Below are 72,089 nucleotides of genomic sequence, written 5' to 3'. Positions count from 1 at the left end.
TGTATTTTTTTCTACAGGCTTATAAGATCTGAACAACCGCCCGGAGTGGATCGCCGCGTCCATTACACGGGAAAAAGAAATAGCAGGTGCCTTGATGGCAATGCCCTGAAAATAAAGGGAAGAGGGTTACAATTTTAGCCACTGAAGAGGATAATATTATTTTTGCCACAGAATGTAAATACAAATGGCAATATATATTTAGGGGAGGGATTCAACAAAATGGCAGAAAATGGAGATAATAATTTGGAGACGCTGAGGCGCCATGCGTTATTGTTAGATAATGTCTTCAATATCATAGCAGTGGAAGATTTCGAAGAAGCAGCTGCGGTCGAGTACGCGGAAGGTTACAAAATGTCCACCGTGGCATTTGTGCGACGGAGCTCTCTAGTGTCGTCTTCGCCGACCTGCCATTGTCGGCGCGCTCCTCCGACGCCATTCTCGTCGCCCACATCGCTTTGCTCAGAGACTGCGGAGATCCAGACCGAATAGGGGAGACGATCAACCTCTTCATAAACTCCGTCGCTCTCTGCAACTTGGGAAACGGTTACTTCGCATCGGGCGGCAACGTCAGCGTTTCTCATTTCGTGGTCGAAATGCTGGCGGTGGTGGCTGCGCGCAAGGTGGTGGTCCCGGAAACCATCACACCGGCTGGATTTTATTCGACATGCTGCTGGATTACATCGCAAGCAAAGAAGAACAAGACAAAAAGTCGCCGGCACCATTTTCACGTTGAGGGACTTCTGTGCATTGCGAGAAAACCAGGAATGCGCCACGAGGCATGGGGCAGTGGAGGCGCTGGTGAGGTTGCTGGTGCGGGGGCTCGAAGACTGGGGTTGCGGCTCCGCCGGTGTTCACGAGTGTCACACCCCTACACCTGCGGTGATCTTCCAACCGCTTGTAGCGAGGTGCGGCACCACCGAGTGCTTTCTTTCTAACAATACTAACACTCGTGGACTACACCTACTTCAACATGAACATACTTAGCTTATGTTTTTGCAACTGAATAAAGCATTATCCTTTATACTTTAGTGAAGACCATTCTCAATTATTAACCATGAACAATAAACCGAGAACATCAACAATAAGAAAGTACAAAGGGAGGGGCAACTCCCAGAAACTCTGCCCAACAATATATTATAATAGCTTCTTCAAAATTACAACACAAGTAATGCTTGGCAAACTCCAAGCCAATACTTAGAATAATTTTACAACAAGGCATAGAACAACCTTTTACATCATTTTATGCACCTTTTCATAAGAAGGAGTGCTCACCCAGGTCACTCATCCTTCCTACCGAATCCTGCATAAAATTGCACTTGCAACTTGAACCTTCGTACCTCAAACCCCAAGGTACTTCCACTTCGCACTTAGTCTGGCCTACGCATGAGGTATGCGTATCCTCCTCCAAAACTGTGCAAGCCTTTTACCTCTATGCATATGAGATGAACGAAGATGAGTTCATTCGAATGAGGAGCAGCCTTCCCATATATATACGCTTCACATCATGCGTACTCACTTTAGGCCGACCACTTAACTTATATCATGAAGCCCCCACATTATATTTTATGATGTCGGCTTGGTTATAAGTCTTATGCCCACGTCCAACGCATATAAATCTTCGTGCACTCACATAACACATGCGTACATGACACTTAGTCATTTTTCGTGCAGCCGTATCGTCGCAAGTTTTGTCGCAATGGTGTTGCTCTCCTACCGCAGCTCGTTGCAAAAGCGGTTGTCGTGCGCCCATCGTGCGCCCGTCGTGCGTTCCTGCCCAGCGCCCGTCGCACCATCACCGGGAGGCCTATCATTCTCCTCCACCTGAAATCGTTGTCGTCCTCGACAACATAGCATCATCTATGATGTTGTCTCCTCCACATAAGGCAAACATCACTGCAACATATGTAGAACCACTGTCACCTGCAATATGTTTTCCATGTGTGTGTCTCCTCCAAAGTGAAGAGATCATCTCATCAAACCGACTCTTGATGTGCCCCATTCAGGTCCTTGAAGCCTCTTCATCATCTGCAATGTGCCATCCTCAAGTCTCCATAGAAACAAGTACGCACTTGTCTCACCTACCCATGTGCTGCCCATGATCCTCGACTAAATCAGCTCCCATGTGTAGAAAGCAGTTGAGTCTCGGCTCAAACCATGCTCAAGTGTATCACCAAAGCATCATCATCACCATAAAGAAGCCTTCTCCCAAGGCCCCTTGTAAATTTGGTGTGGTTCCTTCCTACCAAGGCCTCCACACCAACCTTCCTCCAAAGTTGTTCATTGAGAAAGGAAAGCCAAGAAGCTCCCTCCCTGACTCTCATCCACCCATGTATTGGATTGATGTTGTGTCCTCAAGTATCTGTGCACAACCTCAATCTCCTCACATGTACATCCAAGCTCACCTAGCTTGTACTTTGTCAGCTGAAAGTCATATATGCCCATGGCATACCTGCAAAAGTCCACTATCCCGGCAGGATCTCTACCGTTATAACCTTCATCAACCATTGCCTTTGAAGTAGCACTCGAGCTTCCTTCATTTGCAACTCCATTGTGAAGATCCTTAGTAGAAGATGCTCTCGTCAAGTGTCTCCAAGTTCGTGAGACCTTCTTATCACTTCCTCCACTCTTCTTCCCAGCCTTTGCTATGAAGTCCACCAACTTCTTTTCCTTTGTTTGCACAATACTCCCAAGTCCTCTTTGCTCCACATCCTCATGCTTCACATTAGGATCTTTGGGATACAAGATCATAGAATTCATCCTTGGTCTATAACCCAGGCAACTCCTTCTATTCATAGGCACCATCATGGTTTCTCCTCCAGCTGTGATCAAGAGAATGTCCCGGTCCACCATTGGCATGGCTTGTGCTAGCTCCATGAATTCCAGTCCCAACACCATAGAATGATCATCCATGTCCACCACTCTCAAGTCCAACTTCCCGAACCATGGTCCTACTCTCACCTGTGTGTCCTTCAATACACCATCAACTGTTCTAATGGTAGAGTTGACTGCTTTGGAAGCACTCCATTCCCTCTCCATCTTTGCTTTCTTTCCAAAATACTTTGCTGCCTTCCTACTCACGAAGCTATGAGTAGCCCCTTTATCCACCAAAGCTGCAAATCTCTTGCCCTTCACGGTCACCTGCACAAAACTTAGCTTCAAGGAATCACCTCCCTTTGTTGGCTTTGTCTTGCGCCTCACATCAGCAACCTTCTTCAAGAATTCGGCCTCAGAAGTGTCAATTGGCTCATGCTCCACCTTGACATTCTTCTTAAGGTACTTCACCTCCTTGCTTGGCCCTTCTAGGGAACTCGGCCCTGGCCTAGCTTGACTTGCTTCAAGCTTTCCTTCCACCATGTTCTGCTCAAGTGCACCAACCAAGTGTCCATTGACCAAGTTCATTGAACTTAGCTTCTGAATGTCCTCTGGATGATTTTGGTAGTGAGCTCCCAGCTTGTCAATGTAGTCAAGCTCTTCTTGTTCAATTACAACAACCTCTTTATTGAGAAGTTTCCTCTTGATTTCAGCTTCCACTTGGTCACTTTCCTTCCTCAACTGGGCTCTTTCATCAAAGAGCTCTTGAAGACTAATATCACCATGTCAGACTTCCTCATCAAGTTTCTTGAGCTTCCCATTAGTAGTACTGCACAACCTTGGTTCGACTCGATCAACCTCAAGTTCACCTTTTGTTGTGGCCACGACTTCCTCTTCCTTGTTGGCATCAAATGCAACTTGCTTCATTGCCCAACTAAGTTGGAGAAGTCCTTTGACATTCTTTCTCAAGGCTTTAAGTTCCTCATGGATTCGGGGCCTCTCTTCCTTCAACCTCTTCAACCTGTCCAAGGTAAGCAAGAGCTTCTTTTTCCCCTCACCCAAACTCGCCATGCCTTGTTGTCCACTGTCATGAGCAACCCAGCTCATCAGCTTCAAAACTTGTTCTTGTCACGAGCAACCTTTGCTCACTAGCTCCGACCGAGCTCTGATACCAACTGTCACGCCCCTACACCTGCGGTGATCTTCCAACTGCTTGTAGCGAGGTGCGGCACCACCGAGCGCTTTCTTTTTAACAATACTAACACCCGTGGAATACGCCTCCTTCAACATGAACATACTTAGCTTATGTTTTTGCAACTGAATAAAGCATTATACTTTATACTTTAGTGAAGACCATTCTCAATTATTAACCAGGAACAATAAACCGAGAACATCAACAATAAGCAAGTACAAAGGGAGGGGCAACTCCCAGAAATTCTGCCCAACAATATATTATAATAGCTTCTTCAATATTACAACACAAGTAATGCTTGGCAAACTCCAAGCCAATACTTAGAATAATTTTACAACAAGGCATAGAACAACCTTTTACATCATTTTATGCACCTTTGCATAAGAAGGAGTGCTCACCCGGGTCACTCGTCCTTCCTACCGAATCCTGCATGAAATTGCACTTGCAACTTGAACCTTCGCACCTCAAACCCCAAGGTACTTCCACTTCGCACTTAGGCTGGCCTACGCATGAGGTATGCGTATCCTCCTCCAAAACTGCGCAAGCCTTTTACCTCTTTGCGTATGAGATGAACGAAGATGAGTTCATTTGAATGAGGAGCAGCCTTCCCATATATATATACGCTTCACATCATGCGTACTCACTTTAGGCCGACCACTTAACTTATATCATGAAGGTCCCACATTATATTTTATGATGTCGGCTTGGTTATAAGTCTTATGCCCACGTCCAACGCATATAAATCTTCGTGCGCTCACATAACACATGCGTACATGACACTTAGTCATTTTTCGTGCAGTCGTATCGTCACAAGTTTTGTCGCAATGGTGTCGCTCTCCTAAAGCAGCTCGTCGCAAACATGGTTGTTGCGCGCCCATCGTGCGCCCGTCGTGCGTTCGTGCCCGACGCCCGTCGCACCATCACCCGGAGGCCTAACATCGAGGGTGCACTCGGAGCACTTCGGTTCTTGTTGAACCATCCCGTGGGGCGTGCGGCTTTTGCTTATGAAAGCTAAAGTGGGCGCACAGTGAGATCGTGCGTGGGCACGTTCTCGGCCATCGTTATCGACACCGCCATGTGTTGCTTGTCAACTATGGTGGTCTACTTCCCGTTGTATTACAGCTTTGGGCTGATGCAACCGCCCTCTCTGGAATACCACCAAAGAAACTTCTCTCGCAGCGCTCGAAGTATGGTTGTTTCTGTGCAAGAAGTCATGGAAACCTCTCTGGCTGATCACACCCCTATGGAAGACGACATCCTTTCCACATTTGAATAATATGGAATGTTGCACTTTTTTTCTTTGTTTCACGACAAGTCGGAGACTTTTGTCGTCGCAATAGCTATGTATATATACATCACATAACTATGGGAGTTAGTGAGAAATTCAACTTTCTATTTTTACGAAGTTATTTCCAAATTTTTATACCATAGATTTTAATCTAGTCAAATTAAAAATTAAAAAGAACCTAAACTTAAAAAATAAGAACTGTACCTTATAACATAAACTAATTATAATCCCCACACATATATCTATACTAATAATATTTTTCAAGGATGGGATGTTTATATGATGTTGGCAATTACAAAATATTGGGTAAACTCTCTTCTTTAAAGTTTTGGTGAGTTGATTCGGCAATATGAATGATGAGGAGGATGGCTTGTGTAGTTTGCATGTTAATGTAAAGCTTAATGTATCACAGGAAATATATTGAATTGAAAAGCTTATATTTTGTTATGAGATGAACTAGTTTTGTATTAAGCCTAGACATTATGTGCACTTAGGGATATGGATTGCACTTAGGGATATGGATTCTTGAAGGTAATGTGAGGAGTTTAAATTTTATTTTACTGATAAATCAATATTTACCATAAAGATTATGACAATTTTATTTTTATACCTTGTTCATAGAATCTATGGGAAAACTAGTCTTTTTACTCATGGAATGATGGTTGTATGTGACTATGTGTGGAAAAAATAGGTAGTTCTTCCATATTGCATTTGGTTGTAATGACTAATTATGGTTGAAATATTTTTGAGGTTGATAACTAAATAGGAAGGAGATTGAATCTCATGGTTATGGATTTATGGTTGGGTTATGTAGTTATTTAGGATGATGATTGTGAATACAAGTGCTAGTATTGGGATAAAATGATTGATGTCATTGATTTGTATAATATTTGAAAATATCAATTGTTCTCCCATTTTGTAATATATCTCATCTCTTGTATATTAAGGTAAAAATCACAACTTATTAGCACATTCTGATGAAAAATTGACTAAACCGAGAGGGGGTGAATTAGTTTAGTCCATTCATGGACATTAAAATTCTTTTCATTAAACTCATTAACTGAAACATTACATGAGCACTTAACAAATAATGACCAGCAAATTGAACATGTGAACAACAAGTAATAAGCAAACCAAAACATCACACCAGCATGTAATAACAACACATATTGACACCAGATATAAGTGGAAACCCATAAAGGAGAAAACCGTGATATTATTATTGTTGTGATGTAAAGACAAGCTCCTACTCCTTATTACATCTTATTTTCTATAGGCTTCAACCTACAGGAGGTTTCTACCTCAATTTTTTTGCAAGCTACAGGATGCAAGGAAGTTTCAACTCCCATCCACAACCCACAAGAGGCTCCTACGTCAACTAGCTCCAACTTGATATTTATCAAGCCACAACCTGAAAGGAGACTATAATCCCCTGATACAAACAAGAAACAACAATGTATTGGTTTACCTGGTCATAAATTCTACATATTTCCATCTTCATTTCTTCTTATTCTTCCCTTCAAATTTGCTTCACATAAGCTTTATGTGTGTCAGGTAACTAATGCATAACACCTCAATCAACTCTCACACATTTTTCCACTCTCCGACTCTTTATACTTGCAACCTCACACATTTTTATAAGCAAACATAAGAATATGAAATGAAAAAGATTGCCTCTTTGCCTTCCACTCATTCGTTTACAAAATCCTAATATTTTAAATATTAGAACGCAAAAATAAATCATCCACACGTTGTAGCGGCTACAACCTCCCTCCAAAATTTTGCCTTGGCCTCATTTTGGAGCTGATGAGCCCCAGAAATGAGTAATTATATGGGCTCATTTAGCCTCCTAATTTGACCTAATCCACCATTCTCATTAGCTTATTGCATGTTTTTTATTATATTTATGCTAATAGAGTGAATTGGGTTAATCATTATGCCAAAAAGTCTAATGTGTGCTTTATGCAGATTTTTGGTCAATTTTGAGACAAAATCAAAGGTTTAATAAGCACTTGGTAGCAAAATTCATGGAAGAACAAGGGAGAGGATTTGTAGGAAGGTGTACCCTTTATTTTTGAGCCCTCACCTCAAATTCTCCATTAAAAACTCGGAGCACAAGGGGCAGCCAAGCAAGTCAAGTAGAACTGTTGTTAACTTCATGTTTTGGCAGCCGAGTTCCTAAAGTTTAGGAGGGCTGTTGGGGTCCTCAATTTGTATAAATAAGAAGGCTTAGGGCCTCAGCTCAGTTAGTCATTTTTTATTCAAGAGTTAGTCAGATTTTAGTCAGATGTTAGTTAGATTTTATTCAGTAGGTTAGCTCTACATTTCACCACATTTTCGAGTTTTTTTTTGTAGACAGTTTTTGGGATGTAACTACTATTTTTTTATCAAGAAAGATGAATCCAACTTTGCACCAGCTTTAAACTTTCTTAGGTGGTTGTAGCCCTTGGGGTTGGGCCCAACCCAAGTGCCAGTACCTCCTTTGTGTACTTTTATGTGTCTTTGCTACATTCATAGAATAATTTCTGTTATCTAGATTAAGATCTTGCTTTGTTACTTAGGTTGTTTTTGATGATTGAAATAGTTTTTCATGCTTCAGGTTGATTTGATAGATTGGTAAAGGAAAATATTTGCAAAAAGGCCATCAAGCAATCTGTGATCTCATCTCTTCCTCCTTGGGACCATGAGCTGAGACCAAGGCATACTTGTTGCCACAAAAACTTTGTTTTTTCCTCTTTATGCAATTGCTAGTGTTAGATTTTTAGTTAGGAAAGTTGATACCAGTTGTAGTTGCATATTTAGATCTGTTCCTGCTTAGATTTCCATAATTTTCTTGCATGATTTACTATTCACAACTTGTTGTTCATCATGATTCTGGTTTCTAGGTCAGATTCGGTCACAGTAGATAGATCTCTGATTTTTTAGTCTTTCTTTGATTAGTGTGCAGATCACTTGTAATCCATCCCTTCTTATCCTTCCTTTCTCACACCAGCTGCTCCATCCCCAACTTCCATATTCCTCCCCTTCATTTGCCACACTTCTCCAATTTGACCTAATTTTTATATTTTTGTGCAACATTGCTTTCTCCATCCTTGAGCAAATCCAACTATCTCCATCACTTCTAAGCTTAATTTACCAAGTCCCATACCTTTTAACAGCCTTATCCACCCTTCATTTCCACTTCCCCGTTGTTTTTCCTCCATCAAACCTCCAAAATCCTCTTTTGGATCTTCTTGTAGAACATCCTGTGGAACCCTTGCAGACTTCCTATAGAAGCTCACGTGAGCAATTTTTTGAGATCTGATCACTGTGAAACTATCTGGAAGGGTGCTATGGATCCCTTAGGCCCTCTTCTCACCTTCCGAACCTTCTGGAAGTGCCTACCCCATTTCCTTTCGCCAACCAACCTCTGCACAATAAAAAACAGTTAAAATACATGCATAATAATTCTGCCAACTTACTCAAAAATACAAAAAGATGTTTCCTTCATATTTATCTTCAGAAGTAGCTTAGTCACATGCTTTTTACCTTTCCAAAAGTCAATGGCATCCATTTCCACCACTTTCATCTCTTTTCTTGCACCAGTTAGGTTAACTGGTAAAACTAGGGTTCGCTAGGGTTTGCATTTCCTTTCTACTTTCAGCTTCTTTTTGCAAGTAGAATAGTCTCTTTTGAGTTAGCTTTCATCCATCACAGTTAAAAGCTTCTTCTAAGAGCTCATATAAGTTGGCTTAAGCTCCTAGCAGACTTGTGCCAGCTGATCAAGTAACAGCCGTGGCAAGAGCTAGTACTTGTGCATATAGTACCGTCGCTTCCAAGTTTGTTAAGAACAACCGAGTTGATAAAAGTAAATAAGGGAGTCCCAGGAGTTGCAGCATCATTGCTGCAATATTGGGGCCCACCATCTTTTTGGTACCGTTTCTGGGGAAGCGTCAGAGTATTGGTGATTGCTACTTTTCTTCTATTTTCTACTACAACCTTCTGATAAGTAGTTTATTTCAGCAAATGTAGAGTAGATTGTTTCATTTCCATTCTGCAATTTCATTTCCGCAAAAGTAGATTAGACATTTCCTGCTTTCATATATTAGCATTTCAATTCCGCAATTTCATTTCTGCAAGCGTAACCTAGAATTTCATTCCTGCAATTTCATTTTAGCAACATAGATTAGTCATTTCCTGCTTTCATTTCAATTCCGCATTTTCATTTCAGCAAGATAGATTCTAGTTAGTTGTAGTTCAATCTATTTTAGTTTTGCAGGTATAAGCAGATTAAAAAAAAAAAAATATCAACCAAAAAGATTTCCTTTCATGCCTTGTAGGAGTAGAGATAATTCAGAAAAAAATTTGCACAACACCCCGACTGCTTCACACACCCAACCTTCTATCTTCTTCGATGGCTGTGATTAAGAAGAACCCCTAGGTGGACAACAAGACATATTTGAAGAACCTCTAGGGGAGAAGAAGAAGAAAACATTCCTCTGGAGCAAATGGCTACAAACAAAAATGTTGGGAGCAGTACCTTGTCCAAAAACGAATTTTCAAATCAGATGGAAGATTTCAAAAGCGAGTTGAGGCAGTTTCTTGCCATGCAACTGGATACCTTGCGGATCCAAAGGAAGCAAGAGGAAGCCAAGAGGTCTTTGGCCATCTTTTGTCCTAGGAGCACTAGAAAGCATCCTAGGAACGAATGTCTATTGCACTCCATAGAAGTGTGTTTTTTCTGTGAAGGAGACCATCCTACAAACTAGTGCCCTTCCTTACCCAGACTCAAAGCTGCATAGCAAAGGGCCAAAGGAGCCACTGAGCCACTCTATTTCATGAACCAAAGGAGGCCACATGGACCCATACCTTACCAGCAGGGAATGCAAGGGACATCTCAAACCTATTACAACCCCTATCAAGCCACCTACATGCCTTCTTGGGGTCCCCGTGCTCATCCTTCCTTGTCCACACCCCCTTATTGGTCATATCCTCCTCAATATTATGCCCAACCAGCTGCTCATTCATTTCACTCTTATGCTCAGCCACAACCTCAATGGAATGCACCTCATCATGGGTGGAGGCCCCAGTACAACACTCCTCCCGCTCCTTTTCCTCCACCACCTGCTCAACCGTAACCATCACCTTCTGCTCCATCAAGGTAGCCCCAAATGCCTGCTCAACCGAACCCAAACCCAAATAACAAGCAGGCTCAGCAAGTATATAGTGGTAAAACACCTTCCCAACCACAACCCCATCCACATCCATCTCAAATATACACCCCCACTCAACTACCTATACCACCATTTCCAAACCCGTAGATTGGAGTGGCTCAACCTAATTGCAAAGTTGAGGTACAACATGTCCAAACAACTCCTCTTGAGCTCAATGATATTCACCATAGCTCAATAAGAGTGTTGCAAAAAAGAGATTATATTAACAGCATTGAAGGACCACATCCAGTAAAAGAAGATTCAAAAGAGGATATCAAAGAACCATGGGCTACACTTGATGAAGAGAAGACATCAAAATCAGAGATCAAGAGAGCTCTTTCATGGTTAACATCAAATCCTCCATGTATTCAAGAGAAAAATCAGCAAAAAGAGGAAGATGTGAAGGTCATGATAGAAGAAGATATGGAAAATGATCCAGATCAACAAAAGGACCAAGGATATCAGATCTATATTGAGATATGGTTCCAGACGGTCACTAAGTTGTAGCAATACTCTCTTCCTCGGCTATGTTTGATTCCTTCAAAGTCAAATCATTTGGTCTCTGAAATCCGGATACCTTTCAAAGCATGCATTTCAAGTCTCCACATCATTTTTTCTATCATCTCGATGTGCACATGGCTCCATTGGAAGTATTCTTATACTTGAAAATGATTTTGTTTTTCAGGTAGGGTAAGGTAGAAAAAAAAAGAAAAAATGAAAAATAAGAGGGAAAAAATAAAAATCTAAGGTGAAAACCTCCTCAGAGGCGCTTTAGATTGGCTCATTGATTGAAAACCTCCATAAGGCGGTCAATGGGTTGGAAAGAAGAGAAAATAAAAGAGAATAAGATCCCTGGATGAAAACCTCCCTTGGAGGCGCCCAGAGTAGGAAATTAGGGTGAAAACCTCCTTGCGGCACCCTAGTTGTTTCCAAAAAATAGAGAAAAAGAAAAATAAACCTAATTTATGTTGAATAACTGCAGGTTATAGGAAGGACATTACAGGTTAGGAGGATTGCACAAACCAAAGACAGAGGTCAACACCAGGCTGCAAGCATCCCTCATAATCCATTCCTCCATGACCACTACCCCTTTCCCAAGATTTGGTCTCATTCGGGCTAAAATTTCACCTTCTACAGAAAGTTTTGTGTCTTCTACAGGAAGTTTTGTGTTTTCTACAGGAAGATCCTGTAGAACCTACAGACAAGCCAAAATTGATCTCCGAAGAGGACCCGAAGGTTGAGAACCTGTCCATGAGGCCTGTAAACACCCCTGTTTCCATCCATCGCCACTTGTCACCTTTTTCCATCTCCGTACACCTCCATTGCACTCATTTTTTTTTTATGTTCCTGCCCAGTGACACACAGAAATCCTGTTTTCTTCATACTATTAGCAAAAACTCCTTAATGACAAATCAAGCAGTAGCTTTTCACTCACCATACCTGTTACCCTCTATCTAGATTCCTCATCAGCCAAGACCCAAGTCTACATTGCAGTCGAAGCTCATTTTTTCTTACTGTGCAAAAAAACTACAGAATGCTCTGATACAAAAATACATAGACCAGAAATTTGTTTTTTCCCTAACTTGAAAGCCATGCATCCATTTAAAAAATTGTTTTATGGGGAGTTGTATAAGGATGATGGCAACATGCCCAAGCAATTTCAACCAATTCCAGTGCACGGTTTCCAAGAAATCAACCTCCATCACCTTTAAACATTTTTGCATTTTCTCCATATCCATGCATCCATTTCAAAACTTGTTTCATGGGGAGATGCATATAGGTGATAGTAACTTGCCCAAGTAGTTTCAGCCAATTCAAGTGCACGGTTTCCGAGAAATTTACCTCGGTCACCTTCAGCCATTTTTAGTTTTTCTCGAAATCTATGCATCCATTGATCACAATTTTGCTATGGGAGGTGCATGATGATGATAGAAACATGCTTAGAAAGTTTTAGGTCAGTCCGATCTATCGTTTGGGAGCTATGGAGAAAACAAGTTGTTGTCCTGCAAACATCTAGCATTAGTAACATGAGGGTGCAAATTTGAACATGGAAGCAGACTCCTGCAGCTTAGATCTAGCCATAGGATACATGCATAAGAAAAATAGCCATGTATCAACAACCAAACTAGCATGCATCCATGGAAACAAAGACATGCAGTAGAAGGAAAGGCCACAACACCTCACAGTAAACGCATTCGACTTCCAGGTACGTGACTAAACCTGTTCCTCTGTTGCATGAATGTAATTTAAGAGCTGCGTGGCCAATGAGATGGTTGTGATTAAACAAGATTGATGGCCAACTAACTGGCCACCCTCATCCAGTTTAGACAGTGCCTCGTCTAGTTCAAACAACGCTCGGTGGGTGAAATCGACACGTGTGCTCAGCCAGCTCAGGAAGAAAACTGAAAACAGGTAGTGATGGCTGTTTAAAATTCAACGTAATTGATGGAAGTGATTATAGTCAGAGAACATACAGTTCATAATAACACTGCAGTGGGGACCAACGGTTTGCATGGGGCCAACATGCACTTGGCCAGCTCACCCTCCATCAACGGAAGTCTCCATAAACAGCCAATCGAACTCATCTTCGAAATACTCTCACCACCGTTGTTTCCATTTTATCATCATCCCTACAGCTGCAACAAGTTCCATACCACCTACATGGCAGTGAAGCAGTCTTTCTCGGCCATTTTTCAAAACCCTCCTGCTTATCGGCATTTTATAGGAAGTTGTAACAGTTCTATAGGAACCAGGAGCCTTCTACAGGAAAGACAAAATAGCTTTACGGAGCAGGAAAACCTGGGATTTTCGTTGAATTTGGAGCTCCAAACGAGGTAAGCTCGAAAAAACTCCTCTATGCATGGTATGTTTGTGCAAGGTGGTGAATTGAACGACATCAGATTGGAAAATCAGACGAAAAGTTTTCCTGTGTAGTGGAAGTAAAACATTTGCCTGCATATTGCACTAAATTTCCCCAGTTTTCTTACATAAAAAATCTCCTCCACGTTTTCTTTTTAAATTCTCCTGTAGGGAAGATATATGTAGCCATGGAGGCCAGCCTGTGCGTATGTAATTTTTTTTTTCTTTTTTGGATTTGCATATATGTCTGTGTGCTGAGAAGAGAACCTGATCCTTGTGCTCTTCCTGTAAAAACAAAATTCTTCCTTTCATAAGCAAACAGTCGAGTTCTGGGTGAAAACAGCCTTAAAACAAGGGAATTTTTGCTAGTTGATATTGGACACAAGAGAAATTCCTTCCTGGGTTCAGGGGAAACCAAATTCAACTATCCTCTATTTTATATTGACTGTTTGGTTGCCTGAGCATTTCCTTTTCTGATTAAAACATAGAAGGAGCACTCTCACCATGCCAGGAGGATTCATAAGGGGAGAACACATTGAAGAAGGTGAGAAACCAATGGTGAAGGAACACAGGACATTCAGGCACAGAAAGAACAGAAAGAAAAAGGGGAAATGGGTCAGATTGCTGAGCCTAAAACAGAGGAAAAAACACAGCAAAAACACCAAGGGAAAAGAGGATGCAGGGTAGGACAGAGAAGGCCAAAAAAGCCCAAATGAAGGCTACCACAGCCAAAGTAGGCACAAAAAAACAAAAGGAAAAGGCACACCCTGAGATCTCAGCAACACACATAGAAACAGTTGACACATGGATTTCTACAAGAAGCAAGAAAAAGAACAGCAAGAGGAGAAATCACCTGAGATATTGGAAATGGAGGTAGTAGCTGTGCTTGCTGCATTAAGCACACCTACAAAACAAAAAGAAAAAGGAAAAAGGAAAATCTCCATGTATTTTAAGGCCAGGAAAAGCACAAGAATTCAAACAAGAAGAATAGGAGGAGCAGTGGAAGGACATGGACAAGAAGGCAGAATTTTATGGCTCACATTAGTAGACCACATCAGAAGCTTGGAATGATAAGGAGGTCACCAGAGCCAGCAAGAATGAAGAGATATATTAGTTGCTCAGAGGATGAGCAACACCTTCAGTAGGGGGTGATGATGGGTCCCAAAAATGGGTAATTATATGGTCTCATTTAGCCTCCTGACTTAATCCACCATTCTCATTAGTTTATTGCATGTTTTTGATTATATTTCTGCTAATAGAGTGAATTGGGTTAGTCATTATGCCAAAAAGTCTAATGTGTGCTTTATGCAAATTTTTGGTCAATTTTGAGACAAAATCAAAGGTTTAATGAGCACTTGGTAGCCAAATTCGTGGAAGAACAAGGGAGAGGATTTGTAGAAAGGTGTCCCCTTCACTTATGAGCCCTCAACTCGAATTCTCCATCAAAAACTTGGAGCACAAGGGATAGCCAAGAAAGTCAAGTAGGACTGCTATTAACTGCAAGTTTTGGCAGCCGAGTTCCTAAAGTTTAGGAGGGTTGTTGGGGTACTCAATTTGTATAAATAAGAAGGCTTAGGGCCTCATCTTAGTTAGTAATTTTTTAGTTAGAATTTAGTCAGATTTTAGTCAGATGTTAGTTAGATTTTAGTCAGTAGGTTAGCTCTGCATTTCAGCACATTTTCGAGCTTTTTCTTGTAGACAGTTTTTGGGATGTAACTATTATTTTTTGATCAATAAAGATGAATCCAACTTTGCACCAGCTCTAATCTTTCTTAGGAGGCTGTAGCCCTTGGGGTTGGGCCCAACCCAAGTGATAGTACCTCCTTTGTGTACTTTTATGTGTCTTTGCTGCATTCATAGAATAATTTCTGTTATCTAGATTAAGATCTTGCTTTGTTACTTAGGATGTTTTTGATGATTGAAATAGTTTTTCATGCTTCAGCTTGATTTGATAGTTTGGTAAATGAAAATATCTGAAAAAAGGCCATCAAGAAATATGTGATCTCATCTCTCCCTCCTTGGGACTAGGAGCTGAGACCAAGGCATAGTTGCTGCCACAAAAACGTTGTTTTTGACTCTTTATGCAATTGCTAGTGTTAGATTTTTAGTTAGGAAAGTTGATAATAGTTGTACTTTCATATTTAGATATCTTCTTGCTTAGGTTTCCATAATTTGTTTTCATGATTTACTCTTCAGAACTTGTTGTTCATCATGATTCTCGGTTCTAGTTCAGATTAGGTCAGAGTAGATAGATCTCTGATTTTTTAGTCTTTCTTTGATTAGTTTTGAGAGATTGTGTGTAGATCACTTGTAATCCATCCCCGCCTATCCTTCCTTCCTCACACTAGCTGCTCCAACCCCAACTTCCAGATTCCTCCCCTTCATTTGCCACACTTCTCCAATTTGACCTAATTTCTATATTTTTGTGCAACATTGATTTCTCCATCCTCAAACAAATCCAACTATCTCCATCACTTCTGAGAATCATTTACCAAGTCCCATACCTTTTAATAGCCTTATCCACCCTTCATTTCCACTTCCCCACCATTTTTCCTCCATCAACCCTCCAAAATCCTCTTTCAGATCTTCCTGTAGAACATCCTGTAGAACCCCTATAGACTTCCTATAGAAGCTCATGTGAGCAGTTTTTCGAGATCTGATCACTCTGAAACTCTCTGGAAGGGTGCTAGGGACCCCTTAGGCCCTCTTCTCACCTTCCCAAACTTCTGCAAGCGCCTATCTCATTTCCTTTCGCCAACCAACCTCTACACAATAAAAAACAGTTAAAATACATGCATAATAATTCTGCCAACTTACTCAAAAATACAAAAAGATGTTTCCTTCATATTTCTCTTCAGAAGTAGCTTAGTCACATGCATTTTACCTTTCCAAAAGTCAATGGAATCCATTTCCACCGCTTTAATCTCGTTTCTTGCACCAGTAGGGTTAGCAGGTAAAACTAGGGTTTGCTAGTGTTTGCATTTCCTTTCTACTTTCAGCTTCTTTTTGCAAGTAGACTAGCCTCTTTTGAGTTAGCTTTCATCCATCACAGTTAAAAGCTTTTTCTAAGAGCTCATAGAAGTTGGCTTAAGCTCCTAGCGGACTTGTGCTAGCTGATCAAGCGACAGCCACGGCAAGAGCTAGTACTTGTGCATATAGCACCATCGCTTCCAAGTTTGTTACGAACAACCGGGTTGATAAAAGTAAAGAAGGGAGTCCCAGGAGTTGCAGCATCATTGCTACAATACTAGGGCCCACTAGGAGCCTCCCTTCCAAGCTTCACAACAGCTTTCCTTGCTTCGTCAAGTTCACAAGCTTCAGTGTCTTTCTTGCACAAAGGCAACCTATCGGCCACAGCTTGATCCATTCCCCTCACAGTTTGTTCACCCAGACTTGGTCCAGTTGAAGGCTAAGCAGATTCCCCTTGAAAATTACACATTTCTAGATGGCAACCAACCTTCCCTCCAGAAATTGCGCAATCCTCTCTGGCAACCTGCTGGGATCTAGGATTGCACAATCCTGCCTACCAACACTCCCAATAGGATTTGTGCAAATTTCCCCAGCAAGGCTGCTCAGCCCAGAATTTGCACAAATATGGGCAGCAGTTAGCTACTCTACCCAGAAATTGTGCAAATCAACTGGGTAGCTAGCCAAGCTCCCATCCAAAAATGCGCATTTTTCTCCAAAAGTCGAGCAGTCTCTTGCATGTGCAGCTGAGTTGAATATTCTCTCCAGGATTGAGCAAAACAGACTTTCATGCATGGGTTGCTTCTCCCAAGGCAGCATGCAAAGGCATCCCTTATTTCAAGGATCTATGTTTAGCAGTTGGAGGTTACAAGCAAGGAGAAATTCTGAAACCTCCCACCAACTGTCGCTTCCCCTAAATTCGTGGCATGCGCATCACAACCTTGATGTTATCAAAAATCATCAATCAGATGTTGCAAAGCTCATTCCTCAAATCAACCTTGCAGCTCTAACATCCCACATCACATTTAGGAGAAGTCGGCACATTCAGCTCAGTTGTTTTTGGGTAAGCCCGCTTCCAATGCCTTGTGCTGCATTTATGTTTCTTTTGTGTTTTCACTTGTGGGACTATTGCTTGCTTGATTTATTTGAATGCTTATTGTTGTTTACATATATAATAGCTTATCCTAGCTCTGTTTTAGCTTCTTTTGTTATCTCACTATTGTCGTGTGCATGAAATTGTTTTGCACGGATATTCGCCCAACCAGCAAATTGCCTCACCCACATGCATGTTGATCTATTTGCTGAATCTTTCATTCATGTTTTTCATGCATTGATAATCACTTCTGCTATCACTTAGTGTCACCATGCATTTATTGACTCAGTTGCTTTCAGTTGCCCGTCGGTGAGTCGGGCCAAACTTGGCCCGGACTCTTCCTTCAACAAATATGAAAATATGCCCCATACAAACTGAATTTTTGAAAACTACTCATGGGAAAACTGTTTTGGTCCATTCTAAACAAAACCCATGTCTCAGAGTTTCGAGATTCACTCTCATTTGCCAAAAACGTCCAACACAAAACTATCACTTCTTACGCCAGCGAATTCCTGAGTTGGAATATCTAATTATCTATTGAAGACCAAATCTACAATATGGAAGAGATCTTGGAGGCTAAAATCATGAGTGAGGCTATAACGAATGAATAAACCAAAATCATGCATAATAATAATTAACTATTAAAAATAAATGAGATCAGATATTATTTATCCACAAGAGCATAAATGATCATGAAATGGAATTATATAATAAATTATGCTAAATAATGTGATAAAATAATAGTGGAAATAGATGAAATGCATGTTAAGAAGTGGTAATAATAATGACAAATTAAAAGCCCAATACCGTCCTTCGAAATGATAAAGTCAAGTAGTCATCCGGATTCAACGCAAAAAACACATTTATGCAGATTCAACCAGATGTTGTAGTGTCTACAATGAAGAAAAAATTACCAGAGATGATCAGAGGATGATGGCGGTTACAAGAATGAGTGAGGAGATCATCCAAATAAGGTTGAATGATGTTTCAAATGTCATGGAATGAATAAGACATCACTCTATGGAATGTGGCCCCAACATTCTTAAGGCCAAAAGGGAGCTTTTTGTATGCAAAAGTCCCCCACAGATAGATGAAGGTTGTCGTATCTTGATTACCAACGTAATGTTTATCTAGTTGTAGGCAAAAAAACTATCCATAAAAGAAAAGAATTCACCCCTCACACATTCATCAATGATCTGGTCAATGAAGGAAGTGGGGTAGTTATCTTTAGGACAGACACAATTCAGATCATGGTAATCGACGCAAACATGAATAGTGACTTGCTTCTTTGTCAATGGTACAATATTTGACACCCAATCTATAAGAGTGATCAGATATATAAATCCATCTTTCAAAAGTTTTTCAACTTCAACCTTAATGGAGACCTCTTTTTGAGGGTGCATTAGACGAAGCCGTTGGCAAACAAGTTTCGCCTCAGAATAAGTTGGGATCTCGTGCATGACTATACTTGGGTCAATGTTGAGCATTTCGTCATATGACCACAAAAACAAATCCTAGAATTCTTGGAACACACCAGTATAGATCTTGATCTCTTCTAGATAACAAGTTACCCCAATATGGATATTTTCAACGACACCAGGTTTGACAAAAATATCAATTGGCATCATTTGTGTAGTGTGACCCATGTTCCCTTCCAACTAAACTTCATGAGTTAGGATCAGTCTTTGATGCAGTAGGGATGTGAATTGAGAAGAGAACTCCTCGAGACATATAGACATGACCACTGGGCTAGCCAAGAACAACAAACGATGATGAGTGCTGTTCCAAGGCACTACCTCTAGAGACGTTACTTTCATGATACTTTCATTAGAAATAAAATCCACAGCTAAGGGATCAGGGGATTCCAAAGAACAAAGACACAGGGATTGAGAATATGCATCGAGAGGTGTTCTCAAAATAGGATGATCATAGGATATCGAAGGTGAGGCTGAAACAATTTCTACATAATCAATTTTGGTGGGACTTAATGGCATAACCTTGCCCCATGTATCAACAATATTTGGTGAAGGAACGACCCAAGGTTCAGAATTGACCAAAATCATGTTGATAGAGGCAACATGAGGAGGTGGGACTAGAAAAATTCCCATCAAGGCAGGATCTTTAAAAAGTCCTGCACCCCCACTCTCATAAAGAGCACTAGTGTGCTTGAAATACAGAACATTTCCATTTCAAGAGGAAGAGGAAAAGAAGGACAGTTGGTCGACTATGACTATATTCCCTTGATGGGGAAAATGTGTCACGCAGAAGAGGGAGGAGGTTACAGCATGCACAACATGGGTCCAGCATCGTCTGAGTAGAAGATTATAGTTAATATTAGCGTCAACTATCTCTACCTTGACATGTACCATCTTTCCCTCCAATGTAATGGCAAGGTTGTGAACGACACCGAATAATAGCAAATTGCACCTGTCAAATGCTTCTAGAGTGTTAGGGGACTAGTTCAGAGTAGGGGAACCAATTTCCTTCCAACAAGCGACAAACATGATGTAGGTAGAAGCACCTTCATTGATGATGGTCCTATGAATGGTTTTCTCATTCATGATTACCTGAAAGAGAAAGGAAATTTGATGAGGTAAACATGGAATGTTGTATTCCAAGTCAAAGCAGATGAGATTAGAGTCAGCTAGATCAATACCCCCAATAGCTGATAGTAATGTTTTCTGCTGAGAAGGATAACTTTGAAGGACCTTGAGAGAAGACATGGTTGATGGCGCTTGAGCCAAATCCTCAACAATGTTATAATGTTGAGTGGCTCAAGCATTGGGATTGTACGAGGACTTTCGAAGCACACCTCAAGAAGATGGTTGAATGGCGGAATCAAGATTAGGTCACTCTATATAAAGAGGACCAAAACCATATGGGTTGGAAGAAGAAGGGGTGCCTTCTTTCTCTTTCCCTATTGATGGGGTTGGAGTTTGATAATCTTTTGACCTGGTGTCCACGTTGATCGGGGTACTCATCATGAACATTTGTGAACCTGAGGAAGCAGATGAGTGAGGTTGGTCTACCATTTGCATCTCCTGGGATGGAAAGGGCTCTTTCGTGAAAGCTAGGTTCCTTTTGAGAAAAGGACTAACTTTGGACCATCTGGGACAATCCTTAGTATATTGATCCTCTTCAGAAATGAGGCATGGATACTTAGGCTTCCATTGGGAAGCATCACTAACAGAAGGTTTAGGAGGACCCTATTTTGGGGCATTGGCTTTACCCTTGCCTTCACCTTTCTTCTTACCTTTAGAGGATTTATCCGCTACAATAGACTGGACAACGTGAAACTCTAAGGTCTTACCAAGGCTGAACACATTACGAGAGGAGTCATTGGGAGTAGTGTTGGAGACCAACTTCTGTTTGGAAGAGGATTTTGCAGGGGTCTAAGTCACTGAACCAATTAATCCATCAACAAGAGGGGTAGCGGGGGACTTAGATGTCGTTAGATCATATGATGGTTTGGGCGCATTGGGTAACACATCATATAACATGCCGAACTATGAATAGACAAGGTCTAGATACTAAGAAAGTGTGCTAGCTTGTTCCTTAATGAAACATCCACCCATAGCAATGTCCTCAACAATTTTGTTGACAAATGATTTGATGAACCACTCGGTCAACAACTGATCAAAAATTTCAAACTTAATCAAATGGTGCCTACGTCTCCATTCATGGATGTGATCGGAGATGTGAGTTGTTGTGTCTTTCTTGAGTGACGATAACAGATGGGTGCTAGTTTCATAGTGAACGAGGAACTAGAAATGTGTGAGAAAGGCCATGGCAAGAGTGTTAAAGTCATGATAGGTATTCCAGGGGAGCTTGATATACCACTTGGTCATAGCTCCTATAAGAATTTGTTGGAAAATATGAACATGAATAGAATCATATATGTAGGAATTCGAGGAGCATGAGAGGTGATATGTCATCACGTGGGCTTGAGGGTCCGCTTTCCCTTTTCCTTCAAACTTTGGAAAATCACTCAAAATATTGGACAGAATCGGAGGCCAGTATGGCAAATAAAGAATCAAATCATTTGTGAGTCTAAACATATATGGCAATTCGAGAACAGTCAAGAATGGAAATTGGGTATTGAAAGGAATTTGAGGTTGATAAGGGGGTCCAACTAGCGGGACCCATCCCTGTTGGTAAGGATTTTGTCCCCAAAGTGGAGGGTTTTGTCCATAAGCCATTCCCCCCCCCCCCCCCACTATAGGTTACCTTGACCATACGGAGGATTATCACCATGAAAGCCTTGAAACTGTCTAGTCAGAGGCTAGTGATAAGAAGCATACTCATTAAGAGGTTGTTGAACCTGTTGGCCTTGGACATCTGGATTTTGTACCTAATGTCCCTGAGCATAAGGATTTTGGACCTGTCGCCCCTGGAAAAATGGGTATTGGACCTACTTCCCTTGGACATAAGGATTCTATGCTTGTTGTCCTTGGAGATAAGGATTTTGGACTTGTTGTCCTTGAAAAAAAGGAGGCTAAACCTGTTACTGAAGGACTTGTCTCTAGCCCTACCCTTTCAAATGTTAACCCTGATGATATGAGTATAAGGGTTGCTGTTGCCCGGGCTGACCTTGTGGCTGCAAGGGTTGAGATTGTAGTTGTAAAGGTTGTCCCTACAACTGCAGAGGTTGACCTTGCAAAGGCATAAGCTGGGAGGATTGGGGTGCATACTACATCTACGGATACACAGTTTGTTGTAACTGTTACGAAGGTTGTCCTTGCAGTTGTTGCAGTTGTCCTTGGTGCGGCATGATATGGCCTTACTACTGCATGAATGGCCCTTGGTTCAACGAAGGTTGCCCTTACTGCTATAGGAGTTGTCCTTGCTGCTGCAAAGGTGCTTGAACAATTCCCTGAATGATAACTTGAAAGTTCTCGAATGGTATTTGGCCATAACCACCAAGCACGACAGATGGACTAGGCTGGATATAGGGTACAGACTGAGGGATGTATGACGGATTAGCCATTTCTTGTGAACCATATGGAACATAAGGAGGTTGGTACTGACCTTGAGCCATATTAGGCTACTGGTACTGGACATGACTCGACCTAGAGCTACTGCAAAGGTGCTTGAACAATTCCCTGAATGATAACTTAAAAGTTCTCGAATGGTATTTGGCCATAACCACCAAGCACGACAGATGGACTAGGCTGGATATGGGGTACAGACTGGGGGATGTATGACGGATTAGCCATTTCTTGTGAACCATATGGAACATAAGGAGGTTGGTACTGACCTTGAGCCATATTAGGCTACTGGTACTGGACATGACTCGACCTAGACGGACCAACATTGTGTTCTTCGTACTGACTTGACCCAAACAGACCAACATTAGGCTATTGGTACTAGACATTACTTGATCCAGCAGGACCAATAGGATTTGAATTGGCACTCGAAGAGGGTTGGTCCATCCCAACCATGTGAGGTTCTTAGCCACTCACATTAGTTGTGCCTGACATCATAGAAACATTCATACTTTTACCCCCAGGTGGTGGAATGGCTTGTCCACTTACTAGAGGGATCAAAGAACTGACAATGACATGTCTCAAGTTCGTCAGTTGAACCAGATGAGTCACCTAGACTGACAAAACAAGAGGATTGGGAATGGTGGGTTGCAGCAGGATAGTCTAGACACCACCATTTGTTGGGTGGTTAGGTTTTGAATGAAAGGACCTGTGGTAGGCATAGTGCCAGATGCCCAAATAGGGTTGTGATACAATGATGAGGTAGTAGGCATGCCTGAAACCAATGAAGCTTAACTTACGTAATTACGTGGTAACTCAGGATGACCACTAGTCAAAATGCTTCTCGTGTAAGGGAAACCTTAAGGAGGGAAAGGATATTACTGCTCCTCGACTGTGCGCGGAGTGGAAACCTTTGAGTGACCTAGAGAGGAGACTGGTATTTCACCTTCTGATTCCATGGGTGAAAATAGATGACGACGGACTACTAAAGATGTTCAAGTGCATAATTCCAAAGGAATACCTGGTTGATCATACAGACTATATGGATGTTGCGTTGATATCACAACAGGATCGAACAAAGGATTCAGAGGATAAACTACAAGTCCAAGCTAACCTTCAGAAGTTGGTGGACTCTCGGGAGTCTAGATACGGTTATCTAGAGCTTCTGGGCCAATGCCAGAAAGTAACCCAGTATCTGAAGGGGGAGGATGATATGACAAAGATTGAATACTCAGAAAAATTCCAAGCTCAACACCTTGGTCCTCAAGCGACTATGTGAGTTTAGGAAAAGGCTCCTCAGACAATCTTTCAGACAGAGGAGAGGAAGTGGAACTAGGTGAACCAGTTGGTTCTGACATGATGATCTTGTATCAAATAACCAAAAGAGAGATCGATTTCAAGGGAAAAATGTATTTAAAAGTATACTAAAAATGTGGTTTAAAAAATACTAACAGGGATGTTATAAGATCATGGGAAACAATTTTTGAAGATGCAAAAACAAACTAGTGCTCTTTCATTTTTTTAAGAGTCGAGAAAGTAGCAAAGGTGACTCTATCACTTTTGGTTTGAAATTAGCTCGAAAGGGCATGTACTAGGGTGATATTTTATATTTAGGGAGTCAAAAAGATCAAAATGACTACTCATGATGATCTAGGTAAAAAGGATTACCAGCTAACAGTGAACTAGAGAATACCTCTCAGCGAACCTAGAAGTGCAATTTCCCCAAATGTTGTGTTTGGTGTATCATGTTTAAAAGGTGGTAGACTCGGCTTCCTATGGATAAATGATTTAACCTAGTGGGGTCTCCCTTTATATACTCGAAGGTACGGGGAGCACGCGTCCATACTAGCATTGTCTAGTGCCGAAGGAAATGGCAGCTGATAGATTTTAAGACATCAGAATACATTTATAACCTAGACCTTCTAAGATGTGAGCGTTAGATTTTGAATGAGCCTTAGGTTAATTGAGTACATTTTAGAGTTTATCTTGAAATTATGTCTCGGTTTTCAAGCCTTATCGATGCAACTCAAAAAACACCTATATGTAGCTAAATGAGACAACACCCTTTCAATTCGATGAATTGTCTACAGTAATGAGAGTATAAATCATACTCAAATGTAAAAAAACAAGCAATTGAAAGCAAAACGATTATTCACTATTTCATCTTTTGAAAACAAAAATGATGAAAAAATCTTTCCAATTCCTAACTTTCCTATCAAATGCACTTCCAGTAGCCCTTTCACTAATAAACAAAATTCATTTCTTTTTCAATGCAGGTGATGATGCAACTATAGCCTTCAATGATGCTAACTAATGTAACATATTAATGCAACAAACTATAGTTATTTATTTTTGAATGAAATGACGGAATGAATCTTTCGGAAACACTTCACACTTCAATGAAACAATCACAATAGAATGAATCACAAGCGAGCATAAAAGAGAATTTTTTTCAAAACTAATGAATGAAATATTGAACCAAAAACAAGATGGGAAATGTGATCTGTGCCTGAAAAGAGACGCTCAAACACTAAATGAAACTTTCCAAACTTGTCAAATGGAAATCGAAGCAATGAAAGGACTAATCAAACGAAATGCAAGGAGCAAATTTGACTATTGACTTGACTTTCTAAGTAGACAAACAAATGAATGGGTGATGACATAGATTCCCTAGGGCTATATACCATCCAAGAACTCAAGAAACCATGTGAAGGAAATGAAAATTGACCAATCATACAAACCAAGCTAAAAGAAATTTCCAGCCAGGGAGAACACATTTAAAATGATCTGAGAGACAAAAATCAGAAGGGCAAGACACACTACCTATGATCTAGGGTAAACCCTGATCTTCACCTACAGGAATCAGCACAATTTCCTAACTGACAACATGCACAAAAAGTGGGTCAGCATGACTATTTTTGAGAAACTCGTGTCGATTGGCGTGACTATCATAAAAATAAATGAGTTGATAGAGGATTCGAGGAAAAAAATAAAAAAATTTCAAAGGCTAAGACCAGAGTTGCCACTGTAAATTTCAGGCTCAGAGTAGTAAACCAAGAAAGGCATAGGAACACTAAAGGGAAATGGTGATGCTAGAAAATGTCACACAAAACCATAAAATTACAATCAATCAAATAGAAGTATTGGCTCCCCAGTGGCTTCGCGAATTGGTGGTGGAGGTAAATTCTCCGTGAAGACACAAATAATTCCTCTAGCCTGAGAGAGTGACTCTAGACACAAACAAACAATCTATGGAAAATCTCCTTAAGCTAGAATCAATTAAGAGGGCGTACCTCTTCGAATGTTATTCCACTTGGTGATGATCCTGCTTCCTCACTCCAACTACCTTTCATTTCCTTCCTTAGAATACCTAAAACAAGCAAACAACAACAACAACAACAACAAACGTGACATCATGAAATATTGTATTCAGCCCACTTAATAGGTCAAGGAACATTAAGCCATAGAGATGTAAAATGACACTTCATGTAGAAAATCAATTGATAGTTGCATTAATAGGTTCCCGCACTTCTACTAGCACTTCATGGATAGCCCCAACAAATGAAATTTTAAGGCCTCTTTCCCTCTAGTCTCAAACCAAAGCAAAATCATACTATTCTCCCCCAAACACACAATAGAAAGTTATAGGCTATGTATGACTTATTGGTTATTCACACTTGATCCCAAACTCTAACTAGAAACTAGCTTGAGCTTGGGAAAAATACAGGCTTATATAGCTTGGGGAGATGGTTTCTCTCATCATGGGAGAAGGTCTTATCTCTTGAGGTTGTTCCATCCTAATAGGGGAAAGGATCCAAAACTAATTTCCTCAGCTCTATCCGGCCCAACCATCTACTAGACTTCAATTACGAAGCTTCTAGACATGGAAGCTTCAACTCCTTATTTAAAAAACCTTCCAAAAGAGGATCGTTGCAACTAGAAAGGGGCTCAGTCGAACTGATCGATGTAAGGGTTAGTTTTAACCTCTGTAAATCAGTGCAAGGAGAAAATTGTTCAGTAGTGTCGGTCTTGTAAACTACAATAGAAGGAATATTCTTGGGAAATGATGCAAAGGGGAATTATTCTTCTGATGAAGAGAGATATACTGAGAGTTTCTTCATGATGGGAAAGCATGACAGGTACACTGTAAAGGTCCTCCAACAACATGGACGAGGACTACAGGGCCAGTGAAAAATGTTGTGTAACAAGTACGGATAAGTTGGATCCAATTCCTAGCAATGATTTCAAATTTACTTTGTAGTAGTTGGTCGTTTAATGGTAATTTTAAATGTTATTAGCTGGGTGATAATATTGGTATGTGAATATTATGTTATGCAAGTTGGTATGTGAATAGTGTATTTCCTTTTCTTTAATATGTTGGTATGTGCATATTGTGTTTTATATGTTTATTGAGAGAGTTTGCACAAATAAAGTTGGTTTGAGGCCATATGAAGTCTTTGCAAGAATGAAGATGAGGCATTTATGCATTGTTTGAGGAGATATCCTCATGTGATTTCTTTCTTGGTACATTAAATTTCTTTTAAGTCACCCATTGTGAGAATTTTTTTGGTTTGTTAAATTTTATTTCACAAGAGGAACTAGATGAGTTATTATTCATTGTGTTTCATAATGAAATCTTCCTCTTATTTTTTTTATTTGTTTCTCTGATAGGCATGGATTGGTGAACAAGGTAGCCACACTTTCTTTCTTTCATTTTGGAACAACAACAGGTAGATAAATATGTGATTTCTCATGATCGTTTAGTTTTCTATAATAAAAGAAAGAGTTGGATTAATTATCTGTTTGATACTAAATTATTTTCATTTCCATTTACTAATATTTCTAAACTATTTTTGTACTCTTAAAATTGTTAATGTAAGTGAATTATCGATGACATTTTAGTCTGTACAGTTATTCCTTTTCTATTATTCCTTGAGAAGTTACAAATTATGAATTTAATGCGTAAACTACAAGGTAGGATATAAATTATATCCAAAGTTGTTTATCTCTTGTATTCTCTGTTGAAAATAGCAACAAGAAATGTTAAAAATAACTTCATGAGAAATCCTAATTTAATTTATCCTTGAATTAAATTGGGAATAAAATTGTAATTCCACATCACATGACAACTTGTAATAGTTAATTAAGTTAATTTTACTTAGTTGGCACAATTAATTCGATTTGGCGGTCTAACTAGAGTAATCTAGAGTGTCTCCTACAATTAGGAGCACTGGTTGACTTTATTTTGACTTGTAATTATTTAATTCAATCTAACTGAGTTAAATTCAGTTAAACGAGTTCCAATTGATGGAGGAATTAGTGGGAGGTCCTATAGTGGGGTGTAACCTATAGTAGTGGGGTGTAACCTTTAGTAGTGGGCTGTAACCTGAAGTAGTGGGGAAGAACTTGCACTAGTGGGGTGCAACCAACAATAGTCGGGTGCTTCTTGTCAAACAAAGGGGTGTTCCCTGAAGTGCAGTGTGGTGCTTCCTACAATGATCAACTAGTAAACTAATGATTCATTCATAATTAAATCATGCATGCCATATTAGAGAAATGCCTAGTTGAGATTGGATTTTAGGGACAACGTAATATCAGTTGTAAAATCATCTAAATTAAAACAATGGTGCGCACAACTAAAGGAAGGCCTATAAGGATTGCACAATTCACACTTGAGGAAATTCCCCATTAAATAGGGGCTAATTTGATAGTGAATAGTGCAAGGAAGTAGGAGCTTGGAAGGCTAAGAATTTGGCTAAGTATTAGCCAATGTCAATATGTCACACAGAGGATAGAAAATGCTTGCGCAGGTTGAGCTCAATGTTAAGAAAAGCATATCGTATTCATCCAAGGCTTGGCTAGGAAGAAGTGAGATAGATAGAGATAGTGCAGAGGTTGCTCAGGCTTGAGAAAAGAATGGCAATCTTCTGATAATTTTTTATTAATGTAATTTATAGATAGCATGGGCTTTTAGCTGTGTATTTCCCTAGAAAATCATTGTGTTATGTGTGATTGAATTCTTTCTCTTATATGCTTTCTGATTTCATCAATATATTATTGTTTCCACTGATGAGTAGAGTATATTCAATTCTACTGTTTTAGCATATTGCAATTAGCACTTTGAATCTACAAGTAATTTCTACATGGTATCAAAGCTACATTTGTAGAAATCTCTACGTGGTATCAGAACAATATTTATAGAAATTTCTATATGGTATTACAGCTAGATTTGTAGAAGTTTATACATGGCATCAAAGATAAATTTGTATTAATTTCTACATGGTATCAGAGCTGAATTCACAATAGAAGGGAAGAATTCAAACTTGTCCTTGTAGATTGATGGAACTCTAGTTCAGGGAAGATCCAAAAGACCCTATGTGCACATTTTTTAACGATTCTAAAATTCTTCTAGTGGGTAGATGAATGATCCAATTTTTAGTGACACAAAGAGGAGTTGTGATCATTGACATTAGAAGAATGAGGAGAATAGATATTTCCCACAGTGAGATTGAGACTCATAGGGAGCCTAGTTTCAGAGAGAGAAGCCATATGGAAGCTAGTACTTCAGGATCTGGGGAGATCAGACTCATTATTCTAGTTGTTGTAGCAGCAGTGTGTAAGCAGCAACACAGTAGTATAAATAACAATATGAGTAGATAATATTTATCTAATGCGTGAAATTTTTGAGGAGTAAGGCAAAGAATATATATTTGGTGGTTGAGAGGGATCATGACTTACCTCTCAACATGCAGCCTCAGAAGCAACCTCAACAAGTTGTAGGGAATCCACAATTGGAGAAGTAGTGAGGAGACTGAGTGGAGACATCCACTCAAGTAGATACCTCGAGTAAGGGGGGATTTCAAGCCAAGTGGGAAGAAGGAGAACATGCATCCATACGTCCAGATGTGAAATGAGGGATATGAAACCTTAGTCCAAGAGTTCTAGAAATTGGGCAGGCTCCATAAAGATGTCTTTGGTCTCATGGACCACTATCTTGCTATGGCGATCCACAATATTTAGTAACAGGAGGATCAGTGTCAGTCAAAGACTAAGGAGTGTAGAGCAGTGTTTGCAGTAGAGAATAAGGTTGAGTAGCTGAGTCAACAAAAACATAATTTTATCCAGTAGGTAGTTGTAGACACATTTGATTCAGCTTATCTTTCTTGGATGTTTATTCAGTTCCAGATGTTGCAGTAGCAATAACAACAATGACAAGTGTTGCATGCAAAACATTCCAAGGGTACTACATTGGGATAGAGGTGAATTCCTTTCTTCTTAAGAGGGAGTGTTCAAACTTCTACCAAGAAATGTTAAAAACTAAATCAATTAAAATCCTAATTTGTTTTGTCTTTGAATTAAATTGGGAATAAACTTGTTATTACACATCTCATGACAACCTGTAATAGTCAAGTAAGTTAATTCGATTTAGTTGGCTCAATTAATTCAAGATGAGGATTTAGCTAGAGTCATGTAGAGTGTCTCCTACAATTAGGAGTTCTAGTTGAGTTTATTTTGATTTGTAATTATTTAATTTAGTCTAACTGAGTTAATGTGAGTTAAACTAGTTTGAACTAATGGAGGAACTAGTGGGAGGTCTAGTAGTGGGGTGTAACCTGCAACAGTGAGGTGTAACCTGTAGTAGTGGGGTGCATCCCACAACAGTGGGGTGTTGCCTATCGAACAATGGGGTGATGCTTGAAGTGTTGTGTGTTCCTTCCTGTAGTGATCAACCATTAAACTAAAGATTCACTCATAATTAACTCATCCCTGTCATATCAAAGAAAGACCCATTTGAGATCGTTGTTCAGGGATAGTGTACTATATCAGTTGTAAAATCATCTAAATTAAACCGATGGTGCATGAAATTAATGGAAGGCCTATGAGGATTTCACAATTCATAATTGAGAAATTTCCCCATTATATAGGAGCTAATTCCCAAGGGAAGAGTGAAAGGAAGTAGGAGATTGTAAGGCCAAGAATTTGGCTAATTATTTGCCAAAAATAGTTAGTTAGGTAGAGGATAGAAAATAATTGTGCAAGTTGAGCTGAAGGTTGAATAGAGAATATTGTATTCATCCAAGGCTTGCCTAGGAAGTAGTGAGATGGATAGAGATAGTGCAGAGCTTGATTAGTCTTGAGCAAAGAATTGTAATCTTCTCATATTTTCATATTGATGCAACATACAGATAGAAGGGGGTTTTAGTTGTGGATTTCCCCAGAAAATCATTTTGTTATGTGTGATTGAATTATTTCTCTTATATTATTCATGATTTCATCGATCAATTATTCTTTCCATTGATGAGTAGAGAAGATTCAAGTCTATTCTTTTAGAATATTACAATTATCAGTTTCAATCTAAAAGGAATTTCTACATTCTCCTTGTATTATTACCTAGGTCACTTCAATTTTTCTTATTTATCTAATGTTCTGGGTGATTGATTCAAATTTTCAATTACCATTTGAAAAAGTGTCTATCCATCACAACATGCAAGGACATGGCTCATTACAAAACTCTTAGAGAGAGATTTTTTTTAATAGTGTTGATTACTAATAGTATAATAATGACCTGAGGGATATATCCACTTATAAATAGTTATATTAGTAATATTCATATTTTCTGTTTGTTGGTTAGAATGCATTACACAAAGAATATTTTTATTAAAAGTGCAATTTAATGATTGAATTCATACATTACCTATTATATAATTTTAACTAAATACATTTTCAAAGATAGATACATAAATTTGAAGTAAAAGGAAATTTTCATTTGACATTTAACAATATTACGAATAAGCATAAATACTATAAAAATCATTATTCAAATATTTCAGTTTAAAAAAAGAAATGTTCTAATTTTTATTTTCAAAACCATACAGAACTAAAATATGAATAAAATATAAAATTCAATTATCTATCTATCTATCTATCTATATATCTATATATATATATATATATATATATATATATATATATATATATATATATATATATATATATAGGAATTAACAACTGGGTCAATCTCGTACTCCCATGACATTAGTCAATTTCGACCACTAGCATTATAACCTCTAGGGCATATGACTAATCATCATCACCTTAGATTGGGTTACATCTAGGGGAATTGAACCATCGATCTCTCACTAACATAGTACTTCAATTTCAAATAGGGCCTACGACCTATCACCATCTCCTTAAATTGGGTTACATCTAGGGGAATTAAACCTTTAATCTCTCATTAGCATATTACTTCATTTTCAAGGTGATCACAAAAAATATGTATAAAAAGTTTAATTTCATTGTATGAAAGGTTTAATAATATATTAATATATTTGAATATTATTTTTACCTATAAATAAAATAAAATTTATTTTGATATTCAAAAAATGAATTTTTTAAATACTTCTAATAAATTATAATTTCAAAAATCTTATATGTATTTGCAACAAGATTTATTTATAAAATAAAATACAAAATAAAAAAAAAATATAAGTAAATACCATTCAAGTTAAGAAATGACATATAAGCTATTTTTGAGAAGTTAGGTTTGGAAATTAAACCTCATTTGAACCTTATCCTTTGGTATGGTTGTGTGTAAAATTACAAGTACTCTAACAATGCAAGATCAACCTTGCGATCACTGCAAACTTCATAGATGAGGTTGAATTGCAAGTAGCACCACTTGACATATGTGGGATTGTGATAGAAAACCAATACCTCTATGATGGGAAGGCCATGTTTTATAGAGAGGAGAGAAAGTACCATCTCATTAAACATGTTATTCAACCTCATTATGAGAGGTCATGACATAATAACTACCAATATCTTGTTAATAGAAAACAACCGAAAATGGTATTAAATGCAATAAAGAATTTTTTGCATGCTTGTAAAAATTAAGGAATGTCATCCTTGAAATGAAATAGTTAAAATTAATGCTAACTATGATTAGATATGTCAGGATCCAAAAAAATGACATCTTGAGAATTTTTGAAAGGCAAGCATCAAGGTTCCAAACATACAACATATTGTTGAGCGTGAAGTATATCCATTGGTCCGTGTTGTTATCGTTATGAAGCGCAAGCATATTGTTGATTCATTGTCATTTGAAACCATGTGTTTATTTTTACTTATAGTATGTTGTCTATGTTTAGTAGTTGAAAAAGTGAATACAAATGTTTGCGGAAATTATGAAACAATTGATTATGTTAACAATGTTAATAAAATTTTTATCTGGGTTGCCCAATTTGTTACGATGAGTCAAAATTTTCGTATATGAGCAAGTGTTTGATACTAGATAGGTAGAGAGGAAGTTCCATAACTTATTTTTTAATAAATTAAGTCTTTTGGTAGTCCAAAAGCATCTATTGGGGAGGATTGATCTAGGTGTATCATCATGATAGATAAAATTGATATCTTCAAACATTGATGCAAAGATATTAATGTCAAAGACTTTTTCAAGATCTTTCTAATGATGCTTGAATAGATTCAAATAGTCATCATATGTGAAGGTTATGTTGTTTTGAATTATTTTAGAAACATACAAAAGTTTTTAGTATGTGTGTCACTGTCCCAACCATGGTTTTTATCATGAAGTGCAGCGTAAATCATTTTACAAAAAATAATGGTTGAGTCAAGGGACATGAATTCTAGAGCTGAGAAGGTTTCTTTCTTGGGATATCCAAGGTTTCCTTGTTGCAAGAAATCTGAATTGATGTGAAAAAAATTGAAGGCTAGTTGGTATGTTTTTAATGGGCTTAGTTTTAAATTAATTTAGGCTACAAGAGAAGTAAATAGGCCCATGTTTCTTTGAGAAACATTTACAAGGCAGAAAAGACAAGAAATTTTATGGAGTTTTTGGAGTTTGTGCAGATAGAAAGGGGAAAAGGGAAGAAAAAATGACCTTAGAAGCATTTCAGTGAGGCTAGAGCCATTGTATCATCATTCAAAATTAAACGAATAGAGAAGAGAAGGAGAGTAGTAGGGAAAGAATAAAATGCAATCATATCAACTCGATTGGAAAGATTAGAAGGATGAATATTCCTCTGAGGTGATATACAATGGCCTCTCGATTCCCTGTGTATCGAGAGGGTGAAGATCATATTTCTTTGTATTCCCTTGATAGTTGGGGTGGTGGGCTGTTTGTTGGATTCCTGAAAGGAGGATATATGGAACCTTTCTTATTGTTTGGTTTTATAATGGATTTTGGATTCCCTAAGGTGGGTAGAATCCACTTTGTTTTGTTTGAATGGTGGAGACTTTTTGTATGGACTCCATTGGAATTCTTGGGTGGAGGATGTGAGCTTGTTGATTCCATATGCGTTTAATTGGCTACCATTGGATAGTTGGTGGGTGGAGTCTATTGGCCTTTGGATTCACTATGTGTCTAATTAGCTACCATTGGATAGCTAGAAGGTGGAGGTTGTTGGCCTTTGGATTCCCTATATGTTTGGTAACTATTGAGTAGCTAGTGGGTGGTGGAAGGAGGCATGTAGGGTCCTTTATTCAGATGGAACTTATTATTTTAATCCTTTTAGAAAGCCACTTAGTCTCTGGAATCGAGCTCAGGGTTGAAAACTAGAAGAGACTGCTAGCTGTAGTTGTTTAGAGTTGGGTGGAGAGTCATTATCCTAGACTCAGCTTTTGAGGCTCCAATTTTCAATTTAAGATAACTCCTTGAAGATGTAATCTGTTTTATTGAATGTATTGGCATATGCATGGATTATTAACTTTAGTTTGCATTGAAAACTATAATAAGGAATGGTTTACAAATGTAAATTACAAATAATAATATTTTATTTAATTAGTCCATTTGACTGTGATTTTGTTCTAATTGTCTTTATGCAGGGAGGTATACATTAATATCAGTGTAAGTGGTTATAAATATGTAGGCAGTGGGATTAAGAACTCGGAAGGGAATTTTAACCATGGTTAATTAATTAAACTTTTGGCTTCATTTTCGATCTGCTTTAATGCAAATTTTTTGCATAGTTGGTTTGTGGTGGAAAAACCTGAATTAAACACACCAACAAATCCCTCTACAATTTTTTATGCCAAAGAGCATATATATATATATATATATATATATATATATATATATATATATATATATATATATATATATATATATATATATATATATATATATATATATATATATATATATATATATATATATACATATATATATATATATACATATGTATATATATATATATATATATATATATATATATATGGTGGGGCCCATATGACATATCCAAAAGGCCATAAGATGTGCATGTCGAAGAGCGTTGGGACAATTGGACCAAATTGACATGTCCAGGAGGTCCCATCCCAAAGGTGAAAAAAGGTAGCAATGGAAGGGAGGCATCGGGGTGATGGGTGTAGGATTCTGTGTCTTGGTGATTCCATTGGAGATGTGTATAGAGGAGCAGGAAAGGGTTGCACCATGGTGACAGGACTGGGATGACATGTCCTAGATGTCACACCAAAGGTGTGCGAGGAAAATCATCAAGATGAAGTGCCAAGAGGAAGAGCAATGGGAGGAGGTGGTACGTTGGTACTAGGAAGGAGGCTAATGGAATGAGACCCAGTTGTAATCATGTGCCTGTCAGTGGAATCCATAAGTGGTTTTGGAAAATTTAAATTGCATGCTCTAGGACCCCCTATAGTGCATTTCAGAAAAGGTGTTGGATAGTTTTGGAATGAATGTGAGTTGTAGATCTAAAGATGGGTGGGTTCGTAAATATGCTTTTCATCACCTCCCTTCCCATTATCTGTTGGGCATGTTAACCTATCAGAATTCGTTGATCTAGAGTGCAAATCATTGTGGCCATTCATTGTCACAAGCTTCCCAGAACATGCACCCGTGGTAGGGCTTGGGTGATGCTGGTGACTGCCAGATTGGGGTGAGATGGAAAATTATCATTGGTCACAAGGATTAGTGAATGGTGGGACCCATCAGATACCAGCACATGGCATATATTATGCCTACCTATTGCTTTTATGCTCACAAATTATATATATATATATATATATATATATATATATATATATATATATATATATATATATATATATACATATATACATATACATATATACATATATATATATATACATATACATGTATATAAATATATACATACATACATACATATATATATATACATATATATGTATATATATACATATATACATATATACATATATATACATATACATATGTGTGTGTGTGTGTGTGTGTGTTAGGATATTCTAGTTATGAAACTATGGATGAAGGTTGGTAACCTTCATTGAGTAGTCATAACCTTTAGAAGAAAATTAATGAGGAAAATGAAGTTAAAAGACAACACATCACAAGCAACATAAAAGAGAGATAAATAAAGAAATGAGGACTAGAATGGTGCAAGATAGTTTTGATCAGACACAACACGGAAGTGAAGAGGTGAGGGCCAATTAAGAAGAGAGGTCAATTGACTAAGGAGGAAGGGATCACTATCAATATTGGATGGATATTATGAGAAGCCTAAGGGTTGAAGATAGAATTTTCAAGACAAGTCATGAGATACTAGTGACGGATGAAGGGCGAAAAGTTGAGATAAATGTAGTCATGTTTTAAAGCCTTTCATATTTATAGAGATATAGGAAACCTGAGATGAAAACTACTCATAGAGACAAAAGGAGCCTTAGGGAGTCAAAAGAAAAAATAAATGGGGCACATGCTAGTAGGTCTGGGAAGACACATAGGTAGGAAAGTGAATATACTGTGGAGGTAAATTCACCATTGAGCACCCCAATTTGAAGAACCAACACCTATATCCATAACTCCAGTAGACCATATAGTTCTATTACTAGGAGTAACCACCATTGCTCTCATCATCATCATCATCGAGAAAGAAAGAAAGAAAAAGTATTACATGTCTGAGGAATTCAAGAAAGACAAGACACCTACATTTGATGGGGATATGAATAAATAATGAAAGGCACAAGCTTGGTTTCTTGGCATGAATAATATTTTTAGAATTCATGATTATTTTAAAAATATGAAAGCTATGATTTCCACCTAAAGCATGAAGGAAAAGAGGACATATGGTGGGAAGATTTGAAAAGTATTAGAGGCTTTGTTGAGAAAGAGATGACTTGTGATGAATTTGAAAAGCTCTTCAAAGAGAAACATTTTTCTATGCGTTACTATGATGGAGAAGAAAAATGTTTCTATGAACTTGTTGAGGACTCAAAAATCATTGCTTCAACACTAGGGGAAAACCACCTGGTCCGAACCTTAAGACATCTCCTTTTCCATTTAGGTAGTGGCTCCGACTAGATTTTGTGGGACCATTTTCCCAATGAAAGGTGATTGAATGAGTGTTTAATGCTTATAGTGAAGTGAAATGGATGGATTTGCAATAATGAATTAAATGGGAAAATATATGCATTAATCTACTCTATAACTTGAGATTGTTTAACTTTTATGTATCTATGGTCTATAATGATTTTTCCTAGTAAATGACAATATAGATTTCTCAAACACCAATGGAAATGAAAATATTTCAAGATGATTAGTTTGATTATATAGTTAATTAAAATAATGTGTAAACTCATATCACATTTAGAATATCCAAGGAAATTACTTAACATGAATAAAAATATCAATGACAACATGATCAGTAGTGAATACATGTAACATTATTCTTTAAATATCAAGTCATAAGAAATTTGAAAACATAAATTTACTATTTACATATGAAAAAAACATAGGTACAATTATAGAAATACCATATATCGTTCACTCAACTCATAAAAGAAATAGTAGCAGTTTATTCCTTCCCACAAAGATCATTCCAGGAGTACTGTAATGCAACTTCTCAAAATTCTTTATGAAAAATCCTAAACAATGTTCTAGTCGTTCTATTGAGAAAGGATGAAAGTATAATAGTGCAAGCTTTCATAAGCCTTTCTTCATAAAACTCAAGACCTTTATTAGATACAACAAGTAATCTGAAATAACAAAAAGAAACTGAATCTATTATGTAGAGCGTCGAGGGCATTTAAACAAATCCCTTCAACAATGCTTAAAGGAAAACAATATTTTGGTAGAATTTTCTAAAAGTGATTTGATGCCTTCATCATATTTGTTTGTTCCATCAGATTCTCTCAATGTTTGTCTACTTGCTTGAATTGATATGCCACTTATCAACACAATTGTCCTCCTCTGTCATGAACCTTAACACAGAAAATAGGAATTGGTAAGATAAACATAAATGAGAATGATAAGCAAGTTTTACTTGAAACAAATGATGTTTTTTCAGAAATCAAGAAAAACACAGAGTGCAATAAATCCCGAGATAGACATCATGTAGACGAATGCAGAGTGAGGAGGTGGATTTTACGAGTTATCGTAATCAGAAATCAAAGTTTTGGGTAGATCATAAAACAATTGCAATCATATTAGAATCAAGGGCAAAACTTAGGAAAATCGCAATTAGATTAGACAAGGAGTATTACAAATAAAATACAAAGAGGGCCTTCTTAAACAACATCACAATCACAATCCAAATGGGTGGAAGAGGCAGGAAGGGGTGATCCTTTGCTATTTGCGATAGCTATGGATGTGGGGTATTTATGAGTTGGAGTGAATAATCCAATTGGACCCAACCTAATCACTATCGCAATAGGTAGGAGTCTTTCAAAATTGTGATAGCTCTAGACACACGTAATTTATGGAATGAATTTTATAATCCTGTCGGGTCTGAGCTTAACCACAAATCACAAATCAACTGGGTTGAAGGATTTATTATACGCAGTGTCCCTTTGAAACTTACAATTGTGGGATCTTGTGGTGATGTGGCAGTGATGTCATGAATGACATCATGATGTGATGTGGCATGTGACATGGAAAATGATGTGGTGGGAGATTTGGCGATGACATGGCAGCTGATGTGGAGGATGATGTGGCAAATGATGTGGCAATGACATGGTAGCTGACGTGGAGGATGACATGGATCTAATGTCATTGTTGATGTCATATCACAATTGGCATTGGGATGTATATTGTAATTGGCTTTGGGATGAGGCATGACTTTTTAGAACTTTCCGATTGTGATATAGGTCCCAAATGTGATATTAATATAAATCGTAGTGTATAATCCAGGCGGGTCCAGGCATTATCGCATATCGTAATCAGAAATTCAGAGTGGGGCAAGATTTAAGCCTTTGAAATTTGTGATAGCTTGTGGATGTGTGATTTTTTGGATTTTCATTAACATTCCTGTTGGGTTTGAACATGATCCCAAATCACAAATCACAAAGGTAATGGGGTATGGACATTTGGAAACTATGATAGCTCCGGACCGGGAGATTCATGGAATGGATTTTATAATCTCGTCGGGTCCATGCTTTATTACATATCACAATTGGCTAAGTTAGGAGGCATGGACTTATATAGTAGTGGATCATGTGATTGTGATGGACGCAGGGTAGGGATGTGATGCGAGGTATGGCAAAGTGTTGAAGTTTGTAAACACTTTAACCTTCAGGAATCTTAAAGCTATGATTTATTTTTGTTTTTAATCAAATAACCCATATTATTTATTAGATAAGGTTTTTTAAACCCTAATAATAAAACTTGGTTCCAGGGACTATTTAATTTGGTTTTTTGGGATAATCAATGTTTAATAATTATGTTTTACTTAAAAATCCTTAGTATTAAACTTTGACTATAAGTTTTTTTTTTTTTTTTTTTTTTTTTTTTTTAATTTGAAGGGTCCCTATTTTAATATAATAAATTTCATAGGAAATTTATAATATATTAAAATGGGTTGTTATTGAATAGTACAACAATTGGCGATTCACTGGAAGAACTAGTTAACTCTCATAAATGAATTTTTCCATAAATTCAGTAAGAATAATCTAAGAAGTGGAGACTATTTTCTAAAACATTTAGATAAATAAAATTACTTTCACTATAAAAATCATTAGATTGAATTTTATTTTGAAAATCTTTTGTGAATGAAAAGCTCTTATTTTCTTATATTAGTCATTAATTATTTTATAAAAAAAATGTAGGGGGCCTATTACGACTTAGTTTAAAATCTACTCGTTCGTCACAACTAGATCCACTGTTTCCAGAAGGCGTTCATAGCCTCGATAGGGCTACCTTTTAAACAACAACAATCTAGTGTCATATCCATTTAATAGTTCAATAATTAGAAGTAAATTTTTCTTTTCTTTTCTTTTCATTTTTTATGCTAAAAGGCCATTGTCCTGGTTTGGTGGCTAGATAATGACAATGTCATTCACTGGTAATAATTAAAAGTGAACAAGTTGGCTCATGATGACCCCTTGTCTTACAACTAAAAATGATAATCCATTAACCTGATTTGGTGTTCAATGTGGTAATGTCAGTTCAATTGGTTCCCTATGAACATGCTAAGCAAACTCGTGATGAGACCTCTTATCATTTTAGATTTATTATATTTCAGAATTACAATCTAAAAAAATCCCTTTTTAATGGATGTGGTGGACTATTGACTCGTTAAGAGTTTTGGATGAAAAATCCGAGTTGGAAGTGTTTAAGTCGTAAGATGGTCTTTACTTTTTAAGGATAAACTTTTTCACTAAAACTAGAGTAAAAGTCTGTAATTTTGAGGTTTTTAAAGATTTTACAACTTAATGGAAAATATTTTTAAAGTTTTATAATTTTTACCTAATTTTCAATTTTGGTACCTTTAAAATGAAAAATAAAAATAACTTGAAGAGATGTTTGAAAATTCAATAGAGTACTATTTAACATTTTATTAACAAAATTTGTAAAAGGAAAATTAATTTCAACGGGATGAATAATGTGAGTGAATTTTTTATAGATTTTATTCTTTATTCTTTTTTTTAAGAAATTAAGAAAATAATTTCTTTAATATGAACCCATTTATATGAAAATCTCTCTTTCGTGATAAATCTTGAAGTATAAATGTAGATGAGCTTATCTGTTCAACAATCCGAAATATACCAAGCCATAATTTCTAAAATTTGGTATGTTTCCCTTCTTCTTCGTGTTCTTTATCCCACTTGAGAACTAGATCTCCATCTTGGAAGGATCTTTGTCTGACTGAACTTGCATCAAAAGAAGCTTTCATCATCTGTTGATGTTTGGTGTGTGTAAATCTGGCCTTTTCCCTTTCTTCTTCTAGTTTTGGGATTTGTGAATATCTTAATTGCAATGAAGAAGAAGGTGTTTCTTCAATAAATTGGACTAGGGATAATGAAGGAAGAGCTACATGTGATGGAATAATGGATTCCTTCCCATAGAATAGGTTAAATGGAGAAGTGCATATAGAGGCCTTCTAAGTTATGCTATCAGCCCATAGAGAAATTATTAAAGCTTTGTGCCAGTTTCTTTGATTTTGATCTACAATTCTTTTGATTACTCTAAGGAGATTTTTATTAGTGGATTCTACCAAACTGTCTCCCTAGGGGTAGTAATTAGCATAATATTTGAGTTTTAAAGATCTCCTAATTTCAAATTCAATCATACTAGTACCCGAAAAATATGATGCATTATCAAATATAAGTGTGGAAGGAAAACCAAATCTTGTAATGATAAATTGATCAATAAATTCAAGAACAGATTTAGAATTGACTACCTTTAGAGGAATTGCTTCCACCCACTTAGTCAAGTAATATGTAGCAGTGAGAATATATATATATATATATATGCTATTTAGAAGAATGAGGAATGATCTCACCTATGATATCCAATCCTATGATTATGTCTAAGTGGAAACCGTGACTCTTTATTTATTTGAAATTCTTCATCATGATATTCATCACTGCTGATCTCATAGTCCAAGGATTAAGACTAAGTGGACACCGTGACTCTCTATTCATTTGAAATTCTTCATCATGCTCTTCGTCACTGTTGTTCTCATAATCCATATGATTAGGACTAAGTGGAAACCGTCACTCTCTATTCATTTGAAATTCTTCATCATGCTCTTCATCACTACTGCTCTCATAGTGCATAGGATTAGGACTAAGTGGAAACCACAACTCTTTATTTATTTGAAAATATTCATCATGCTCTTCATCACTGTAGCTCTCATAGTCCATAGGATTAGGACAAAGTGGAAACGTGACTCTCTATTTATTTGAAATTCTTCATCCTTCCCTTCATCACTGATACTCTCATAGTCCTTAAAATTAGGACTAAGTCTAAGATTTGACTCTCTATTCATAGTGGAATAATTTTCGTTAGATTCATCAATATGAATAGTGTTGTTACCCAATTAAGATGTTGATGCTTCATAAAACGAAACTTCACTATCAGAAGAATTCATGCATTTCAATCAAAAGAGGTTGAATGATACAAATGCACTCTTTGCTAATGATAATATATAGCTTAAAGAATGAAAATTTCCCTCCAAAGTTTCCTTCTAAAAAATTTCACGGAAATTTTTCACTCCAAAAATTTCCTTTCATGTATTTTCCTCCATATTTTTCTTCTACAATTTATTGAAAATTTTTAACTAAATTTTTATTATTTAATTAATCTTCTAAACTAAATATTTAAAATAAATTTATAAACTAAATATTTTACCTAAATTAATTTTTTACTTAAACTATATAGCATTTACTAGACAATTGAATGTTTCTTTTAATTTTTATTATATCTTCTATCACACATTTAAAATAAATTGCTATATCACCATAACACGATTTATATGTTAAGTTTTTATTATAAAAAAATTAGTAGCACATTCACCATGCAACAAAACAATTCTGTAATGTTCGCTTTATCATATTTTACTATATCGCCATAACAATATTTATATGTTAAAGTTTTTATAAAAACAAATTAATCCTATATTCACCGTAAGGTAAAACAATTGCATAATTTATGCTATATCATAAATTTCATTATTGCTATTCCTCACATCACATCAAGGCTTTTTGAGGTTCCTTAAAATACTTGAAGCGATTTTGTGGAGCAACTATATTGTTATCGACAACATAATTAACAGAAGATTATCTCATTTTAAAGGTTAGTTTCCCTTTTGTTGTGTGCAAGTTTTAAAATTCAATAGGTTTAGTAGTAAATATGTGTCAGTGGGGTTGTTACCTTCGCGTAAAATACCAGACCAAAAACATATTCCATTAAAACAATATTTATTTTTTTACTAATGAAGTTTAGAGTTTTCGTTGAAATTTAAAATTTAGATGAGCTAGGCTTATTCAACAACCCCATGGTAGGTAGAAGGATGCTACATCTACATTGGGTGTGATGAGCTCAGTTGTGCCCACCGGTGGCACCCACCCCAACGGCCTAGCCTACCAAGGGTGAGAGTCGATTCTGAGAATTGGGTTTCCACCCCCACAGGTTCGTTGGTCCACGGGGGTCGGGTGGGAAGTGTTGTGTGCAACACCCTCCCGCCCCACCCTCGCGGCGCAACGGACCCGTGGGGGTGGAGGCTCGATTATCATAATCGGGCCTCCACCCCCACGAGCTTGTTCGACTACAGTGGAGGAGAGGGTGGGGGTTGCACACAACCCCTCCTGCCCCACCCCAGCAACCCAACAAGCCAGCGCCATGCCACCCCACTCCCACGGCCCATTAGGCCCATGGGGGTGAGGCAGGAGGGGGTTGCATTTTTTTAATTTTAATTTTAATTTTTTAAATTTTTTTAAAAGGTTATGTTTTACAAAATTATTTATGATTTATGATTATTTATCATTTTTAAATTTTGTTTTGTTTTGTTTTTTTATTTAAGCTATTGTTTTGATTGGTAATTTACTGATTTATATATATGTGTATATTCTTTCCAGGAAATTGCATCAAAGAAGACTTCTGTGAATCTTTCTTGACCAAATACTACTAAGATTAAAGGTGGATCGTCAAAAAACACTGTTGAACGAACCAAACTTGAGATAATAACTAAAAATATATAAAGTGCCTCAAACGATTACAAGACAATTTCATACTAGAAGAAATGAAAAGGAGTGAAGCTTATAGAAAATGTATGGTATGTGAAAGTTAGAGAAGGGGAACAACAGTGGTAGATATATCCATATGTCGATATCCCTAACAAGAATGGACTTTATGAGGTGCTAGGAAAAGTCATAGACATATGTATGATACCAGACACTAAAGTTGTTTGTGTACTTACAAAACTGCCCAAGTCACATGACAAGGTTAAATATCCGTTATCATTGTCAATGTATGACATGACAAAGGAATCTACAATGATGTGTAAACAAATTATAAATGACATTGCACAAGATATGGTAAGCATTGTTATTTATATTTATGTGTTTTGCATTATTGTAACTGTATCATTATATTTTTATAACTTAGTTTCTACTGACATATGATATTTTGTTTGTCATAATTTTATTGAAAATATTTCAATTATGTTGGGAGGCATTCATTTCATAGAGCAAGATATTATGAAGGTTGTCAACATTTTCTACTCATGGTCAAAAGAAGATATGGAAAACAAGCAAAGAATAGTAATTTTCCTAATGCTACAAAACTACATCCAAGGGATCACCAAAGGATGTCTATAGTTGATAAATCTAGCAAAGGTAGACAGGTTACTTCTGAAGATGAGGAAGTTGAAATTGACACTGAATAATATGTTGCCATTATTGAGGATGACATTAGAACTTATGTTAGAAAGGAGAAGAGCCATAAAAGACCAAAAGTAAAAATGCCTAGGAATGTCTTTGTTCTAGTTAATGATGAGAATGTTAAGAGCAAGAAAATGAAAGTTGATCATTCGTAAATGGTCAAGGCCAACAATGAAGATCCTAGTGAAAATTCAAAAGAAAGTAGAGAAATCATCACACTATGAGATGATTTAGAGGATGACATTATTAAAACAAAGCAAAATGTCATTCGACATAACTTGACAAAGACAAACTTAATTAAGTGTGGTCATACATTTTAGCTTAATGTGAGACAAATCTATAAGCCAAGTTGATCAAGGTGGCTCTAGACACATGCACAAGTCCAAGAGGACTACAAAATGGTCAAAATTAAAAGTGGTCAGATTTCTCTAGAAATAGTACCAGATGGAAGTGCTCATCACCTTGATTCCAATAGTGTGAACGACACTCGAATCCAAGATCATATGGAAGAGATAGTGCCAGTCAAAGTTTAAGGCTGACTTAGCCAAATGGAAGGGTTAATGGTCCTACAAATTGCACCCGTAATTGTCACCAGAATCTGGCTACTGGAATGGGAAAAATTGTTGCCTCTTTAAAATCCCCAATGACCCTTATTTTTGTTAAAATTGAAAATGACCATAATAGTCATTGAAAACAAAAAATATATATTAGGGGTGGCGAGCCATCGTGCCAGCCATCCCCACTGGTTGGTTGTGTGTATATATATATATATATATATATATATATATATATATATATATATATATATATATATATATATATATATATATATATATATATATATATATATATATATATATATATATATATATATATATATATATATATATATATATATATACAAATATTAAAGTTGGGGTGGTAGGCAAACAAACCCCGCCATCTCTGGGTGAAACCCCAAATCTGCATTCATAACAAACATATTCTTATAATGGTATAATACAATGGGCAGCAAGCAGGCCACCTTCGGTGGACTAGGCCCACACCACCCCCATATGCCACTTGTCACAAATTCGTTGGGTGGTGACACTCAAGCCCACCTAACTAGTGTGGTCGGTCCACCTCCCGGTTGCCCACACAATAAAACAAATTTTAAATACAATCATTACCAAAAATGGTAACTATAAGCAGTTAAATTAAATGAAAAATCATATGTTTGTTAAAATTATATGTTATATTAACGAGGGGAGGGATTTTATCCTTTGACCTCTACTTAACCTCTCCCTTTCTAGCCTCCTCCTCCACTAATGAGACATGGGCTTAGTCCTTGGTGGCTCTACCCGGGAAAATTACTTAAACCCTCACACAGTCATTTGCATGGGAGAGGGACCGAGAAAGGATGGAATGTAGAGTGCACTAGAACCATGAGAAATGGTGGAACCATGCCCAAACTATGGAACCCTAAGCCAAGAGCGAGATCTTGACATAGTACTAGGAGGCAAAATGATGGCATGGATTTTGAGACAAAATTTTTGCAGAGAATCCCAAGATGCTTGAAAGATTCCTTGGGAGGTAAATTTTCATTTTTTCAGAACAATATGAAGTTTGCAGTTATTTTAACCAAAATTTCATAGGGAATGCAATGATGAAATTAGAATCACCATGTGAGCAGCATATTTGCAGATTCCTAACAAAGAGGAATCTTTGAAGAATCTTGAAGGAAACTTCCAGATCCATTGGAGGCTAAAATCCACTAGAGTCAGAATGCAACCAAATTTATACTCAAAAGTCTTAGAATCTCGCAAGGTCATGATGGAAAGATTAGATTTGTGATCTGAGTTGCAGATCTCTAGTCAGCCCAAAGAACAAAATCTTTAGATAATCTAGGGGGAATCTAAAAGATTCCGACAGGCCCAGATTTTGACAGTGTCAGAATTCAACAAATGGATCGTCTATTTTACACCCCTCGATGACGGAAATTCAGTGGTACAGTAAGGTTTAGCAGTTGAGCCTTCCATTTTCGGCCAACTTCAGAGGTGAAGGTACATGAATCAGTCATGTCATGTTTTCCTTCATAATTGTTGAGATGATTTATTATGTTTTGATATCCCTGCTTGATGTTATGGTGTGTGATAGATTTTTCCACATTACTTGAGATGTATTTAGGTTTTCATGCTATGTATTGATGTGGAGATCCTTGTGTAACTATGTTGAAGGGATACTCATTGCTACATTGTGTGAGATCATTTTAGTTTGTCATGCTGAGAGGAAGCCTTCTTGAGTGAGAATTCCTATAAGTGGAATGTATTGTGGAGAGACAAGCCACTCTTCTTTGACGAAATATGACCTTCCTATGACAAATTTTTGTCCATGTACATCATCATCATTTCCAACATTTTTTGAAGTGGACTCCAACACCTTGGCACCAAGCCTGGAGACGTAGTCCACACTAGACAAAATTCATTATCAAATGTGTCTTGCTCATGATTTGTTGATCATTGTCATGTTTTCTCTGGTTTAAGCATGCACACATGTTCTTTTTTTCTCTCTAAAATGCAATTCTAACAACACCATAGAAGTAAAATATCGTGGATGATTCTGGTAGCTGAAGGAAACCGGATCAAGTTTGGTATCAGAGTGGTCTTCTCACTAATGTGAATTACAAGTGTGAACGATTGAATGTGCATCAATGGAGGATGACAAATAAATGTATGAGAACTTCCTACAAATGTCCAAAATGGTGGAAGTCATGTATGAAGCATATGAGAAGAGAAGAGAGGAGGAGCCAAAGAGATTGGAAATAAATGCTTCATCCACATCTTCCAGTGTACATTCATTGCCTTCATCATCTTCTCATCATTTCAATGAGGAGATCAACCAGATTCTTCAAGTAGATAACACTGTATTAAAGATGCTTCAACAAGAAGAAAAAGAGGAGAAGCATTAACTTCAGCTTCAGTTGCAAGCCGCAGAGGAAGCCTTAGAAGAATTGAAGCGAAATGGCCAAAGCCATAAAGTAAAGCATGTTGAATTACAGAGGCCTATATAGGAAGAAGAGGAGGAGAAATAGAGGCTGCTATGCCAGCTGCAAGCTAAGGATGAGGGCTTAAAAAAGTTGCAGTTTGACCCTTATGAGGTAAAAAGTAATTCTCCCACTTCATGTATGTTTCTCGATGATGATTTCACTATTTTTGAAAATCATACCATAGTAATCAACTCCAAACTGTTAAAGAGAATGGCGTATTAGGGGAAGGGCCTCAACATTAATGTCCAGGGCATCATAAACCCCATCAAAGTAGAGGAATTACCCCGTCAGGCAGGACTTTGATATGTCAGGAAGGAAGTTGGTGAATGCACCAAGACAACCAACAAACCACCAAAAACAAATGATGATAAGCCCTCATTAGTTCCTTCCAACTCGATAGTGGAGAGAAGAGATGTTGATTTCCCTTCTATTTCATCTTGACATAGTATAATTTATGTTGGAAATGTGAAGATACCAATTACATGGACAAACATGAGGCTCCCTAACAGGATGAGGTACAAGGAAGAAGAAGGAGTTGATATTAATAGCTAAGGCATAACTCAACCATTGGAGGTCATGCAAAGACCTCGATTTGTAGGCTTGGGATACACTGAAGGAGAATGCTCAAGGGTTTTTGATGCTTCCTAGACATTATTCAGAGCATCGAGGAAAGAGAATGATCAGAACACATCACCATCATCCCGTGGCAGTATGCATTGTGGAGAAAAAGATAAGGAAAGCTCTTGTTCCCATGATCATACCAAAGACCAACAAGAAAGTTATAACCAGTCTCAATATTCGAATGTTCATTTCGATTACAATCATGTTGTTAATGATGGACATAAATCATGGCATAAAAGAACTTGCAGTTTTTGTGGATTGCATAACCATATGTTTGTTGAGTGCTCGAAAAGAATAGCAACATGGAAAAATATGAAGCATGAAATACCCTCTCAACAATAGGCAAAGAAGAAGGTAAAGTAGATATGGAGGAAGAAGTCTTATTGTAGTCATTGTGACAAAGGTGGTTGTCAAAGAGCCCCATGTTCGAGGCTCCATCCAGAAAAATGTTGCAAGGACAAAGCATCCGAGCATGAACCAGATGAAACAATTGTTCAACCAGTGAATGCACCACAAGGAGATGACCCATTCACTTTGATAAGTGAGAGTTTGTTTTTCTAGATGTGGTAGAATGGAATGGTCTTATTTTTGCCAATCATGTGTTGCATTTTAAACTATAAAAGTGATGATGTGTTTTCCATCACTCGTTGCATCAACAATGATTTCTCACATTATTTTGTGCTTTATTTTAAACTACAAAAGTGATGTTGTGTTTCCATCACTTGTTAAATAAATAATAGTGTTTGGCCTTATTTTTGTAAATCTTGTGTTGCAGTGATGATTTGTTTTCCATCACTTGTTAAAGCAAAAATGGTATTTTGGCCTTGTTTTGATAGTTGGGGTATTATTTCCATTTTGATGTAAACTTGACCACAGAGTATGTGTTATAAACTCATGGAAAGTATTGGGTACATGAGTCATTAGTTGGTCATGTAAATTAAGCATGTAATTTTCATAAATGTACTACAGGTTTTCAGAGGATGCAGGTGTCAGCTCATCGCTTATGGCTCCAAAGGACAAGGATGAAGGAGAACGAAGGGTGACCTATCAGGACACTTGTAGTGCATACAAGGTACAAAGAAGTTGCAGATTATTTTCATGCTTTTGAAGGACAAAAATCTCCTTAATTGGGGGATGGATATAGGTGGCTCTAGACACATGCAAAAGTCCAAGAGGGATTTGAAATGGTCAAAATTAAAGTGGTTATATTTCTCTCGAACCAGCAACAAATTGAAGTGCTTGTCACCCTAATTCCAATGGTGTGAATGACACTCGAATATGAGCTCATACAAAAGCAATAGGGGCACACAAATTTCATGGTTGACTTCGCCAAATGGCTGGGTTAATGGTCCTATCAATTGCACTAGCAGCAGTCACCAGAATCCAGCCACTAGAATCGGTAAAATTGTTACCTCTTTAAAATTCCCGATGACCGTTATTTTTGTTAAAATTGGAAATGGCCATAATAGTCATTGAAAACAAAAAATATATATATAATAGGGGTGGTGGGCCACCACCCCCGCTAGTCAGGTGGTCAAAACCTGCCACTCCCGGCTAAATCCCCAAATCCATGTTTATAACAAACATATTGTTATAATGATATAATACAATGGGCAGCGTGTGGGCCACCTCCGGTGGACACGGCCCACACCACCCCTATATGCCACTTTTCACAAATTTTGTGCATGGCGAGGCTCAAACCCGCCCGGCCAGTCTGGCTAGCCCACCTCTCGTGCGTCCACACAATAAAGCAAATGTTAACACCGACCATTCCCAAAAAATGGAACCATAAACACTTAAATTAAATGAAAATTGATATGTTTGTTAAAGTTAAATGCCATATTAAGAAGGGGCAAGATTTGATCCCTTGACCTCTCCTCAACCTCCACCATCCTATCCTCCTCTGCCACCAATGAGCCACATGTTCAATCCTTGGTGGCTCCATCGGGGAAAAATTACTTAAACCCTCAAACTGTCATTTACACGGGAGAGGGACCAGAAAGGACGGAATGAAGAGTGCAACAGAACTGAGAGCAATGGTAGAACCACACCCAGACTGTGAAATCCTGAACTAGGAGTGGAACCTTGATGCAGTTCTAGGAGGCAGAATGATGGCACAAATTTCGAGACAATTTTTTTGCAGAGAGTCTCAAGATGCTTGGAAGATTCCTTGGGAGGTAAATTTTCATTTTGTCAGAACGATATGAAGTTTATAGTCATTTTCACCTGAATTTCATAGGGAACACAATGGTGAAATCATAATCACCATCTAAGCAAGATATTTGCAAATTCGCAACAGAGCAGAATCTTTGAAGAATCTTGAAGGAATCTTCCATATTCCTTGGAGGTTGAAATCCGCGAGAGTCAGAATGCAACCAAGTTTATACTCAAAAGTCTCAAAATCACCCAAGGATCCTGATGGTGAGATCAGATTTGTGATCTGAGTTGAAGATCTCCAGTCAACCTTGACAACAGAATCTTTGAAGAATCTAGGGGTAATCTAAAATATTCCTACAAGCCTGGATTTTGACAGTGTCAGAATTCAACAAATGGATAGTTGATTTTATAGCTGTCGATGATGGAAATTCAGTGGTGCAGTAAAGTTTTGTAGCTAATCCTTCCATTTTGGTCCACCTTTAGAGGTGAACATACATGAATCAGTCATGTCATGTTTTCCTTCATAATTACTGAGACAATGTATTATGTTTTGAGATCCCTGTTTGATGTTATGTTGTGGAGTCACTTTTGCCGCATTATGTGAGATGTATTTAGATTTTCATGGGATGTATTGTTGTGGAGATCCTTGTGTAACTATGTTGAAGGGATACACATTGCTACATTGTGTGAGATCATTTTAGTTTTTCATGCTGAGAGGAAGCCTTATTGAGTGAGAATTCTTGTAAGTGGAACATCTCATGGAGAGACAAGACACTCCTGTTTGAAGGCATATGACCTTTCTATGAAAAAGTGTTGTCCATGTACATCACCATCATTTCCAACATTATATGAAGCAAACTCCACCTCCTTGACACCGGTCCTGGAGATGTAGTCCACAATGGATGAACTCTGTTATCAAATGTGTCATGTTCATGATTTTTTGATCATTGTCATGTTTCCTCTTGTTTAAGAATGCACATATGTTCTTTTATTCTCTTTAAAATGCAATTCTAACAACATCATAGAAGTATATGATCTTGGATTATTCTGGTAACTGAAGGAACGCGGATCACAAGTGAAGGACAATTTAAATATCAAATTAGAAAGACACACCATCTACATGTTCACAAATTGAAGACATTTATGAGGTACAATCCATATGCTCACATGGTTAATTGTGTGCTTCTTGTTGATATAGTTCAAGTTCCTAATAAAGAAGTATTGGATAAGTCAAAATGTTTTGAATACAATTATTATGTGCTAGGGGGAAACCATTCTATAGAAGCTCAAAGGCAATTGATGGAGGAATATCACAATAACCCACATTCTGTAATAATGAAATGTATAATTTATGTTGGTTTATCAGATACAAAAGCAAAGTTATTAGCATGAGATCATAATACAAATAATGAATATATTATGTCTATGACTTCCATCCAAAGGGTTATATTTATTCATAATCAATTTGAAGAAAAAAAATTCAGGGATAAGATAAATGTTACTCTAGAATTTTGAAGGGAATGTTTTATGGAAACAGGCTATCAAATTGAGGAGAAAATCAATTCAAAAAGCAGAAAAGTAAATTATGATATATTCAGAAGTATTGATAACATTTTCTAGTTGGAATTTATAACTGGAGGGATATGGTAATGGATTAACGATATTTTTAGCATGTAGGAGAACATCGGCAATAAAAACTAGAAGGTCAAAAAGTCTAAACCATTGATATGTAGCAGTTGTAAATCAGGTCATGAAATGGAGCAACTTCCAGAAGATATGACTATCAGACCTTGGAGAGCATTGCAAGGAGTGAAGGATGAAAAAATTGTTAAATAAATATTGTCTCATGCGAAGTTAGGGGAATTATCACTTGATGAAATGTTTGAGGAATTTCAAAAGTAATTTTGTTGAATTATTTTTACTTATTTCTAGATTATAATTTTATTTTAAATATAACATATTGTTCTTGGTAGTATTTGTTATACATATCATTATATTAACTTTCTTTACTTTATCTATTCACTCACAAACTTTACATCAAAATAAAAGAAAAAATGATTAAATTGTTGAATGAAGATAATTGGGATGATGTTATAGAAAAATACCTAGATTCAAGTTCTACATCAACACTAAAAGATTTTTATCTTGCATTTAAAAAGCTATCTTGATTTAAACATTAATTTTTATTCAGTTGTATACTATTTTTATTTTTATAACTTATACATATATTTATTTATTTTATTAAAGATGGGGAAGGATGAAAATGGAGAACCATATAGTTTTAGAAGATTTATTGAAAAAATTAAGATCGAAAGACAGAGAAAACAATGTCTTAGGAATGTTGAACTTGATCCAACTCTTACTCATTTCATTTGGAATGGCCTTGACACTTAAATATCAAGTAATACAAGGTGATTGTGAAGACATTGCTAAACTCATACCTAAAAGGGATTATTCCCTAGTTATTGCAGATATTCCCCATGGTTTCAATATCCAAAACATTGACTATGGTAATGACCCTTATACTTATCAAACTCTTAGTAAAGTGGTTGCGATATTTGTAGAAGTCACATCATCACCATTATGGATATTTGTGACATTTCATTCAGACACACAATTGGAAATGTTATTGACAAGCTTCAAGGGGAAAACAAACTCAAGGATGCAACATACATGGTAAGACGTTGAAATTGTATGTTTGATTAATGTTAAAAAACGATTATTATTATTATTATTTTGACATGAAATTCATAAAAAAACTATTATTTAACCATTTTTTGTTAAATTTTTCCTATAAAAATTGTGATTTTGACATCTCATTTCTAGCAAAAAAATATCAAAATGTTTAATTTTTTAGTTATATTTATGTTCAAAATGTTTATTTTTATGTCAATTGTTAAAAATTATTGTTTTTTTAGAGACAATTATTTGATGTACACTGAAAAATTAATTAGCAATATATAAATATGTAGAATATCAAAACTTTAAAATATCAACCTTCTTCTTTAACTATGCAAAAAAAATAAAGACCTCACTTCAAAAAGAAAAAAAAAAGCAAGAAAATATGAAGAAGAAGACCACTTCAAATTTTTTTAAATTTAGAAAAAAATTATTCACATTTAATACATTAGAAAATTTGAAGTAAGAAAATAAGTCTTTTAAAAGAGTCTGATGCAAAATCAACACTTTTTAAAATCAGCATGAAAATCACTATCATTCTAAAAACTAATGTACATAAAAAAATTTAAAAAATAAAAAACTATGCTAATATATCTATCTATCTATCTATATATATATATATATATATATATATATATATATATATATATATATATATATATATATATATATATATATATATATATATATATATATATATATATGTATATGTATATGTATGTATGTATGCATTATGCATCCCCACTATCAAAATCGGTTGATTTTTAGCTACCTCAATGATCCGGTAATCATATCAGTTCGCTTTTCAAAGTTTACATTCTTACATACATGAATCTACACCACATGGACAAAGCACTATGAATAAATGATATGAAATGAAAGTATAGGGATTCATAGGCATATTGCATGGCCACAAGAGTGATAATACATGGTTGTACAATTGCATCAATAAGCTCATATATGGCATAACCATCTCTCAAGACTCTCCTCAATGCTTGCTTGACACCAAGACCAATAAAACAACTGGAACAAATGATGAATAGAACAAAGTTACAAGGCTTATCTTGCTCACATGAGGGCATACATGAATAATATAAACTGTCTAATACAATACATGCCAAATACCTCTCTCTTTCATACACATCCAATACAATGATTGCATACCAAAATGTATACATGGATGAAATATACATCCACACATATGCATGCCTAACATCATCACTCAAGGCATGACTTTTATATCATACATGCTTGGCACAATGACTACACAACAAATTCTATGGAGACACAACCAATGACAATGATGATCATGAATAGTTACATATAAGTCTGATTCATTGCTTCCAACTCATGATGATAAAAAATAAATCTACTATAAGACAAATGAATGTAGTACGAGTGAAAGCATAACTCCCCCTGAGCTCATTATACTTCTAATTAACAAGTTTACCTTTTGGACTTTAATATGCAAATAAGATCACGATAAAACATGTTGTTGTTATTACAACTTGAACATATGGGCATCATGGTTCCATATTTCTAATTCTTATCATCATGGTATCCCATAGTTCCAATCTCTTCCATGTGCTCTCCCTAAGGCTATGAATGCCTCACATGCACATTTGTAGTATAAGATTTTTTTCATGAAATAACATACTACAATAGGTGTTTATCTCTCTTACTCATTATATGATGAGGTAGTTTTTTTCTTTGATATCTTCTTTCTTTGAACTCATCCCTTCAACACATACACATTATTTGGTGTCTTAACTCCTTTGGTTATAACTCTCTTTGACCTTTCTTTCTAGATGAAACAACCTTTAGAGTTGAAGACCACTTCCTTGCCATCATAAACCATCTAGGTCATGCTCAGAAAACAGATCAAATCACAATCACACATAGTAGACGAGAAGTAAGGTGGAAACCACAATGGTAAAAACCATCGTTGATAGATAGTCTTCATCATTATCTCTTCTATCACGTAAAAAGTGCTTTCGAACTGATTCACTGACCACCACCAATGTGAAAACTACAACTTTCCAATCATGTAAGCGACTACTCAGTCAAGACGATAAGTTGTATGAACTTTATAGACCATCACCTATAGGAAGCTGCCACTTCCTTGACTTTGTAAGGCACCACCTTCTAGAAGCCACAACTCCTAATAAGTGTCACCCAACCACCACTGAACTATCCAACCACCAGTATATGGAAGCCACCACTCCCACATTCTTACGCCACCACCGAAAGTATGTTGCTACACCCTGAATATTCAAGCCACCACTTTCCCATTGAAGGCCCCAACCATCAAGACATCTTGTGGACCTCATTTCATATCTTTTCACAAGTCTATGGACCATATCCTAAAAGTAAAAAAACAGTGAACTTATTTTCATGAATTTTTAAATTGATCTCACAACTACAATAAATACATACATCAATTGTTGAATCATGCCTTCAAATTAAATATCAAAACCATAACTAATTGTCTCATAAAAAAATCAATAACATATATAAAACTCCTACAACACCACAAAAAAATAGATCCACATATAAAGTATCTGGCATACACACTCTCTATATATAAACATCATTTCAGCACACTAAAATCCAACTCTCAACAATATCCTACAACAAATCATTACAACTCTCTTACATAAAAGCTATAACAATAAATAAATTGGTAGCCACATAAAATACAACAATTAGTGAATACTATGTAACACTTGCAATCATAAACACATTAGTAAAATCCATATAAATTCAATCACTTTAAATTTGCATACAATTAATCTTCAACCATGAGTTTTTTAGACGACACAAGCTTTGTATTTGCTACTTATCCACGTGCACTCTACTATAGTAGTACCAACATATGCTCCAAAAAATTCTCTCTTATAACCATTGGATCTCAATATAGTATAGTAATTTTCTCACTCAAAATAACCAACCTCCCCAACACAAAGCTCTCTCAAATATATAGATGATTTGAAATTCACAAAAAGTGGGGAAGGCACTTACCAAGATTCCAATGTTGACCATGGTTTCCTCAATAGAATCTGTTTGAGTTTGGAGCTTCTTGATGACTAGTTCCTATTGTTCCTCAACCATCCTCTTCCTTAATGTTGTATATGTCTCCCTTGGTAGTGGTTGTGGCACCATCCCTCCACATAAATACATGTGCTTCCCCTCATGCACTTCTCCGATGATCCCCATCTAGGAATTAACCTCCATGTGGAAAGCTTGTTCAATCAACATGAACATTTGAGCCTTCATTTTAAATATGTCTCAATGGACTCATTTAAGCCATATCCAGACATGTCTATGAGTGATGGCTATGAGTAATCATCAAGTAACATCCTTGGGACTGTTTCTGTGGCCTTGAAAACTTCCAAAATCTTGTGGTGCCATCCAATAAAGGAGGCCTTGTTAATTTCTTTGTTTTTTGGGTCCCCCCAGGTTCGACAAGGTGTATACCTAAGATCCAGTGGCTAATCTTCCTCAATTGGAGCAAATTATCACCCCTTTGGTGGATACCATTTGCACATTTCTAGTGTGACAATAATATATCCATAGATGAAGTGGGTTTCTCTCTTATATACATCCTCACAGACCAGAAACAAATCACAAAGTAGAAAACTACACCAATTCAACTTTGTCCCCTATATAGAGTTCCTCACCACTGAAATAGTATCTAATGTCCACTCATTCCATGAGAAATGTCACATGAGCTTTCCTGCAATAATATAATAAGAGAATTTAACGTTTTTCATGTTGATTGGTTCTATTAGTGCACCCTTTCCCCCTCTCCTAGTATTGTACTTATAGAAGTAGTTCTCATCCCCCGTCTTATTTTCTCACATGGAATATGTTTGGAATTTTGTCGATACAATGGCCCTAGCATTAGATATGCTTGTGAGCCTCTAAAGGTCAACTGAATTTATTTGGTACTCCTTTTTGAGCCACAATGATTCTCCATGCATCTAGTCGATAAGAAACTTGGTACACTACATGGCTACCCCTGTCGTTCTAAACACAGGAATACTTCTCAGGTTCAACAACATCAGCCATTGAATCCACATGTCTTGGGAAGATAAATCCCTCTTGCTAACAAGAGCGATCTACCTAGATCCTAAAGGAAACTAGAAAGAAACAAAAAATCAAGCTAATTCCTTCCCTGAATCGATGTTTTCTTGAATCATAAGCTAAAAAGGTGGGAAAAGGAAATTCATACCTTATTATGACATGTTTGATGAAGATTCACCTTTTTGCTTCAATGCAGCTCCTCCATGCTTGAATACAGACCTACACACATGGAAACAACAAAGGATCAAAGGCATATGTAACCTAAATGATTCAATATTTGAAACTAGTGAACAAGGAGACTAGTAATAAACATCATTCCAATGGACAAATATAAATAACATAAACCATCCTTGAAATCCATCAATTAAACCATTAAACAATGCAGTGAGAAGAAATTCTTGTTTTTATTCATTTCAGAAACATAAAGGAGCTAAAAAACCTGTGCCTTGATGTTATGAGGCTCCTTCCATTGATCTCAATCCTCTCCAAGAATGATAAGGTCTCCAACTTTATTCCCTCAGCATAAACATACTTTCAGCAACCTACCTCAATTACCCCACCTATGGCTTGATGAATAGGCCAAAATGAAGTAGTTTGAGATCCTTAATCCAAGGATGGGATCCACTAAAATAGGGATAAGGGCTCCTTGAATAATGGGAATTAGTTCCATAATAAATGAGGTTAGGCTCAAATAAACATGAGTTCAAGGCTTTCTGTTGGGAATGGTTCACCCAACAATGATTTTAGTTCACTTTTTAATTTTATTTTTTATTTATTTACCTGTGCATGCTATAGTGAAAAACAAGGCACAAATCTGAAATTTATAGTGGAAAAAACTACACATGTGTGGATTCTATTCAAAAAAACTACACACATGCTCAAAAATAAGGTTTTTGTACCATGAGATCCAAAAATTCCACTTTATTGAAGGTACATAAGTTGTTGACTTTCACGGGAGTTCTTCATGACACTTTGATGGATGGTGAGAGATCCAATTTTTATGATTAATTGTCTTGGTGAAAAAATGAAGTGTAATAGATTGCCCCCTAAAGTGAAAAGTTAGAAAAGTTTCAGGACTGTAGTACTTGATCATATCAAGGATTAGATCCAATATCATGGTTGGAAACCCACAACAACCAATCAAGGATTATAATGCAATCTAATAATCATCACCAAGGTAGGCATTCCCATACTCAGAACATAAAAGTATTAAAGAATAGTACAGAAATACATCATGTCAAAGTAGATATAGGTTGGACGTAGCAATCAAACATAAAAATATCTGTGTAATCATGAATGCAAAACTCCTCGCAACCTGGACGAATGAAACTAGATCCAGGGTCTTGATCTCCATCTCTTGATCCATAGTACGAATCTAACCATGTGATTAAATTTCATGGATTTGAACATGGATGAAACCACTTGATCACCAATCAATGCTGTGAATCATTAACAAGCATGAGAGAAGCCACCAATAATGAAAATGGTTCTCAAGGTACTTTAATACAATCCATGAAGTCTGAATAGATGATTTGATGTTTAAAACTCATAGAATCATTCAATTGAAGGCCAATGATGAGAACCTGTCATCGAAGGCACGAAAATTGCTATTATGTCATGCAAGCTTCAAGGTATTGAAGGTTTCTAGATAAACTTCCTAGATGATGGGCTGAAGTCTATAAGAAATGACCTATCGTAGGAGGGCCTATGACATGAAACTCAATGTCAAGTTTTGAAGAATAGTTTGCAAGGATTGACTCAAGGATGGCTGCCACGATTGAAGGCTACAAATTGCAAGGTAATTTGAATTGAGGTTTAGACTTCTCTTGAACATATTGTAGGTTTGAACCCCGTATAGAGCTTACCGACATACAAATTCAAAAACACAGAAAATAAACAATGCGAGAGCATAACACATAACACACATATACATAGATATTTTCCCCTCGATTCCAAAATCGAGACTACCATCTTGAATTTTCATTATGTTCCTTTCAATGTTACAATACATATTTATACATGTCGAAGCATCCAATACCATGGAATGAAAACCATCGCATCCAAAACCATGGACCGAAAACCATTGTGTTCAAAGCCATGTGCGAAAATCATGCACAAAACCATAGGTAGGTCTGCCCAACCTAACATAGGGTCCAAAACCAAAATTTTCCAGGGCGTTACCCAGGACCCCATAGAGTGGGGTTACCTGCACCCCTCAAACCTGTTGTGACTCCCCCCACTATGCAATCGGTGCAACAAAGGGGGGCTTTGTCCCCCTCCTAACCCCTTGGTTAACTATGTGGGCTAGTCATGGAAAGAATATAACACAACCAAACACATATTGGCAACACGACAAAATGACTTGGCAGCATTTGAATCAATGATAATACCCAAAAACAACTGAAGACTTTTAATAAGTTTATATTAATTGTGAGACAAATGGATTCCCCAACCCAAACAAATATGTGACAGAGTGTCGTGTTCAAGGGTGACATACTACCTTAAATACATGTAACGAAATTTTCTTCTCAATTTTCCCCCACCATTATTGGAAAGTACCTCTTTATTTTTTACAAGCTTGAGGAGGATAGTATATGCTTCTCGTGTAAGCTCATCCTTCGGATGAGTCCATCGAAGTATGTTTAATGAACCCTAAGAAGGAATGGTTTAGTATCATTATGCTTAATGATTTATATACTATTTAATTTTTACGATTCCACTGAAGGAGTGACTTCATATCATTTTATTTTAAGAGTTTGAAAAAATACAAAAGGGAGACTCATTCAGTTCTTTTACTGTAAAATTATAACAAACCCAGAGAAAGTAAATCTCTCTGTTTTTCAGTTTCAGCGAGTCAGAAGAAAAACATAAGTAAACTCCATCATGTTCTATTTTGTACGTTTAGTCTCTCAGGTCTGAAAAATGATAAAATAATGCAAGAGAGAACTCTATTAACCATAATCAGTCAACTTATACCTTTTCCATAAATAGTCCAGTTTAGTCTGTAAAATGGGTAAACTTATACTGAGTGTACGGTTGTTCATTTACTTTTGCAAGTTTGAACAGTCAAGTGCTCGACAATATTTTCAGGTTTAAGAGTAGATAAAGAGCTTAAAAGAGGACTCCATGGTTTCACTTTTTCATAATTTTTAACGAGTTCGAAAAAGTGATGAAAATATACTCATCTTACCAACTTTCAATTTAATTAACGAGTAGGAAAAGATGGAAAGAACTCAACATCTTCATGTATGTTTTACTAGCATGAAAAGATAGCAAAATAATTTCACGATTTTCATGAGTTTAATGAGTCTTGAAAATAATAACCAAAATGGACTTGAGATGAGTTTCATTTTTACACAACCTTGAAACAAACCAAAATTCTACTTGAGGGTGGTTTCGTTTTTACACAAGCTTGAAAGAGAGAAAGTTGTGCTTGAGAGTGGTTTCATTTTGACACAAGCTTGAAACAGAGAAAATTGTGCTTAAGAGTTGTTTTCGTGATCCAAGCATAATGACTACAAGGGCAAATGACCCTAAATATTCATTTCGTTCACCTAAGTAGAATATTGGTTACTAATAGGTGAATGAAATGAAGATTCATTTACGAGATCAGATGAAAAAATTGATTGAATTACAAGAGGATTTGTTTCATTTTTTAACGAGCTTGACAAGGGAAAAGAACTATGCTAATACAACATGTTCCATAGTTTAATGAGGTTAACACAAGAATATGACCATCCTCATGAGGACCTATATCATTTTTTTAATGAGGTTGAGATAGGATAACAACCATCCTCATGAGGACATGTTTCATTTTTTAATGAGGTTGACACAATAAAATAACTTTCCTCATAGAGTATCTTGTTTGATGGCTTCCAAATGGAAGAAACACATGCCAAGGGACACCCCTTGATCATGGCTTCCAAAATGTATTCATCAGATGGAAGAACACTTCTCTAGAAGGAACACATGTTAAGGGAATCAATAGGGATAATAAAATCATATTCATATACCCCCATTTAAGTTTTGACCATGTCAGTTACCAGATCTAAGTCAAAAGAAGTCGAGTAGATAGTGAGAGGCTCACTTGCATCGGTAACTAAAAGTATGATACAGGTTGCCACATAATTAACCTATGGCGGGGTAGGTACCACTTCCTTATAGGAAACATTCAGGGGTGTTGTCTAACTGGTAGTCAAAGCAAGATCAATGTATGAAAGTTGATCAACCATCACAATGTTTCCATTGTGAAGGAAAAACATCACGCAAAAGAGTGTCGACTCGACAACTTTCATGGCATAAACATAGTTGTTCCCAAGGATCAAATTCAAATCTAAGAGACCTTAGACTACCATAAGATCGATATAAACAATATTACCTTCCAGAGTAATGGGTAACTTAGGAAGGATCCCTAAAGGTTCACTAACGATTTTGTTAAAATCTAACAGATTCTTTGTAATAGGCACAAGATAAGGGGAACCCAAAGCTTTCCAATCATTCAAGTATAAAACACTCGCAGAAGCACCTTCATCTACATTTGTGCTATACACATTCTTACCATAAGAATATGAGGTTATGTTAGTCTACTCCAATCAAAAGAAATAGCCTCATTACTTGGATGGGGTTCAAAAGAAATGGTTGAAATGGCCCCATGTTTGGAAGAATCTGAGGTAACATGAAGAACCTGAGAGGTATTAATTTCACTCTTTAAAGGGAGAGTGGGATCAACCAAAGATGGAATCGATTCAACCACTTGATCAAAAAATGGTCCATAAATCTGAGTGACACATGTTTCACCCTCTAATGGAAGAGTGAGATCCATTGTACTTTTATTTATATCAATCACTTCGTCAACTGATGCTGGGGGCAAAACGTTTACAGTAATTAGTTGGAAGTTGTTGCTTTGGAACAATAATTTTTTCCAACAATTTTGATGCTTCATCCATGTGAGGGAAAAGGATACTTTGATGTGTCCCTTTGCATAACTTATAGGGAAACCTGACCTTAATTTTTTCCCTAGAATATGAGAATCACTGATTGATGGATCAACTGTAAGTTGATCAGAATTATTTGACCATACTTCCAAAACCTTAGGAATACTAGGAAAATTGATAAGGAAGTGGCTACCCTTACAAAGATTGCAAGGGTATTTTCGCTTATGATGCATTATGGAAGTTTCATCAACATTACCAATACTTACAGTCATGGTTGGTTGGTTGACTTATTTCTTATCATGCTTCTTCTTCTTCTTAGTCACTTCGTTACTAGCATCAAGGATTTTACTAAGCGAAGAAGAAGAAAGGGAGGAGGGAATGTTGGATGAATAAAGTAAAGGGTCAACAATAGGTTGGTGATGTTGAGATGGAGAAGTCAGTTGAGGTGAAAAACTCGGTTGAGCTAGTACAATTGGAGTATTTGGAATCAAAGGAGGTGAGAACAACCATACAGATAAAGCTATTGTGAATCTAGAAAGTGATAATGTAGCCATATAAGGAGGATTGAAATTTGCAAAATCAGGAAAAGGATTAGGATTCCCGTTAAAAGGGTAGTCCTTATCGGCAACTTTGAGAATTATTTCCATTATATTCAATCCAAATAAGTTTTTATTATTAAAATTGAATAATATTCACAATCCACAACTAAGGTCTTGTAAAAAGTAAAAACAAACAAGGTAACACACGCTAAAAGATCTAGGGACTCAAACCATACAAACTGACTTGTCATAGAGATCAATAATTACTATCTGGTGATGAAATAAAATGTTGTAGAGATCAAAGTGATTTTTTTATAGATATTAGTGTTTGGAACCAGTTACCCTGAAAACCTTCTTAATGAAACAGTCTGGGGCAAGTAACCTTTCTTATTCCATCTTGAGCAAAGATTACCCTCCAAAAGGTCCAAGTTTTTCTAGATAATGTCTATTCTGCGTACAACATGACTTTCCCTCACCTGTAAATTTAGGTAGAGCCCCAGGATTTTGGTCACTAAGTTTACCAAATACAACACTTTTACTTGGGGGGACAGTCGTAGATCGGATGTACACGCAAGGGCATAGTAAAAAAGCTCAATCCCCTTGAAAGCTCCTCAATGTGGTTAATTGGAGGTTTACTTTCAAGTGACCCCAAGTACCTTTCAACATCATTGTAATATGTGAAAATCACTCTATCATAGACAATGAACTGAGTACGATCACTTCACTAGATCCGACATGATCTCATGCTTAACTCATGTACATGAAGAGCTTGCTAGAGAAAAACTAAAATAATTGGATTTTCTCTTCCTACAACAAGATTTTATTGTTCTTTTGTAGCTTTGGAAATTTTACTTGCTTCCCTATTCCAAATCCCTACAATTAAGCTACTGTAGGTAGCAAGAGCCCTAAAAAATGTAAAATACTAATTGATTTTATTTAACATTTTGTTATTAATTTTTTATTTACTAAAAGAGTAACTAGACTTTTGAAACTAATTATATTATTACTTGACTCAAAACTCTAATGCATCAAATATGAAATTTGTAATCTTTTCATTTCGATGAATTTTAGTTAGAGTAAGTACAGTGGTTCTTCTTTAAAATGATAACTCCAAAATGTAGCACTTCTAATTTTTCAATGCAATTCAAAGCTCCAAGTGGAAAACCACGCAATGTAATCTATGCACAATTTGCTTGAAAACTATGCAAATTTAATCTATTCACAACTTCCGTGAACACTATGAAAATGTAATATATGCACAATTTCCGTTCATGAAAGGGAATTTGAATCATGCAAATGAAATATATGCAAGATAATTCTTCAAAACAATCACAAGATGATTTGAAATCAGCAAAAGAACAACAAGAATATTTCCCTTCACTGATATAACTAAAGAACCAATCAAGTGTAAATAAAGGAAACTGGGTGAAAATTCCAAAGATAAAAAATAATGACACTTAAAGGAGATTAACTCTCAAACACAATTCAACCCCCTTCCCCCCTAGCGATTGAGGGGGATATTTTTTTTTGTTGCAAAAATTGTTAAGAAACTGAGACAAATCTTTGAGCAATGACAAAAGGAATTCAAATTCAAAACACCCAAAGAAATACTTAAAATGCAAATGCTTGAATGAATGTTATGAAATCAACGCTTAAAGTGTAATTTTTATTAAACTTCAGTACTAGAATAAAAATGACTCATTTTTTCAATGTAGCACAAGAAACACATCTCATCAAAACATTAATTCCTGAGAAACTCTACCTTCCAATCCTTGAAAATGAAAAAAATCTCAAGAAAAATCCTTCACAACACTCAATCAAACACAGAGACTGATTGGAGTCATATAAAAATGTAATGAAGCCCTCAAAAACAAAAATTCAGACTTAATGAGAGGAAAAACATTTTTTCCACAAATTCTCCGAGTATGCGCAGGTAGCCAGTATAGTATAATGCATATGCACACTGTTATTAAAGGTAATCTACATAGATCTACAATCTTTTTCTAAAAGAAAACTGAAAAAGGCGGGAAGCTTAAAGAAAAATAAAAAAGTATCCAAACAAATCACAAAATCTAAAAGATCATTAACTTGTCAAGACTCGGATAAAGCTATCACACAATGTCCGAGAATAAAAAATAAGGAGATGGAAGAGAACAGGACATTCCCCACCAGAGTCGCCAATATTTTAGGCAAATAAATCCCTCTTGCTGACAAGAGCGATCTCCCTAGATCCTAAAGGAAACTAGAAACAAACAAACAATCAAGCTAATTCCTTCCTTGAATCTATCTTTTATTGAATCATGAGCTAACAAGGTGGGAAAAGGAAATGCATAACTTATTGTGGCATGCTTGATGTAGATCCCCCTTTTTTCTTCATTGCAACTCCTCCATGCTTGAACCCATACCTACACACATGGAAACTACAAAGAATCAAAGGTATATGGAGCATAAATGATTCAATGATGCAAAATAGTGATGAAAGAGACTAGTAACAAACATCATTCCAATGGACAAAAATAACATAAACAACCCATGAAATCCATCAACTAGTCCATTAAAAAATGTAGTGAGAAGAAATGCTTGTTTTTATTAATTTCATAAACGTAAAGGAGCTACAAAACATGTGCCTTGATATTCTAAAGCTCCTACCATTGATCTCAATCCTCTCCAAGAATGATAAGCTCTCCAACCTGATTCCCTCAACATAAACTTACTCTGAGCAACCTCCCTCAATTCCCCCATCTATGGCTTGAACAATGTAAAATTTGAAACGGGAACTGATAATGTTACCCGTTTCATAGAGATAGTAAAAAAGTGACTCGATTTTGAAAAGGGGTGATGTAGAACACACATGTTTTTTTTTAGAGAATAATTTTTTTATGTACATTATGTTTTAGAATGGTAGTGATTTTCATGCTGATTTAAAAAATTGGTAATTCTGCATCAGTCCCTTTTTTTAAAAGACCTATTTTTTGACTTTAAATTTTCTAATGTATGAAATGTAATTAATTATTCTCTAAATTTAATAATTTTTGAAGTTGTCTTCTTCTTTATATTTTCTTGTTTTTATTTTAATTTTATTTTTTGTTTGTGGTGATGTTTTTATTGTTTTGCATATTTAAAGAAGAAGGTTGATATTTTGAATTTTCAATATTCTACATATTTATACATCGTTAGTTAATATTTCAATCCACATGAAATAATTGTCTCTAAAAAACAATTTTTTTTAACAATTGGCATAAAAATAACCATTTTTAACATAAATATAACTAAAAAGCTACACGTTTTGAGAATTTTTGTAATTTTTTGCTAGATATGGCATGTCAAAATCACAAATTTTATAGTTAAATGTTAACTAAAAATAGTTAAATAATAGGTTTTTTATGAATTTCATGTAAAATAATAATAATAATCACTATTTTTTTCCAAAAAAAATGATTAACATAAAAATTAATGCGAAAATCACATAATACAAATATTGAAAGCATAACAACCTTAATTCAGTGCTTATTCTTCTCATAAAATGCCAAAGTCAAAACATTACATGTATAACTAATTAATAGTTACAAAAAAAGGAGCTTGATTTGCAAGCATAACTTAAATTTAATCAACAATGTCACGTAATCCAAACTCTTCATCCTCTAGAGTTTCATCATTGTCTTCTTCCAGAATATTTTATGCCTCATTCTCATTTTCCTCCACTAATTGATCTTTGATGTCTGTGAATCTCCCAATGTATTCCTTTCCAATCATTCTGTGTAATGGTGGTTGGGGTTCCTTTGCCTTTTTGGCCACACGTGATTCACTAAAGTCCCCTTTCTTCAACCCAATTTCTTGCATTGCATCTGGAAGAAATTGAAGAGCATTAATTCTTTGCTGAATAAAATTGCACTGTATTGCATCTTTTTCAATGGCAATGCAATTTCTTCCTTTTTAAAGGCAACATCCTAGTGTTGTACCTAATTATCAAGAACAAAAGAAATAATGAAGTAAATTAGTACAATGACATATAAATTAATAAATAACATATTGAAATTCAATTCCATATAATAAAACTTAACTGAGCCAAAAAATAAATCCAAAACCCAATCTCCTTCATTTGAACATATGTCTATAATATAGTTAATCAATAACTGTGGTTTTTGATAAATGTTGACTATCTCTCCTTTTGCTTCTTTGTCTTCATATATTAATTTTCTCACAACAACATCATAACTCAGTATTTGGCTATGACTCTTTCCATATACTCTATTAAAAATCATAGACATATAGCTATTATCTTTTGCCCAACTATCAAAAGGGATAAACTCACAATCATTTATAAATGGTTGATCATCACGGTTAAGATGATTTGACTTTTGCCTATAACATGAAATAGTAAAAGTTTAATTAACTTGTACATAAATAATTGTTTTAACATTAATCAAATATAAATTTTAAACGTCTTACCATGTAAGCTGCATCCTTGTATTTGTTTTCCCCTTTAAGCTTGACAATAACATTGCCAATTGTGTGTCTGAATGAAATGTCACAAATCTCCATAATGGTGATGACATGACTTCTAGAAATATCGCAACCACTTTAATAAGAACTTGATAAGTATAAGAGACACTATCATAGTCAATGTTTAGAATATTGAAACCATGCGGAATATTTGCAATAACTAGGGCATAATCCCTTTTAGGTATGAGTTTAGCAATGTCTTCACAGTCGCCTTGTATTACTTGATATTGATTTGTGTCTAGCCCATTCCAAAGGAAATGAGTATGAGTTGGATCAAGTTCAACATTCTTAAGACATTACTTCTTTAGTTTTTCGAAATTTATTTTGTCAATAAAGGTTCTAAAACTATCTGGTGGTCCATTTTCATCTTCCTTCATCTTTTATTAAATAAAAAAATATATGTGTAAGTTATAAATTAAAAATAATATACAGGTGAATAAAAATAAATCTATAAATCAACATACCTTTTTAAATGCAAGATAAAAAGAAATTAATGTTGATGTAGAACTTGAATCTGGATAGTTGTGTACAACATCATTCCAACTATCTTCATTCAGCAATTTAACCATTTGTTCTTGAATTTTCATGTAAACTTTGTGACTATATAGATAAAGTAAAAAAAGTTAATATAATGATATGTATAACAAATACTACCAAGAACAATATGTTATTTTTAAAATAAAATTATAATCTAGAAGTAAATAAAAATAATTAAACAAACTTACTTTTGAAATTCCTCAGACATTTCCTCCAATGATAATTCCCCTGACCTCACACAAGATAATATTGCTTTGACAATTTTTTCATCCTTCACTCCTTGCAATGCTCTCCAAGGTGTGATAGTCATATTTTCTAGAAGCTGCTTCATTTCAGGACCTCATTCACCGTCGCTACATATCAATGGCTTAGACTTTTTGACCTTCTAGTTTTTAATGCCAATACTCTCCCACATGCTAAAAATCTCATTAATCAACTCCCATATCTCTCTAGTTCTAAATTCCAACTGGAAAATGTTATCAATACCTCGAATAAATCACTAAATTTGTTGCCTTTGCCACCTTTTGAATTGATTTTCTCTTCAATTTAATAGCCTATTTCCATACAACATTCCTTTTAGAAATCTATGGTAACATGTATCCTATCCCCACCACATTTTTCTTCAAATTCACTATGAATAAATCTAACCCTTTGGATGAAAGTCATAGATGTCCTATATTCATTATCTAAATTATGATCCCATGCCACTAATTTTACTTTTGTATTTGATAAACTAGCATAAGTGATACACTTCAATTTTTCGAAGTCCATTTCCCAGGTCACGCATTGTCAGTATCATAATTGGATCATAATCATTACAAGGTATCTCTATCCTTAGATCCTCATTCATCATGATTATGGGTCATCTGCAAACTTGTGATTATGGGTCAACATCGTAACACCCTTCTCTTCATTGGTTCATGTTCAACAAAATCTTCTCAGGAGGGAAATTTATGCAATGGGGACCACTCCTTCTTAAGCAGGGAGGAATAATCGAAATGGAAAGTTGCATCCACCTATGGTAGTTACCCATGGTATCTGCTCATGCTAATTACCCATCGTATCTATTCATGGTAATTACCCATGGTATTGTAACTAAAAAGGCTATAAATTTGGGCCTCGTTTTGTAAAATAGTAGATTGGTCCACGCAATGTATCTAGAACAATTTTCTTTATTTTAATAAAATGATTCTTTATGTGCTTTTATCTTCTTTTTAGGAATCTTTAGCTCTTGACTTCCCACATCCGGATAATTTGGATCTTTTAGCCCATTTTCTTTTAGTTTCCTATACAAGCATCATTAGAATAATTGAATAGAATTACATATCAATGGATATTGAAGGCTCACATGTTACAATGTGGTTACATAGAGACAAATATTTCTAAATCTATCTTGATGCTTTTGTTAAGATGAGGCAAAGATTGACCCATCATAAAAATTCCCTCACTTGAATGTTAACCACTACAAAAGTGTGGATACTAAGCCCACGTCAATACAATGGATAATTCCCTCCTTTCAATTATAATTAATACAAAATTGTGGATACGAAGCCCATCTAAATACAGTGGCTAAATTGACCTATAAAGATTTCACAATAGAAAAAATGCAGAATTTAGACCAATCTACCAAGGGTATTTTCAATTTCAATGGATGACAAGTAAATCAACATGTATCTACCAAATGCATCAATTTAACTACAATGGATTACAAGTAAATCAACATGTATCTACCAAATGCATCAATTTAACTACAGGTGGAATTTTTTAGTAAGAGAAATTAAAAACTAACCCACATATTGTACCCTATTAACAGTGATTTTGTAAAAAATTGTTTACTATCATCACTCATGAAACAATCATCAATATAATCCTTAGTTACATTATAACACCCGAACAAATTTATAACTAATTAGTTATGATATTTTATTATAAATTCATGTAAACAAAAGCGATGCATTTATTACCCAAAAAAATACTTAAATTTTGCAAAGAAAAAAAAGATATCCCATAAAAGAATAAGAAATATAAATGCATCCAAACCTTGTATAAATATGGAAAACATTTGCATTTTCATGATGTTAACATTTCCCAATTTTTAAACATTATGAGTAAAAAAATAAAAAATAGAAAGGTACACTCATACACTACTATATTAGGAGCCCACCATATATTATAAACTAAGTCTTCCATGTTACATGTAAAAGGACTTAATATCATATGATTTTGACAAAAATATAAACATGAAAATCCAAATTATATATATATATATATATATATATATATATATATTTTAAAACATTATAAGTTAAAGAAATAAAACAAAATGGTACACTGGAACACTACTATATTAGGAGCTCACTTTATATCTTAAACTAAATTTAAAGTTAATAGATATTTTATCATATTTATTCCTAAAAAAAAAGTCAATAAAAATAATTAAATACATAAAAATAAAATTACTTATTTGCAACTTAATCGCTAAATAAAAATAATTAAATACATAAAAATAAAATTACTTATTTGTAACTTAATCGTTGATTAAATAAAAAAAGAGAAACAAAATAATAAAAAATCATATAATTAAATTTAAAAAATAAATATGAAAAAATGAGTGATAAACCATAATTATATTTTTAAAAGCAAGGATTAAAAGATCGTTAAATTCAAAACAAATTTAGAAAGCATTAGAATAAAATTCATCCACGTCAAAAACAAATTTCGAAAAACGTGAGAATCTATAACTGACCAATAGACACATTAAAAAGCATGGATTAAAGTGAACCGTTGCATTGATACTATCCGTTGCCAGAAAAGCATGCAAGAAATTAACATTATTTACATTAATTCTTCCTCCGTCTATGTTTTGTTTACATTGTTTATAACATTAACTCTTCCTTCATCAATGCTTTGTTTGGCATGCTTGTCTCGTTGTTGTCTGTTACTGTAGATAGCCTCCTTCTATGTCGACTAGACAGAACCCTCGACTTCCGGTGGAGCAGATCGGAGGCAACCATTTCAATCCCTTCCGTTGGAGAAGTTCAATGGTTAATGATCACTTATCTTTTCTCCTTTTGATTTTCTGAGAAGCCCTTGATTTCTTCAGAAATAGTTCAGCAATTTTAATCTCTTCATGATTGGAGGGAACCGGCAACCAGATCGTCAGGTGGAGAAGTTCAATGGTTCATGATCACTTTTCGTTTTGCCCTCTTCATTTTCTGAGAAACCCTTGATTTCTTTGGAAATAGTTCAACAATTTTAATCTCTTCATGCTTATGTCAAATTTAGTGTAGAACTTTTATTTATTGTATAACCTCTTCCTCCATCTACGTTTTGTTGGGCATGTTACTATAGGTAGCCTGGGCTTCGGGTGGAGCAGTTCGGAGGCAACCAGATCTTCTGGTATAGAAGTTGAATGGTTAATGATCACTTCTCTTTTTTCTCTTTGATTTTCTGAGAAGCCCTTGATTTCTTTGGAACTAGTTCAGCCATTTTTATAACCTTTTGATTGCAAATATTTTAGATGCAGACAATAGTATGTTGGGAGAACTGAATGGAAGAAGGAAATGCTGGTGGCTATAGGATTTAGAAAATGAAATCGAGTTACAGGAATGTATGGATCTAGCTTCTCTTTCAGCAGTTTAAGCTGGATGCGACTAGTTTTTCCACGGCTCCGCTCCATGTATCTATTTGTTGGTTTGAATTAATTCATTTTTGCATTAACAGGGGATTTAGTCTGGCCTTTTAGTAATTTAAATAATTTATTGTGTAGATTAATATTATGTATTAGTTTTATTGTTAGCTTAACCCATCTGCCCCTTTCCCTTTTTAGGAATTAATGTAGTTATATTATTTCTTTATTTAATTAATATTTCTTTAATTTGTACAGGTTTAATATGCCTCTTCTTATTTCAATGAATCAATCTCGGCTTACGAGATTTATGGATCTCCTTTAAACCTAAACCCACCTGTATTATCGAGTTACTCATCTGCGTATGCTTGTAATTTAACTCGCTCTCTTCACACAATTTCGAATGAATCACTATCATGATTTGCTGAGATTGGCTTACGCAGACAACGCCATCATCCGTTTCTTGACGGCAACGTCGCCTAATTTCTGTGTTTATTTCATACTCTGCCTCATGAGGGGCATAACATGTAGTGGCGTAGGTTTATCGTCCTTTGTTTTGGCAACAGAGCCCATGGGTCCCTCCAGAAGAGGTCCAGTAGGCATGTACTTCTATTCCTTTGGCCTAGGGTTTCTCTCTTCTCCACTCCCTCTGCCTTGTATTGCCTCTTCGTTCAGACGGCAATGTCGCCTAATTCCTGGGTTTATTGAAGAAAGCGCATGTGTAAATTTACACCAAGTTATACATCCCCGCTTCACGCCACTCACAACTTTCCGGCTCACCCCCGCTCCCCGGTTTTCAAAGAAGATCAGCATCGCCCTCCTTTCTAACTTGTCAGCAATAATATGCAGGCAAATCTGCAACTCTGCAATTCCGTTAAGGAAAACGCTCAGATATAAATTGGTACCAAGATTTCCCACGTTGAGGTTCAGTCCATCGTACACCACAGCGCAAGCCAGCCATATCAACGCCGTTGCAACCATCCTCCTGCACATCACGGGCGCCTTGAAAACATCCACGAGGCTTCCTGATGAATCGCCAGCGTCTATGGCACCTTTTAGGTTCCCGTCCAAGGCCAACGAATCTCCCGCTTGTATTGACTTCTAGTTCTTGGAGGATATGCCCACTGGACCTCTTCTGGATGGACCCACGGAGTATCAAATAAACCCAGAGATTAGGCAACATTTCCGTTAAGAAGACGAGGATGGAGTTGCTGGCGCAAGGTAAGCTCAGCACTCCCTTTGAATTTCGAATGAATCACTATCATGATTTGAGTTTAATAAACAGCGAGTTTACTCGTTCGTATTTATCACTAACATCTCCATAGGCGCTTCCAATTCAATTATTCTCACCAAAACCATTTCAGCACGCCTA

The sequence above is a fragment of the Pinus tabuliformis genome, chromosome 1_2 (genome assembly GCF_031772625.1).
Source record: "Pinus tabuliformis cultivar Carrire ecotype Pingquan chromosome 1_2, CPIR1, whole genome shotgun sequence".
Classification (NCBI taxonomy): domain Eukaryota; kingdom Viridiplantae; phylum Streptophyta; class Pinopsida; order Pinales; family Pinaceae; genus Pinus; species Pinus tabuliformis.
The sequence above is the reverse complement of the archived record's forward strand: the minus strand, read 5'-3'. Positions refer to the sequence as shown.